Source organism: Schistocerca piceifrons, chromosome 3 (genome assembly GCF_021461385.2).
Source record: "Schistocerca piceifrons isolate TAMUIC-IGC-003096 chromosome 3, iqSchPice1.1, whole genome shotgun sequence".
In the NCBI taxonomy this organism is placed as follows: Eukaryota; Metazoa; Arthropoda; class Insecta; order Orthoptera; family Acrididae; genus Schistocerca; species Schistocerca piceifrons.
Genome location: NC_060140.1, coordinates 948154384 through 948226472, shown reverse-complemented (window position 1 = coordinate 948226472; position 72089 = coordinate 948154384). Strand labels below are relative to the sequence as shown.

General features: G+C 41.6%; 1 protein-coding gene across 1 annotated transcript; it reads right to left on the bottom strand.

Annotated features, from left to right (window-relative positions):
• Window positions 1-26264: 26264 nt before the first annotated feature.
• Window positions 26265-63106, bottom strand: LOC124789255 (carcinine transporter-like). The gene is made up of 6 exons (XM_047256551.1): window positions 62917-63106; window positions 61470-61638; window positions 51781-52002; window positions 34917-35131; window positions 30535-30722; window positions 26265-26453 (listed from the first exon to the last, which is right to left on the bottom strand). The coding sequence occupies exons 1-6, from the start codon at window positions 63104-63106 to the stop codon at window positions 26265-26267; spliced, it is 1173 nt and encodes a 390-aa protein (XP_047112507.1).
• Window positions 63107-72089: the final 8983 nt, after the last annotated feature.

The window sequence follows — 72089 nt, the reverse complement described above, 5'->3', positions numbered from 1 at the left end:
TTAGCTGATGTCTCTGTACATCCGTTTATAATCTCTTGTAAATCATAGCTGGTGGCTGGCAGGCACACCGCTCCTCTCAACCTCTCGCTTCAGACCTGCTACCGACTCGCTTCACTTCTCGCGTACGACTGACTTTTTTATTTATTTATTTATTTATTGTTCCGTGGGACCAAATTAAGGAGAAGTCTCCATGGTCATGGAAAGAGTCAATACATGAAATTATAACACGATATTAGAAACAGATAAAATGAAATATAAAAAAAAAACATATTCAGGTGACAAGTCGTATGTTTAAATGAAGAAAATCAACAATGTAACACTGAAATTTGCTTAATTTTTTAGCTCTTCCAGGAGCTCCTCAACAGAATAGAAGGAGTGAGCCATGAGGAAACTCTTCAGTTTAGACTTAAAAGAGTTTGCGCTACTGCTAAGATTTTTGAGTTCCTGTGGTAGCTTATTGAAAATGGATGCAGCAGAATACTGCACTCCTTTCTGCACAAGAGTCAAGGAAGTGCATTCTACATGATGATTTGATTTCTGCCTAGTATTAACTGAGTGAAAGCTGCTAACTCTTGGGAATAGGCTAATATTGCTGACAACAAACGACATTAAAGAAAATACATACTGCGGGGGCAATGTCAGAATTCCCAGATTTTTGAATAGGGGTCGACAAGAGGTTCTCGAACTTACACCAAATATAGCTCGAACAGCCCGTTTTTGAGCCAAAAATACACTTTTTGAATCAGAAGAATTACCCCAAAAAATAATACCATATGACATAAGCGTATGAAAATATGCGAAGTAGACTACTTTTCGTGTTGAAGTGTCACTTATTTAAGATACTGTTCTAATGGTAAATAAAGCAGCATTTAGCTTCTGAACAAGATCCTGGACATGGGCTTTCCACAACAGCTTACTATCTATCCGAACGCCTAGGAACTTCGTACGAACGCTAAAGTTCGGTCTCTCCCGCCCACAATGCTTTCTGGTGCAGACGATCCCTGCTACCATTACAAAATGTATCAATGCGCGGTCTTTCCCGCTCTTTTCTTAAAATGTACCCTTACGCGGTCTTTCCCGCTTTTTAAAAATTGCCCGCATCTCGTGGTCGTGCGGTAGCGTTCTCGCTTCCCACGCCCGGGTTCCCGGGTTCGATTCCCGGCGGGGTCAGGAATTTTCTCTGCCTCGTGATGGCTGGGTGTTGTGTGCTGTCCTTAGGTTCGTTAGGTTTAAGTAGTTATAAGTTCTAGGGGACTGATGACCATAGATGTTAAGTCCCATAGTGCTCAGAGCCATTTGAACCATTTTAAAAATTATGTCAATGTGCGATCTCTTCTGCCAACAATACTTTGGTGCACACATTCCCTGCTACCACAATTATTTCCAACATGACAAATATTAATTATTCCTACTTAATCCTACTGATAAAATATAAACATCTTTCGTAAATTGTGGTTTGACAATAGACAATAGAAATTTACACGTCTTATAGGATTTCCTATGAAGCTATTCTGAACGTCTTTTCTGTAAATTATTTCGAGAAGATACGGTGCGCAAAACAATTACAAGGACAAGAATGTGGTCGAGCGTATCACGTATGTAGTCCGCGATTAAGATACAATGACGGAAAAAAATCGCAAGAACCAAGGAGTTGTGCGAAATAAACGAAAGTTGGTAGGCGTGTTTCTACATCTGAAAAACGATGCCTGTTGAGAACATCACGCCAGTCGCATAAGGGTGACGCTAGTAGCGCGACAATGACGATGCAAATCAGGTTCGCTCTAAACACACGCTATAACAAAAGGAAAAAAAATGGTTCAAATGGCTCTGAGCACTATGGGACTTAACATCTGAGGTCATCGGTCCCCTAGACATAGAACTTCTTAAACCTAACTAACCTAAGGACATCACACACATCCATGCCCCAGGCAGGTTTCGAACCTGCGACCGAAGCAGCCGCGTGGTTCCGGACTGAAGCGCCTAGAACCGCTCGGCCACAGTGGCCGCCGGCACGCTATTACAGTCGTGAGCGTTAGATATCTATGAGATTAGACGTGGCCACTCGATGTTAGCCAAGAATGCGTTTAAGGCGACAAAGACGCCTTTATCAACACCACACTGAGTTCTAAGAGGTCGTATGGTAGGGCTACGAGAGGCTGAATGTTCCATTTGCGATACTGCAGTTAGGCTTGGCAGGAATGGAGCCACTGCACATGGTTGCTGGCAGGGGTGGTCACGGGAATGTACGGTCACAAAGGACCTACAACTGGAGTTATCGTCTGGATGCTATATCGCGCAGCAGCAGGAGCAATCTCGTGGTCATCCCACATACGCCAACTGCAAATTTGTTCGTCAATCTGATGAGTCGACCTGTTGTGCTGTCATTCATGAGCAGCACTCTTGGGTGTATTTTCCAACAGGATAACGCTCGCCCAGATACCGCTGTTGTAACCCAACATGCTCTACAGAGTGCCGACATGTTGACCTGGCCTGCTCGATCACCAGATTTGTCTCCAATCGAGCACATACGGGACACCATCGGACGAAAAATGCAGCGTCATCCACAAACAGTCCCTGTATTGGCGGTCCATGTGCAACGGGCATGAAACTCCATCCCACAAACTGACATCTGGCATCTGTACAACACAAAGCATGGACGTTTCCGTGCTTTCACTCGACATTCTGGCGGTTACACCGATTATTAATGTACCAGCATGTCAAATTCGCAATGGCTTATCTCGCGCTTACATTAACCTATGATCATGCAATGTTTACCACATAAATATGTTACCTAGACAAACGTATTACAGAAATTCCATTGAAACTTGGGACATGGGGAAGGAAGGAAAAGGTGTGTACGGGGCCTTACTCAGCTACCATTGATTGCTCAGGTATTTTTTTTTGTAATCACGTACACTTTATTTTGAACCAATGGCATATAACGTTGACAGTAAGCAACAATTATCAACTTTGACTGTTAATACAATATCTAATTAAAAATTCTTTAGACAAATTGCATTCACAGCTGAAGGCCTTATTGACCAGAAATTCAAATTATTTGTTGGCTGAAGGCCCCAATAGTAATAACTCAAAAAATAATATGATGACTAAAGGCATAGATAGCAAATTCTTACTGAAATATTGTTAAAAGAGAAAGGACAATGATATTAAGAGACAATATCTCATTAAAATTCTTCAAACAAATTGCATTCATGGCTGAAGGCCTTGTTGTTGTTGTGGTCTTCAGTCCTGAGACTGGTTTGATGCAGCTCTCCATTCTAATCTATCCTGTGCAAGCTCCTTCATCTCCCAGTACCTACTGCAATCTACATCCTTCTGAATCTGCTTAGTGTATTCATCTCTTGGTCTCCCTCTACGATTATTACCCTCCACGCTGCCCTCCAATGCTAAATTTGTGATCCCTTGACGCCTCAGGACATGTCCTACCAACCGATCCCTTCTTCTAGTCAAGTTGTGCCACAAACTTCTCTTCTCCCCAATCCTATTCAATACTTCATCATTAGTTATGTGATCTACCCATCTAATCTTCAGCATTCTTCTGTAGCACCACATTTCGAAAGCTTCTATTCTCTTCTTGTCCAAACTATTTATTGTCCATGTTTCACTTCCATACATGGCTACACTCCATACAAACACTTTCAGAAACGACTTCCTGACACTTAAATCTATACTCGATGTTAATAGATTTCTCTTCTTCAGAAACGCTCTGAAGGCTTTATTCACCAAAAATTCAAATTATTTGTCGGCTGAAGGCCCCAATAGTAATAACTCAAAAAACAATATGATTGCTGAAGACCTAGACAGCAAATTCTTACTAAAATATTATAAAGAAAGGACAACTATATTAAGAGACAATACCTAATTAAAAATACAAACTGCATTCATGGCCGAAGGCCTTATTGACAAGAAATCCAAATCATTTGGCGGCTGAAGACCCCAACAGTAATTACTCAAAAACAATTTGACAACTGAAGGCCTAGATAGCAAAATTCTTACTAAAATGTTATAAGAAAGGACAATCATATTGAGAGGCAATATCTAATTAAAAATTCTTAAGGCAAAGTGTATTCACAGCAGAAGGCTGTGAATCTGACCAAATCAAGAGAGAAGTGGGCCTCAGACAGTGTCCCAAGGATCAAGTCGCTCAACTTCGTAAATGATGAGACAGGCAGCCAAGAGTTGTATTCACTTAACTGGATGGCAACTCAAGCTAATGACAGATTAAACGCCGGCCAACACTCTTGCAACATCTACCTAACGTCTGATAACCAACACAACGATGGAATAAGGCAAGGCGGAACCGACAGACAACACTGCATCTTCTGAATCCGCTGCTTAGAACATCCAGAAGCAGAAGGACCCACTACGACCAAAGTAGTTCAAAAGAAAGAATTATCCGAACCACAATCGAGGAGGCTGTCGAACTACATGCCTTACTGGACAGCAGGGTCAAGGCGAGGACAGGTAGATGCCGCGAAAATACGCTAACCTCCAGGGCAGGTAACTGGGGCGTTAGCGGCCACTAGGCAGAAAAATACCGCTGGTTCAACTTCATCAATAAACGTAAGGAATTCAATGATTAATAATGAAAGGTGGAGGGCAGGTAATTAATTTCGCCAACTCCAAACTCTCCACTCGGTGCTCTTCGTCTCAGCGACCCTGCGAGCAGCAAAGCGCGAACAAACGGTGTGATCTCAAAATAGTGGAGGTTTCACTACTGGATTAATGCTCACTTAACTCAAACCTCCTGGGTCCGGTGGAGAACGAGGTTGTCGCCCTCTCAACTGCAGCCCCTCGATCCGGCAGTGCCTGGGTGTCGCCAGCAGTCCAGGCATGTCCTCGCGCTGCCGGACCCCACTGCTGCTCCGTCTCAACCAAAATGCCAACACACCCATCCCAGTAAACACTTCGCATCCTTCCAAAGATAGTACCACTGTACTAGATATAGATAACGCTGCTGCTGCCACTCGCGGACAGGCAACTCTAGCAAACATAGTGGCACCAGTAACACAAGAAGAAAACGAGACGCCACTATCCCTATTACACGATGCCAACCTACCAACGGCGCCAACGCGAGCTGCACATGGCTCATCTATTATTCTATATTAATTATGTTTTGGTGTTGCCATTTTTTTCCGCCAGTGTGTACACTATTGTTCTTATTCTTTCGACATGCTTTAATAATGAGGACAGTTCCCCACGACACGTTTGAAAGCAGTGGCTTAGTGGTGGTGCATCGTGCTATGTCTAAGAGTGAACTGGACGAGCATAGCTAGTGTAAGCAACGTGTGCGTCTCTTTACTCTTTGTGTACGTCTCATGAATGAAGATGAGGCGTCTGCCTGATGCAGAACGTGTCCGCCCACTGGCATGACTACAGGAAGGTTCGATCATCCATGTAGTGTCTACAGAGCTTAATGTTGTTCGGCGGGTTTTAAAAACTATATCGTGAAACAATTGCGTACGCAAGTAAGCTAGCGCAAGGCCGAACATCGGCCGGAGACGACCGATGTGTGTTGTTCTATCCGTCAGCGCTCTTCGCCTGCCTGGGACCTGCAATATAGTCTAAGGGCAGCAACTGGTTACAGTGTCAGCGACCAAACAATAGGGAACAGACTCCGAGACGCCGGTGGAAGACAAGGAAGACCTCATCACGTCCCTCGATTAACTGCTCGACACATGAGAGAGATCGACTTCGATTTGCCGAGGAACATAGGCGCTGGCAGGTGCGGCACTGCCGCAGTGTTTTGTTTGTAGTCGAGTCCCACTTTCGTCTAACAAGGTGCGAAGTGTATGTCGTCTGCGTGGTGAATGTTGTAATGAAGCAGCGGTCCAGGCAACGTACAGATTTCGCTACGGCTGTCATGGCGTGCGGTCGCATCACAGTTGATGACCAGTCAGACCTTTGGACACTCAGAAGTCGACTTGGTGCTCAGAGGTACATCGACGACATTGTACTGGATCTTGGTATGCCCTTTGTATTTTAATGGGTCCCCATTTTATTCTGTAACGAGACAATGCGACAGCGCTTTGAGCAGCGGCCAGCACGGGAACATTACAGGACCTCGCGATTGAAACCCTGAGTCCTGGCTTCAACCCCTTGAGCGTGTATGCGTTACACTGGACAGACAACTTCTGACCCGTCCTGTAGCATCTCGGACTCTTGAACAACTTACAGATGTCCTTCTACATCTACATCTGCATCTACGTGATTTCTCTGCTATTCACAGTAAAGTGCCTGGCAGAGGGTTCAACGAACCACCTTCATGCTGTCTCTCTACCGTTCCACTCTCGAACGGCACGCGGGAAAAACGAGCACTTAAATTTTTCCGCGCGAGCCCTGATTTCTCTTATTTTATCGTGATGATCATTTCTCCCTATGTAGGTGGGTGCCAATAGAATGTTTTCGCAATCGGAGGAGAAAACTGGTAATTGAAATTTCATGAGAAGATCCCGTCGCAACGAAAAACGCCTTTGTTTTAATGATGCCACTCCAATTCACGTATCATGTCTGTGACACTATCTCCCCTATTTCGCGATAATACAAAACGCGCTATCCTTCTTTGTACTTTTTCGATGTCATCCTTCAGTCGCACCTGATGCGGATCCCACACCGCACAGCAGTACTCCAGAATAGGGCGGACAAGCGTGGTGTAAGCAGTCTCTTTAGTAGACCTGTTGCATCTTTTAAGTGTTCTGCCAATGAATCGCAGTCTTTGGTTTGCTCTACCCACAATATTATCTATGTGATCGTTCCATGTTAGGCTATTTGTAATTGTAATCCCTAAGTATTTAGTTGAATTTACAGCCTTCAGATTTGTGTGACTTATCGCGTAATAGAAATTCAGCTGATTTCTTTTATTACTCATGTGAATAACTTCGAACTTTTCTTTATTCAGGGTCAATTGCCACTTTTCGCACCATACAAATATCTTATCTAAATCATTTTGCAAGTCGTTTCGATCATCTAATGACTTTACAGCCGGTAAATGGCAGCATCATCTGCAAACAATCTAAGACGGCTACTCAAACTGTCTCCTATGTCGTTAATATAGATCAGGAACAACAGAGGGCCCATAACACTTCCTTGGGGAAAGCCGGATATTACTTCTGTTTTACTCTATGACTTTCCGTCTATTACTACTAATTGTGAACTTTCTGACAGGAAATCACGAATCCAGTCGCACAACTGACGCGATACTCCGTAGGCACGTAGTTTGGTTAGAAGACGCTTGTGAGGAACAGTGTTGAAAGCCTTCTGGAAATCTAAAAATATGGAATCAATTTGACATCCCCTGTCGATAGCACATATTACTTCATGAGTATAAAGAGCTAGTTGTGTTTCACAACAACGATATTTTCTGAATCCGTGCTGACTAATGTCAATAAATCGTTTTTTTTTGGAGCTACTTCATAATGTATATGTTCTAAAACCCTACTGCAAATCGACGTTAGTGCTATAGGCCTGTAATTCAGCGGATTACTCCTACTTCCCTTTTTGGGTATTGGTGTGACTTGAGCAATTTTCCAGTCTTTAGGTATGTATCTTTATGTGAGCGAGTGGTTGTATATAATTGCTAAATATGGAGCTATTTTATCAGCATACTCTGAGAGGAACCTGACTGGTATTCAATCTGCACTGGAGGTTTTGCCTTTATTAAGTGATTCAAGCTGCTTTGTTACACCGAGGATATCTACTTCAATGTTTCTCATCTTAGCAGTTGTTCTTGATTGGATTTCAGGAATATTTACTTCGCCTTCTTTGGTGAAGGAGTTTCGGAAAACCGTGTTTAATAACTCTGCTTTAGTGGCACTGTCATCAGTGACTTCACCGCTGTTATCGCGCAGTGAAGGTATTGATTGTGTCTTGCCACTGTTGTGCTCCATGTATGACCAGAATCTCTTTGGGTTTTCTGCCAGATTTCGAGACAGAATTTCGTTGTGGAAATTATTAAAAGCATCTCGCACTGAAGTACGCGCCATATTTCGAACTTCTGTAAAACTTTGCCAATCTTGTGGACTTTGCGTTCTTTTGAACTTGGCATGCTTTCTCCGTTGCTTCTGCAACAACGATCTGCCCCGTTTTGTGTACCATGGGGGATCATTACCATCACTTATTAATTTATGTGGTATATATCTCTCAATTGCTGTTGCTCTTTGAAAACTTTCCACAACTTTTATACACTTTCATGATCAGATCGGAAGATGTGAAGACTGTTTCTTAAAAAGGCGTTGAGAGCATTTTTATCAGCTTTTTGAAATAGATATACTTTGCGTTTCTTTTTGATGGTTGTACGTGTTACGGTATTCAGCGTAGCAGCAACTGCCTTGTGGTCGCTGATCCCTGTATTCGTCACAACACTCACTACTTGTCCAGCATAATTTGTTGCTGATCAAGGGAAAAAATTCCACAAGAAAATTTTCCCACATTTGTCAGGAGCATGCCTCGAACATGTGAGGTAGTAATACGGGCATGTGGAGGGCCCACTAGATGAGAAAATGTTTCTTGCTTTGCCTTATGGGACTTACGTGAAGGTGTCTCCACTTTGATTTACGATACTGTGTTAAATTCCTGGTCGTAGCACCAACGTGTGTGGTGCTGTACGGTTCCCATGGTGCCTGCTGCTAAGTGCGCTCTCCCAGTGTCTTGTTGCAGCATGATGCGGGGACCCATTAAAACTGCAGTGGGCATAACACGACCCAGTACATTTCCCTTAAATAAGGTTTCTTTTTCCAGAACAAAAATCTGTTTCACTCCAAACGTTCCTGAAGAAATAATGCAAGTGTTAAAAAGTGCCTCTAAATTTTTGAGCAGTGTAGGTAGAGAACCAAATCGTGAGGATAACGTCCTAATCTCCTAGCAACGATAGCAAAAAAGTGCCTTGAAACTTTTTTTATCAGTTATCTCATCAATGACCATGGGTGTTACAAGGAATGTTAAGAATAGGAGAAAAATATTTTTGCTTAGTAAGAATGACATTATTGTGGCCAAGATAGACACGAATCCCACGCCTAATACAGTAGTACAAGTTTATATGCCAACTAGCTCTGCAGATGATGAAGAAATTGATGAAATGTATGATGAGATAAAAGAAATTATTCAGGTAGTGAAGGGAGACGAAAATTTAATAGTGATGGGTGACTGGAATTCGAGAGTAGGAAAAGGGAGAGAAGGAAACATAGTAGGTGAATATGGATTGGGGGTAGGAAATGAAAGAGGAAGCCGTCTGGTAGAATTCTGCAGAGAGCATAAATTAATCATAGTTAACACTTGGTTCAGGAATCATAAAAGAAGGTTGTATATATCGAAGAATCCTGGAGATACTAGAAGCTATCAGATAGATTATATAATGGTAAGACAGAGTTTTAGGAACCAGGTTTTAAATTGTAGGACATTTCCAGGGCAGATGTGGACTCTGACCACAATCTATTGGTTATGAACTGTAGATTAAAACTGAAGAAACTGCAAAAATGTGTGAATTTAAGGAGATGTGACCTGGATAAACTGACTAAACCAGAGGTTGTAGAGAGTTTCAGAGAGAGTATTAGAGAACGAGTGACAGGAACAGAGGAAAGAAATACAGTAGAGGAAGAATGGTTAGCTCTGAGGGATGGATTAGTGAAGGCAGCAGAGGATCAAGTAGGTAAAAAGGCGAGGGCTAGTAGAAATCCTTGGGTAACAGAAGAAATATGGAATTTAATTGATGAAAGGAGAAAATATAAAAACGCAGTAAATGAAGCAGGCAAAAAGGAATACAAACGTCTCAAAAATGAGATCGACAGGAAGTGCAAAGTGGCTAAGCAGGGATGGCTAGAGGACAAATGTAAGGATGTAGAGGATTATCTGACGAGGGGTAAGATAGTTACTGCCTACAGGAAAATTAAACAGACCTTCGGAGAAAAGAGAACCACTTCTATGAATATCAAGAGACCAGATGGAAACGCAGTTCTAAGCAAAGAAGGGAACGCACAAAGGTGGAAGGAGTGTATAGAGGATCTATACAAGGACAATGTACTTGAGGACACTATTATGGAAATGGAAGAGGATGTACATGAAGATGAAAAGGGAGATATGATACTGTGTGAAGAGTTTGACAGAGCACTGAAAGACTTGAGTCGAAACAAGGCCCCAGGAGTAGACAACATTCCATTGGAACTACTGACGGCCTTGGGACAGCCAGTCATGACAAAACTCTACCATCTGGTGAGCAAGATGTATGAGTCAGGCGAAATACCCTCAGACTTCAAGAAGAATATAATATTTCCAATCCCAAAGAAAGCAGGTGTTGACAGATGTGAAAATTACCGAACTATCAGTTTAATAAGTTACAGCTGCAAAATACTAACGACAATTCTTTAGAGACGAATGGAAAAACTGGTAGAAGCCGACCTCGTGGAAGATCAGTTTGGTTTCCGTAGAAATGTTGGAACACATGAGGCAATACTGACCCTACGACTTATTTTAGAAGCTAGATTAAGGAAAGGAAAACCTACCTTTCTAGCTTTTGTAGACTTAGAGAAAGCTTTTGACAATGTTGACTGAAATACTATATTTCAAATTCGGAAGGTGGCATGGGTAAAATAGAGAGAGCGAAAGGCTATTTACTATTTGTACAGAAACCAGTTGGCAGTTATGAGAGTCGAGGGACATGAAAGGAAAGCAGTGGTTGGGAAGGGAATGAGACAGGGTTGTAGCCTCTCCCCGATGTTATTCAATCTGTATATTGAGCAAGCAGTAAAGGAAACAAAAGAAAAATTTGGAGAAGGTATTAAAATCCATGAAGAAGAAATAAAAACCTTGATGTTCGCCGATGACATTGTAATTCTGTCCGAGACAGCAAAAGACTTGGAAGAGCAGTTGAACGGAATGGACAGTGTCTTGAAAGGAGGGTATAAGATGAACATCAGCAAAAGCAAAACGAGGATAATGGAATGTAGTCGAATTAAGTCGGGTGATGCTGAGGGAATTAGATTAGGAAATGAGATACTTAAAGCAGTAAAGGAGTTTTGCTATTTGGGGAGCAAAATAACTGATGATGGTCGAAGTAGAGAAGAGAAGATATAAAATATAGACTGGGAAGGGCAAGGAAAGTGTTTATGAAGAAGAGAAATTTGTTAACATCGAGTAAAGACGTAAGTGTCAGGAAGTCGTTTCTGAAAGTATTTGTATGGAGTGTAGGCATATATGGAAGTGAAACATGTACGGTAAATAGTTTGGACAAGAAGGGAATAGAAGCTTTCGATATGTGGTGCTACAGAAAAATGCTGAAAATTACATGGGTAGTTCACTTAACTAATGAGGAGGCATTGAATAGAATTAGGGAGATGAGGAGTTTGTGGTACAACTTGACAAGAAGAAGGGACCGGTTGGTAGTACATGTTCTAGGGAACAAGAGATCACAAATTTAGCATTGGAGCGCAGCGTGGAGGGTAAAAATCGTAGAAGGAGACCAAGAGATGAATACACTAAGCAGATTCAGAGGGATGTAGGTTGCAGTAAGTACTGGGAGATGAAGAAACTTGCACAGGATAGGGTAGCATGGAGAGCTGAAAAAAACGAGTCTCAGGACTGAAGACCACAACAACAACAACAACAACAAGAATGACAGGATAGAAGCAGTAGAGTATCTGAGGAGTCAGAGTCAGATATTCAGTCCTGAGGACGCGGATATGGACACAAATGGATAACATTCAAAGACATCGTCAATACGCCTTAGACAATTACGTTCCGAGCAAGGTTTTGCGGGATAAGAAAGACACCGTGGTTGAATTTGCCGTGTAAGCTGCTAGAAATCAAAGGAAGCTTCTTTATATGTTTAAGAAAAGTCGAAGCCTGGAAGACAAACAAAAGCAGAGCGAAGGGAAAATGAGCGTAAGGAGAGCAGTGAGAGAAGCTTCAATGAAATTTAAAGAGAAAATTTTCCGATCAGCCTGACTAAAACCTGTAAGAATCTTTGGTCTTATGCGTCCAAAGTACCTATCTATGTATTTGCGTCGCTGGCACTGAAACGGAAGATGACAGAGGAAAGGCCGCAATACTAATTTCGGTTTTTCGCAACTGCTTTTTGGCGCCGAAATGGCAGATATTTAAATAAGAAAGCAACTACAGTCCCTTTATAGTGGAAAAGCATCTGTACTAGACGAAATACCTGTCAGGTTCCGCAGAGACTATGAGAAAGAACTTGCATTTCTTGTAGCAGTAGTTTGTCGTATTTCGCTGGGGCAACGAAGAGAACCTAGAGACTGGAAAAAAGCGAAGACCATTCCCATTTTCAAGAAGGATCGTAGGACAGATGCACATAATAAACAGGCCTATACGGCTGATGTCAGTTTGTTGTGGAATTATGGAATATGTTTAAAACTGACATATTATGCTATTTTTGAAGGGACAAAATCTATAAAAATCATTAAGGGCGGAAACAAATATTTTGCGATCTCAGCTCATTTTCTAGGTCCGTAAGATCCAGAGCGCGCAGACATAGGCGCCCAGGTTGATACCGCGTCCCGTGACTTCAGGAAGGTTTTCGATAGAGTTACTCTCTGTCGGTTAGAGAGCAAAATACGAGCTTACCCAGCATCGGATCAGATTTGTGGCTCGACTCAGGACTTTTCTTTCAGATAGAAGTCAGCACGCCCTTCTTAGCGGAACGAAACAAATAGCTATGAAGGTAATTTCAGGAGTACCCCAAGAAAGTCTGACACGACCGTTTAAAGGTACCAAACACCTGAAAATTTGCGAATTACTGGGAAGACTGAAGAGAATGAAAGATTGGTGCAGGGTCCAGCAGTTGACCATGAACCTAAAACAGATATATTGTGCATAAAATGCAAAGAAATCCACTACTGTCCAATTACTCTATTGGCGACGTATCACTGGAAACATTAACCGCCGTAAAATGCGTATGAGTTGTGATGAATCCCTCTTACATATCTTTCTTCTTTTCTTGACTGTTTATTTGTTTTGCCACAAAAAGGACTGTTTGTGAAGGTAGTAAGCCTCTTGAAAGGATGTGAATAATATTATTCTCTACATTTTCGTGATCAATACCCCTATGCCAAGCCAGTTAATATGGGCAACAGGTAATAAAACAGAGAAATTAATAAGGTGGACATATCAAAATGCTTGCCCTTTTTGTATCCCGTGATGAAACGTGTCCACCAATTTCTGGCTGACTTGTTTGATGGAAATAAGTCTCCACCATCAATTTCCGCCAGTCATTTTAATGTGGGAACAAGCAGATATCAGCTGGTACAGAAGTAATTGCTATCTAACAAGTACACAGCACCCTCGTGTAAAAAAATAAATAAAATAAAAACTTTGAGGTTTGCAGATGACATTGTAATACTGTCTGAGACAGCTAAGGACTTGGAAGAGCAGTTGACCGGAATGGCCATTGTCTTGAAAAGGGATTGTAAGATGAACATCAACAAAATCAAAACGAGGATGATGAAATGTAGTAGAAATAAATCGGGTGATGCTGAGGGAATGGCAGCAGAATAACTGATGACGCTCGAAGTAGAGGGGATATAAACAGTTGGCGCAACGGCAAGAAAAGCGTTTCTGAAGAAAACATATCCGTTAATATCGAACATAGATTGAAGTGTTAGGCAGTCTCATCTGAATATTTTTATGGAATTTAACCATGTATGGAAGTGAAACATGGACGATAAATAGTTTAAACAAGAAGCGAATCGAAGCTTCTGAAATATGGTGTTGCAGAAGAAATCAGGAGATTCGTAACTAATGAGGAATCACCGAATAGAACTGGGGAGAAAAGAAATTCGTGGCACACCCTGCCTAGAAAAAGGGATTGATTGACAGGACACATTCTGAGACATCAAAGGATCACCAGTTTAGTACTGGAAAGAAGTGTGGGTGGGTGGGGGGTTAAAAATTGTAGAGGGAGACCAAGAAATGAATACAGTGAGCAGATACAAAATGATGTCAGTTGCAGTAGGTATTCGGAGGTGAAGAGGTTTGCACGGGGTTAGACTTTGCCACTGTTTCTATGTTTCGATACAGTGTATCGATACGTGGAACTGTTTCAGTGTTTCGGGAAACTTCCGGAACGGCTGTGGTTCACTGTTTCGAAACAGTGGTGTTTCATTCCGCCCCTGTCTCAGATAACCGGACCAGATTCGATCTCGAGGCAGACACAGAAACTGCACCGTTGTTTCAAAATAATACTGTTCACCCCACCGGTGCTTGGAACGGACTAATTGTATCGATACAGTGATGTTTCATTCCGCTCTGTGTCGGACGAGATTCGGGCTCGGCACAGGCACTGAAACACAACATACCACTTCATGAAACACTTTTAAGAGTGTCGAAATCTTTTTGACAAGCAATAGCCTGAAGCTTAAGATATCCGAAAATAAATCTTCGTTTCTAGCTGACTGTCCTATTCCGAAATGGCGTAACATCTGCTTTATAAACACTAACAAAACTAGAAAACAACGCATACTATTCACATTCAAAATAATAAATATGTGAAAATCATTCAGTTAAATTACACTTTTTTTTTGTAACATACGCTTCTCTGTTCATGTACAGTAATCACATTAAGAAACGCAAGTAAGCCTACAACATTTTGAATTAAAAAAGGCGTAGAGTGACAGTTATTAGACATACACATAAATTTGATGTCGGTATAATTGCAAGCAATCTGTTTGACATATCACTGATAGTGTAATGGTGAACGGGAAGGGCTGGGAAGTACGGTGAATGTATAGTAACGGGTCGAAACACCTGGCAAGACAAAATTTTTTCTGTTATATTTTGTTATTTTTTTCGAATTATTTGGCGTTATTTGTGAGTCTAAAGTCACTGTGCCTATTATCCACAATGATTCCCTTTGTGTGCGTGGAAATTAGCAGTATGGGTATATTACCTATACTAACGGAATGTGGGAATCCCAGTAGCATATCCGTTGTTTCTGCAGTTTGCTCCCATCTCCAGTTCCGTTCGTGGGGGTTCTTCTGTCTTCAGCTACGGCTGTCCTCAGCCAATTTAAAAGTACGAAAGTCACACGACAAGAAAGTAGCGCATTAGCTGCAGGAAATACGAAACTGCCAATACGTCTAAGTGATAGTTTCATACTTTCTGCGACATGATTAGCGCTCTCGCACCTCATTTCTGTTTATGTGGACATACTTATACAGTAGACATTCAAGATTATAAAATGTGTAGGTTTATTAGATTACAAAACAGTAACTGTTACACTGTTTCGAAACAGCGTATCGAAACATTACATTGTACTGTTTTATTTGTTTCGAAACAGTTACGTGTTTCAGTTTGCCCATCTCTACACGGGATGAAGTTGGATAGTGAGTTGCATCAAAACAGTCTTCGGACTGAAAATCACAACAATGGAAATGATCGTATGGCATTGTTGGCCGGGACGCCCCATTCGGGGGAGTTCGGCCGCCGTATTGCAAGTCCTTTTTAGGTGACGCCACATCGGCGACTTGGGAGTCAATGATGATGAAAATGATGAACAACTACACACAACGCCCAGTCCGCTGCCGGGAATCGAACCCGAGCCCCCTGCGTCGTAGCCGGTAATGCTGCCTCTGTGCTACGGAGGTGGACATCACAACAATAAAAGTTACGCAATGTAGCGAAAGTAGTGTTTGCACATTATTTCTTTGTCAGTTAATTTCGAAGTGTCCCAGAACCGGGGGTTTGGAGCGCCAAGGGACGGCGGCGGTGCGTTGCTTCGTCTTTGTCAGCGAGGCGTGAAATTTTCCGGACAAAAGCGACTGTGGGAAGTGGTGTCTTCCTCCGACGCATTTATTCGCGACTGTACAGCGTCTTACCTTTACGATACGCATCTGAGGTGTGCTCCCACGTGACGTCACGGCGGCAATTTGGCACAAAACATAGCCGTTGCACATTTCAGCTACTCAAAGCGGACTCTTTTTGTATTTTCGTTGGCCTGGTCGGCTACGTCAAATTTTCACTAGAGATCGGGAATTCGAAAAGGCTAGTCTGCGCTCATTCATGGGACGACCACTGGTTTCGGACCCCGACTCGCCGATGGCAGTAATGGCGCGCTGTCATACACACACCGGAAGAGAGTGGGGACTGCAAACGACAGTTCACTCCTGTCGTGTAGGACGACAGCCAATTACAGTCTGTGACGTCCCTTCCCTCCTCCTTCACTCGCCGGAAGGAGACGCGGCTCGTAACGATGTTCGTCGCCGTCGGTGTGACGTGGAACACCACCTGTAACTCACGTACGAACACAACTCCTCGCGTGGCTTAGAAATATTCTGTTATCTGTCCGCTGCAGTCTTCTCAGCTTGTGCGAACTGGTAAAATGCAATCGTTTATTTTTATTTTTATGCTCGGTTAGTTCCGTGATGAAATAAAATCTTGATTCTCGATTTCATCATTACGGTCGTTTTTCACATCATACGAGGTGCATTCAAGTTCTAAGGCCTCCGATCTTTTTCTCCAGACTGGAAAAGGATAGAAACATGCGCATTGTTTTAAAATGAGGCCGCGTTCATTGTCAATACGTCCCAGAGATGGCAGCACCGTACGGCAGATGGAATTTTACCGCCAGCAGCGAGAATGAGAACTGTTTTAAATACTTAAAATGGCGACGTTTTTCCTTACTTGAACAGCGTGCAATCATACATTTTCTGAATTTGCGTGGTGTGAAACCAATTGAAATTCATCGACAGTTGAAGGAGGCATGTGGTGATGGAGTTATGGATGTGTCAAAAGTGCGTTCATGGGTGCGACAGTTTAATGAAGGCAGAGTGTCGTGTGACAACAAACCGAAACAACCTCGGGTTCGCACAAGCTGGTCTGATGACATGATTGAGAAAGTGGAGAGAGTTCTTTTGGCGGATCGCTGAATGACTGTTGAACAGTCGCCTCCAGAGTTGGCATTTCTGTGGGTTCTGTGCACACAATCCTGCATGATGACCTGAAAATGCGAAAAGTGCCTTACAGGTGGGTGCCACGAATGCTGACGGACGACCACACGGCTGCCCGTGTGGCATGTTGCCGAGCAATGTTGACGCGCAACGACAGCACGAATGGGATTTTCTTTTCGTCGGTTGTGACAATGGATGAGACGTGGATGCCATTTTTCAATCCAGAAACAAAGCGCCAGTCAGCTCAATGGAAGCACACAGATTCACCGCCACCAAAAAAATTTCGGGTAACCGCCAGTGCTGAAAAAATGATGGTGTCCATGTTCTGGGACAGCGAGGGTGTAATCCTCACCCATTGCGTTCGAAAAACTACGAAAATGTTTTGAAGAACAAATTCCTTCCTGCACTGCGACAAAAACGTCCGGGAAGGGCTGCGCATGTGCTGTTTCACCAAGACAACGCACCCACACATCGAGCTAACGTTACGCAACAGTTTCTTCGTGATAACAGCTTTGAAGTGATTCCTTATGCTCCCTACTCACCTGACCTGGCTCCTAGTGACTTTTGGCTTTTTCCAACAATGAAAGACACTCTCCGTGGCCGCACATTCACCAGCATGCTGCTATTGCCTCACCAATTTTCCAATGGTCAAAACAGACTCCTGAAGAAACCTTCGCCGCTGCCATGGAATCATGGCGTCAGTGTTGTGAAAAATGTGTACGTCTGCAGGGCGATTACGTCGAGACGTAACGCCAGTTTCATCGATTTCGGGTTAGTAGTTAATTAGAAAAAAGTCGGAGGCCTTAGAACTTGAATGCACGTTGTACATAGTGAGGATGAAACTTTTCTGCGTACTATGCCGTTGCTACGTCCAGATATTAGCAACGGTCCGGCGTAACTTCAGAGATAACTTATGTCGGAGTAAATGTTTTATTAATACGCCGTAATACTGGTTTAAACTAGTCACTTTTCACTGTACATTATTCATGTGCTCACTTAGACACTTAAAATGTTTAAAGATTCAACAACTTGCATTAATACACATTGTATTGTCCGTTTAATGAGTTAGGCGACGCGGAAGATCTATCTTATGACTCAGATTCTATTGTTCTTTCGGGTCTAGTGAAGCAGGGGATACAACCTGTCGGCTTTGACCAGTGACGTCAGAATTGGCCAGAGAGCATTTGTTACACAGTTGAAAGAGCTGACAAGAATCTTCAGAAGCAAAGGAATACGACAGACGAACAATATAGTTGACATATAGAAAGGTCAGTAGTATTTTCACGTTAAGGATATCGCGTGTTTGTATCGTATTATTTCTCTGGAAAATGAAAGGGAAAAAATGGATGGAAAATATTGGCAGTGTAGAATACATGACGTCACATATCTATGAGTTGTAACTCGAACCTCATTAGAAGTGTATTGCTTAAGTACAGTAAGGGATACAAGTTGATTTCTTCGTTTTCACTAGCATTAGTGTCCTGTTGTTCAGTTTAACTAAGTATCCCCTGCTTCACTAAACCCTAAATGAAGCACGGGATGCTCAGTCCGGAACTGCGCAACTGCTACGGTCTCAGGTTCGAATCCTGCCTCGGGTATGGATGTGTGTGATGTCCTTAGGTTAGTTAGGTTTCTATAGTTCTAAGTTCTAGGGGACTGATGACCACAGCAGTTAAGTCCCATAGTGCTCAGAGCCATTTGAACCATTTTGAAGCACGGGACTCAAATTTTACATGTGTTATTTATTTCGCCTCTGCCATCACTAACAGTCTGTTGTTACGTGGATATTAATTCTGCCGATGGCAGAACGAGCTACGTACATAATATTTGTACCCCATACTTCCGTTGACTGCTATATTTGTACACTGCTAACGAAAACGTGGAAATGGACGTACGTTGCATTTGCGACCTGTACCACAGTTGAACTACGCGAAGAGGCAATAAGACGACATATGTACAATTTGTATCCCGTACTTCACTATGGGGTACAGTTTTTTTTCCGCCTTCGATGCTAATAGTATCCCATTCTGTACTTCAGCTATATAGCTGTACATAACATCTGTATCCTCTCCAATTGACATTCGTGGTGTGGAGCCATGGTGAAGAACAGCTCAGTGACTTCCTAAGACACTTGAACAGCCTCCATGCCAACATAAAATCTACCATGGAAGTAGAAAGGGACAAGAAAACTTCTAGATGTGCTGGTGACAAGGGATGGCGAAAAGCTGAGACACAGCATGTATAGAAAACCGACACACAAGGACCGATATCTGTACAAACTACCAAACCACCACCCGAGCCAGAAAAGAGGCACGATTAATACGCTCGTGGGCCGCAGCACCTCAGACGAAAATTGCAACGCCTGGAAAGTGTTTGAGGAACAATGGGTACTCCACAAATTGTATTAGAAGTGTAACAGAGCCAAACACTCGGCGAAGTAAGGAATCAGAAAAACAAATGTCGAGTACGGCCTTTCTGCCACACATTCCCAGAGTGACGGACAGAATCGGTCGTATATTGCGCAAACATGGCGTGAAGACGATTTTCACACCGACAAGGACGATCAAAGAGTGTCTTAGATTGGCAAAGGAGAAAAGGGACCTACTTGCAATGTCGGGAATATACCGCATACCATGCACATGCGGAAAAGTTTATGTCGGAATGACTGGACTATCAAATGACACCAGGATCAAAGAGCATAAGCGACATTGCAGGTTGGGACAGGTGGAGAAATCGGCCGAGGCAGAGCACGCACTGAGTGACACCGACCACGTAATAAAATTCGCCGACACGGACGTTCTGGCTGTAGAGAAGCACTATCACACGCGCTTGCTCAGAGAAGCTGTAGAAATACAAAAACACGCGAACAGCTTCAACAAGAAAGAGGAAAGCCTTAAGGTAAACGGATCCTGGCTTCCCGTACTGCAGCGAACGACCGTCGCAGGTAGCAAGAGGAGAACCGCACCGGAAATGACCGCGGAGCAGCCCTCGGACGTTGGCGCGCCAGGTACATATAGTCTGCGGCCGCGAGCTCGGCTCCAGTTCACCACCGGCAATGGAGGGTGAAGCTTTGACAATGCCAGCCACTCGTGCTGGCGAAACGTCAGAAAAATCGTTAGATGAACGTCGGCCGAAGAACCCGAGACAGAAGCCAGTAGGCAGTTTGCTACTGGAATACTGGCCACTGGATGCTAGAACTTACACAACACACTACATTGTGGAGTCGTATGCCATAAGCATTTTACGAACTATGGAATGTTTTGCTAACTATAATTGTCCTATGAAGGGGTGACACAATTGTGCGTGTCTGTGAAGTGTAACGTCAAGCTCTCTATGTGTGTTTCGCAATTGTCACTGTTATGCTCTAAGTCGCATTCAGCATTGCTTTGAAATTTATGCTAAAGGTAGCTACCGTCAGGAAATTTTAGAGGAGAATATTCAGCGATTTCCTGTGTAGCTGAACGTGCTGCTAATCAAACAAGGGATAGCTCAGTAGGGGGTTTAGTTGAAGAGCAATGGACAACTTTAAAAAGGGCAATCACAGAAGTTGGAAAGAAACACATAGGTACAAATTAGGTGACACCGAAGAAACCATGGATGGCAGAAGAAATACTTCAGTTGATTGATGAAAGAAGATCATACAAAAATACTCAGAGATATTCAGGAACACAGAAATACAAGCCAAAAAATGGTTCAAATGGCTCTGAGCACTATGGGACTTAACATCTCAGGTCATCAGTCGCCTACAACTTAGAACTACTTAAACCTAACTAACCCAATGACATCATACACATTCATGCCAGAGGCAGGATTCGAACCTGCGACCATAGTGGACGCGCGGTTCCAGACTGAAGCGCCTAGAACCGCTCGGCCACACCGGCCGGCAAATACAACCCACTCACGAATGAAATAAATAGGAAGTGCAAGGAATATAAGGTGAACTGACTGCAGAAAAATGTGAAGAAACCGAAAATGAAATGATTGTCGGAAAGAATGGCTCAGCATATGGAAAAGTGAAAAGAACCTTCGGGAAAATAAAAGCAAGGATAGCAACATTATGAGTGCAACGGAAAATCCGGTGTTAAATGTGCAGAAGAGAGCTGACAGGTGGAAAGAGAACACCGAAGATCTCTATGAGGGGGAAAACTTGTTTGATGGCGTGATAGAAAAAGAAATAGCAGTCGTTATAGAAGACATCAGACTTCCAATATTAGAAGCAGAATTTAAAGGGCTTTGGAATACTTAAAATTAAATAAAGCAGAAGAGATATATAACATTCCACCAGAATTTCTAAAATCATTGAGGTAAGTGGCAACAAAAAGACTATTAACGTTGGTGTGTAAAATACGAATCTGGCGATGTGCCATCTGACTTGCGGAAAAACAACATCCACACCGTACCGAAGGTTGCAAAAGCTGACAAGTGCTAGAATTATCCCACAATCAGCTTAACAACTCACGCATCCAAGTTGTTAACAAGAATATGCAGAAAAATGAAGAAGAAAATTGATGATGTTTTCGATGACGATCAGTATGGCTTTAGGAAACGTAAAGGCACCAGAAAGACAATCCTGACGTTGTGGTTGATAATGAAAGCAAGATTAAAGAGAAATCAAGACAAGTTCACAGGATTTGTCGACCTGGAAAAAGCGGTCGACAGAGTCAAATGGTGCAAGATGTTCGAAATAACGAGTAAAATAGGATTTAGCTATAGGGAAAGACGCGTAATATACAATATGTACAAGAGCCAAGAGGGAACAATAGGAGACAAGAAAGAAGTGCTTTGAAGAAAAGGGTGTAAGACAGGAATGTAGTAGGCCTATATTGCTCTTTCTGTTGAATTTATACATCGAAGAAGCAAGGATGGAAGTAAACGAAAAGTTCAAGAGTCGAAGAAAGACGAAAGTAATGAGAAGTAGCAGAAATCAGAACAGCGATAAACTTAACATAAGAATTGGGCATCACGAAGTAGATGAAGGTAAGGAATTCTGCTATCTAGGCAAAAAAAAAAAAACCAATGATGGATGGAACGAAGAGGACGTAAAACTGGGAGAAAGGACGTTCTTGGCCAACAGAAATCTACGACTATCAAACATAGGCCTTAATTTGAGGAATAAATTTCTGAGAATGTACGTTTCGAGCACAGCGTTGTATGGTAGTGAAATATGGACTAAGGGAAACGTGGAACAGAAAAGAAATGAAGTATTTGAGGTGTGGTGCTAAATGAGTAAGTTGAAAATTAGGTGGACTGATAAGGTAATATATATACGAGGAAAGGAATATATGGAAAACACTGACAAGAAGATGGGACCGGATGGTGGAACATCAAGAAAATAACTGCCATTGTATCAGATAGAGTTGTAGAGGGTAAAAAGTGTAGAGGAAGGCAGAGATTGGAAAACGTCCAGCAAATAATTGAGGATGTAGGTTGCAAGTGCTACTCTGGGGTGAAGAGGTTGGCACGGGAGAGGAATTAGTGGCGGGTCGCATCAAAGCAGTCAGACTGATGACTCAAAAAAAAAAAAAAATAAATAAATAAATAAAGCAGCCCTACACCGTATACACGAACATTCACAAAAAGCTGTCTCACTGATTTCTCGGATATTCATTTCCAGGTGAGCCCATACAACAAAGCATTATTTTGTTGCTATGCGTTGTTCAAGTGTCTCCTGGGGTTGACAACATAATTCAGTGACTACGTCATGTACGTAGTAGCAATGTATCGGTAGTTTCAGCTGAACCTTAAGCCACAGAAACTGTTTAATGAAAATAATGCTAATGAGTACTATGAAGTGTTCTAGTATGACTAAATTATGTGTTTGGCATCTCTTACGTTCTGATTCCAGTTTCACATAAGTTACAAACTTTACAACTGTGAAAAGACGCTATTGTCACTAGCCTACACATGGATATTTTGTGAATTATCGTTAATAAGAAATATAATCCTAAATATTAATTAACATTCCATAACATAGTGGGTACGTTATGCTTTCATAGGAAGCTTAGGAAGTTAGGACATGGTTAAAATGCACTTCAGACCTGTGAAACTGGAGGTTTGTCTAAAAATTTCGTTTCAGCAAACAACTGTTTTTCTCAAAACTTTGTTCCCGTGCTTTGGGCCCTTATGGTTCTCAGTCCCTCAATCAGTGAATCGATAGGCCTGAAACACATTGGCACAACACTGACAATGAAAGCTTGATTCATGCATGGAGGCATGCTCACTGATCCCAGTGTTTCGTAGCGTCGTCTTAACTTCAGAAGAAAGTATAAACCAGCATGCCACAGAGAAGAGCTGCAGTTGAATGCAACTGTACATAACGAAGGGAATGGAGACCTGTGAGCCGTGGTAAAAATTGCTATTTTGAAGAGCGCGCCGCAGCGCCTAGTGTGAAGCAGTCGCCCTCCGTTTCTGGCGGTGGCGCCGCTGTGACAGTCGCAGCTTTAGTGTCTCCCTCTGGTGGGAAAGGGGAAGATTGCCTGTTCACGTGCATTTAAGGGGCGCTATTAGCTCGCCAGTGGGTCAGTCTCTCGTCCCCAGCTTGCTAGTCTGTCTCTCGTCCGCATTTGTTAGGCAGTAAGAGAGCTCAGCGAGTGGTCGCCCGGTCGGGGCTTAGTTCCTGCATCTGAGTCTGCGCGTTAGGCCGTCAGTCTGCTCGAGTTTGCTCGGGCAATGGTCATTGGCGGTTGGATCGACCGGTTGGTCGGTCGCGCACTGAGACACAAGATGACTTGTCCGTCTTGAGCGTCGGCGCATGTGAGGTCGCCACGTGGGTCCAGTGGGCCGCGGCGTATAGCGAGGGGTAGTGACTTTGCGGTCGACACGTGAGCAACAGGAGTCAACCCACGACATCATTCTGACTGGTGCGAGCTGCGACGCCGTGAGACGGGAGATCGCCGCGCTTTCCTGCATCCATTGAAGCGGCTGGCAGCGGACGGTTCGGGAGAGCGATTTGAGGGTGCTGCGCCAGGTCTTCTCGAGAAATGGCAGTTTATCAGAAGTTAAGAAGTGATTGGTGATATGTTGTTTCATTTACTTGTTAAATTACACTTGTTTTCTGTGTGAGGTCACCAGCCGTTTTGCTTTGGGGTCGTCCCAACATTCTTCTCCGGTTGCCCACCCGCGGGAAGGTGGTTGTTTATAAATTGGGTGGTCCATTTTCCCTTGTGGAGTAGGGGTAGGTTGGAGCAACCTGCGGTTCGGGTTGTTCGGTAATCTCCCTATCAGTCTACCGTACGTTACTAGCTGCCTCTGTCATGTTTGTCGGTTATGGTATGTTAACGAATTTATCGCTTGGAGTGTAACGGCCTACTACCTGAAATATGTTTTGATCTTTGGAAACTTCGATATTATTGCCTATGATCTTGAGAGGCGGTATCTGTGTACTGGAGAGCATCTTAACTATTGTTTGGCCAACCTTGTAGAATTTTATATAAGATTGCATTTCATGGGCTTTTATTTAAATGATCATTTTAGTACATAAAGTTGCCACCCTTTCACCGTAAGACTTTTCTTAGAAGTTAAAATCAAGTTGCACTTTCACGTGGCAAGGTTAATATTTGAATTGTTAGTGTTCTGTACCATTTCCATCCCTCCTACGGGGGGTGCATAGTTTGTGTGCTTGTGTAAATTGTTAAAACTCTTGGTTTAAAGTTATCTGGTATGTTGCAGATTTACACCAGTGTAAACAGAGGCTGTTGTGAGCGGTCGTAACTATGGACGTGACAAAAGGGAGTGGCAAGGTTCTGTGACCGTGAGCTCATATACTCAAAACTTGCTTCTTTCTGCCTCTGACTAAATTGTAACTTTGATATTTAGAGGGTGCTTTCTGATTATAATTTTAAATCTGTTTATTTAAAAAAAATGCTTTTAGGCACTATTAAAGTGAATAAAATTCCCATTTGTTAAAAGGAATTTGGTTATGATTTCTTCAGTTACACCCTGTCAGTTACTTCCATGCTTACATAGTGTGATTAAATATGTTAATGTTCTTTATGAATCGCTAGTAAATAAAATAAGTTTTTAAGAATATTCTTTGAAAATAAATCACGGTTCAGCCTGTTTCAAAATAAAGGAAGTAAAAAGCGCTGATATACGCTGACAATGAGCAAACAATGGTAATGACATGCACATCACATCAATAATCGCGGAATTTTATTACAGTATTGGACAATTTTTTGTCCTTTTTATTATTATTTGCGGCCATCGTCCGTCAGGACTCTATGCGTTACATCCCTGTTCTTCAGGAACAGCAGTCATAAAACATATAAACAGTTTACAAAAATTTAAAAATACGAAACATGTGTGTCTTTTTTAAATTATTAAAACAAGCTATTTTACATTTCAAATTGCAAATAAAATATTGTTTTTTTTTAATTTAAAAAAAATGTTTTGAACGGAAGACTTCATTTCACTACAGGTACAGAAACAGTAGGTGAGGGGAAGACTGTTCCCGAAACAATGCGGGAGTGAAGAGGTGGGGAAGAGGGCCCATAGAAGTGGCGAGGAGCTACGAACTCCAGCGCTGACATCGAGAGCAAGAAGAGGATTCTGTGTGGTCGAGCGGTTCTAGGCGCTACAGTCTGGAACCGCGCGACCGCTACGGTCACAGATTCGAATCCTGCCTCGGGCATGGATGTGTGTGATGTCCTTAGGGTAGTTAGGTTTAACTAGTTCTAAGTTCTAGGGGACTGATGACCTCAGAAGTTAAGTCCCATAGTGCTCAGAGCCATTTGGACCATTTGAAGAGGATTCTGTTAAAAGCTGGAAGGATGGGTAGATCTCTGGGCGAGATTTCCTGAGCACGTTATGGGAGGTGATTAAGTTTTATTAGAATAGGATGTGGAGAGCATGTAAGTGTAACAGGCGGGGGGGGGGGCGCAGGGGGGGGGGGTGTAGTGGACGGGTACAGAGGGCGAGGCGGGTTGCATAGCATTAGAGTATTTTTGGAGTTAGTGTTAAAGTTAAAAATGCGAGGGGAAACTGGTATGAATGCAGGCGACGTTAGCGTAAGAGGATTACTCGTCAGACTAAGGCTTTGTTAGGAGTGCAATATGTAGTTTTAGTCCATTATGAGGGTTTTTTTCTTTTTTGGGTAGCGCAGTAGGTGCGGTTTCCATGTCAGTTTATTTTGGCATGTATCATTTGCTGAATATAACAGCCATAAATTATAATCTAATCCAGGTCAGGCTTAATTTTCGTGTTACTGTTTACAGATTAGAAATAGGGCTCGAAGTGCACTGTTATTCGTTCATAGCAGGCCGATCAAGTCATGTGCACCGTCAGTAAACAGAAGTCGAAGGTTGCCAGCATCGCATTATCGTTCCTTCTAAACTAAAAGGAACTTCTGGAAATCCTTTATCCCTTGGCGTACTCTGGTGTCGGTTTGGGTTTCCAGCTCCAGTAGCGCTGTCCTCTGCCAAAGATGGCACCGTCCCTTAACGTCTCCGGCAATCGCTGCAGCGCAGATTCTGGCAGGAACGACACGGAAAACGCCACCACCAAGTTCAGGGCTGCGAGGATGGCGAAGGGAAGTCGCTTGTCGTCCTGTGCAAGGGAAATATATTTGTAAGTAGTGAGAATGAAAGACGCCAATCACAGATATGTTTGCACGTGAATTATTACGAGTCTAAAGCCTCCTTGCTAACCATCCAACAGAAAGCCCGCACCAGACTGTAATTACAAAACCTATTAACTGAGCAAAAAAGTGATTGCACCCCTGCACTATCCCCCACATTCGATTAGATTAGATTTACTTTCATTCCAATTGATCCACAGTGAGGAGGTTCTCCCGGATGTAGAACATGTCGGAAAAACAACAATACATCACAAATATTAACAACTCAGACAAATAAACTAATGTACCATTCCACAGGCCCCAAGTGGAATGATCGTCATTTTTTAATGAGCAATATATGAAAGAATCATTTTACAAATACTAATACACTGAATGTAATATAAAAAAGTTTATTTATTTATTTATAAGGTAATAAATGTGTAATACAACTACTATAATACTTATTTACAATGAACACATTACTGCACTGAAATGGTGCAGAAGTTAAATTGTACTTACACACACACACACACACACACACACACACACACACACACACACACACTTATTTACAATGAACACATTACTGCACTGAAATTGTGCACAAGTTATATTGTACTTATATACAATATATACATGCACACAAATCAGTTGGTTCTGCTGAGAAATTCATCAATGGAGTAGTAGGAGTTAGCCACCAAAAAATCCTTTAGGCTTCTCTTAAATTGAATTTCATTGGTTGTTAAGCTTTTGAAGGCTACTGGCAAGTTATTGAAAATGTGTGTTCCTGAATAATGCACACCTTTTTGTACAAGACTAAGTGACTTTAAATCCTTTATTTCTAGTATTGATTCTATGAATTGACCTGTTGCTTTGAAAAAGTGATAAATATATTGGGAAGCAGTAGTTAGTATCCCTAAACAGGCTTCTGCAGGATGTTCTTGAGTTCACACCACATATAATTCGTACTGCACGTTTTTGTGCCTGGAAAACTTTAGCTTGGCTTGATGAATTACCCCCAAAAATAATCCCATATGACATTATGGAATGAAAGTAAGCATAGTATGCCAGCTTTTTCATTTTTATATCACCTATGTCTGACACAATTCGCATTGCAAATAGAGATTTGTTAAGACGCTTCAGCAGTGCTGTGGTGTGCTTTTCCCAGTTGAATTTATTATCAAGCTGTAATCCCAAGAATTTAACACTGTCCATTTCTTCCATCTGCTTGTCATCATATGTTAGGCATATACTCGTGGGACACCCTTTACGAGTTCTGAACTGCGTGTAGTGAGTTTTTTCAAAGTTTAGCGTCAAAGAATTGGCTAGGAACCAGTGATTAACGTCCACAAATATTTTATTAGCCGATCTTTCTAAGACTACACTTGATTTGCTATTTATTGCAATGTTTGTATCATCGCCAAACAAAACGAACTTGGCATCTGGTAATGTTACTGATGAAAGTTTGTTGATATACACAAGAAAAAGTAAGGGCCCTAATATGGAACCTTGTGGGACCCCACATATAATTAGTTCCCAGTTGGATGATGCCTGATAGGTTGATACATGTCTCTTTCCTAATAACACGCTTTGTTTCCTGCCAGAGATATAAGATTTGAACCATTTTGCAGCATTTCCTGTTACACTGTAATATTATAATTTACTTAAAAGGAAATGCCTTTGACAAATCACAAAATATACCAGTTGCCTGCAATTTTTTATCTAATGAATTAAGCACATTTTCACTGTAAGTGTAGATAGCCTTCTCAGTATCAGAACCCTTTAGAAATTCGAACTGTGACTTTGACAGTATGTTATTTGAGATAAGTTGGTTATAAAGCCGATTGTACATTACTTTTTCTAAAATTTTTGAGAATTCTGGCAAAAGTGAAATTCGACGGAAATTTGATGCTATTTCTTTATCTCCTTTCTTAAACAGTGGCTTAACTTCAGCATATTTTAACCATTCAGGAATTATTCCACTGATAAACGACTAGTTACACAGATAGCTTAATATGTTACTTAACTCAGAATCATATTCTTTAATTAGCTTTGCTGATATTTCAACATACCCACTAGATATTTTTGATTTTAAAGATTTTATGATGGATATTATTTCTGCTGTGGTAGTGAAGGTCAAATTCATATTATGGAAGTTACTTGAAATGTCTCGTCTGAGGTATTCCACAGCAGCATCTACAGAACCTGACAACCCCATCTTTTCAGTAACAGATGTGAAATGTTTGTTAAAATGTTCTGCGACACTATACACATCTGTCATCAATGTATCGTTTACTCTTAATGCTATTTGTCCCTCTTCATGTCTGGTTCTATCGGTCTCCTCCTTCACTATATCCCATATTGTCTTTATTTTGTTATCTAATATGACTATCTTTTCCTTGTAACATATTTGCTTTGATGTCCATATTACAGTCTTTAATATTTTGCAGTATTTCTTGGAATGATTTATAGCATCAACATCGGAACTGTTTCGGATTGACAGATACAGTTTTCTTTTTGTTTCACAAGATACCTCTATTCCTTGAGTAATCTGTGGCTTCTTTATAGACTTTGCTCTAACCTTGGTAAGTTTTTGGGGAAAACAGTGTTCGAATAAGGTATTCACTTTATTAGCTCCGGCAGAATTACTGCCGATACATCTCGGTATGAACTTGAATACAGTATATCTGATTTTACCGCAATGTTCTTTTTTTTCACGAGATTTACACTATCTTACCAAAAGTGTTCCATCACCTATAAGTGGAAGTTAATAATGGATGTGTCCTCCCTTCACCCTTTCCAATGAGGACACTTTCAATGAGTAGTTTGAACGTATGTGGAGGAATGGCAACCCATCCTTCCTCAATAGCCGAAACCAGAGAAGATCTGGAGCGAAGTCGAAGTACTATCAGATTCCAAAAGTGTTCTGTTGAATTCAGCTCTGGACTTTGGGCAGGCCAGTCCATTTCAGGAATGAATCTGTCTACAAACCATTGCTTCACAGACATTGGCTTATGACAAGGTGAATTGTCATGTTGATCCAGTCATTGTTTCTGAGCTGTTGCGCTACTGTACACCGTATATAATGGTGTAAAGTGTGTTCATATCCTTTTGCCTTTACCGTTTCCTTAAACGCAGTAGGGGGACCACACCATAACCACAGAACCCCCCCCCCCCATGTGGTAGCACCACCTCCTCCATACTTCAGTGTTGGCATTAGACACTGACGGCAGATAATGTTCTCGAGGCATTTGCCAAACCCCAACCCTCCCATCGGATAGTCACAGGGTATAGCGTGATTCATCACTCCAAATTACGCGTCTCCAGTCATCCAGTGTCCAGTGGCGACATTCTTTACACCACGTCAAGTGTCGCTTAGAACTGATTACATAAATGGATGGATTACGAACACCTGGTCGATAACTGTATTCCATTATTTTGACTCCATATGTACCGTCAATGTGCTAGTTGAATTGCTGAAATCACTTTTTAACTCCCAAGTCAGTACGTCCACCGATTTCTTTCGACCACACTCCATAATGCTCGATGGTCCCTGTCCATCAGTATATGATGTCTGATCTGTCTGATTTTGGTTTAACTGTGATCGTTCCTTCGCGTTTCCACTTCACAATCACATCACCAACAGTCAACATAGGCAGCTTTAGAGGAGTTGAAATGTCCCTGATGATACGCCACTCAGGTAATAGCCAATGACAGTCCACGATCGAAGCACTGAACTCTTCTGAAAGTCAAATTCAGCTGTTACTGTTTCTCTACAACACAATACTCCTCGCCTCGTTTTATAATGGCGCGTCTGCTTCTCGTGACATCTAGTGGTCAATTTCGCTTTACAGACGGGTGTCCCGATAGTTCAGATAGTGTGCATCGGAGGAACTAATGTTGTACTTGGCGCTTCTTCGATCATGTGCTCTCAGAATTTTAACATACCTCTGTATGGTCCAAAACCCCTATCCTGCAGCGTCTTTGACGGAATTTGGATGAACAACCTTGTAATCGAGCAATAATGCTTTTCTCCAGCTACTGGCGTGCAACGCCTTACATTTCACGTACCATCAAAGCCAGGTAGGGCAGGGAAGACATGGCAACCCCGGCAACTGCCCACTCGACACTCGTGGCGATCTGGCGGAGACAAGTGGGGTGCACCTCGATGCTCTGCAGGTTCACCATGCCCACGTTGGCAACGGTGCTGAACTGCATCAGCATGGTCGCCATCACGATGGCTGCACCCGTGACGTGCGCTGCACAAAACGGGAATTTTTGTATGTTCAGTTCTGAGGAAGAGACATGCATTTACCTGCCAGCAATAGATTGAGCTACCGTATTAACACTTTGATCCTTCCCTGGACACGCGATTAAACAAGAACACCACTACCCTACTCTAACAGAGTGGAAGATAAATTATGTGCTCCATCTGTCTCTGAATTTTGCAAACTTTGTTGGTGCAGTTTCGGTTTTAGCTTTTTGTGTTACTGTACTTCTGAGGTAGACATGTAAATCCAGCCTGACATACACATACAGGGTGTTTCAAAAATGACCGGTATATTTGAAATGGCAATAAAAACTAAACGAGCAGTGATAGAAATACACCGTTTGTTGCAATATGCTTGGGACAACAGTACATTTTCAGGCGGACAAACTTTCGAAATTACAGTAGTTACAATTTTCAACAACAGATGGCGCTACAAGTGATGTGAAAGATATAGAAGACAATGCAGTCTGTGAGTGCGCCATTCTGTACGTCGTCTTTCTACTGTAAGCGTGTGCTGTTCACAACGTGCAAGTGTGCTGTAGACAACATGGTTTATTCCTTAGAACAGAGGATTTTTCTCGTGTAGGAATTCCACCGCCTAGAACACAGTGTTGTTTCAACAAGACGAAGTTTTCAACGGAGGTTTAATGTAACCAAAGGACCGAAAAGCGATACAATAAAGGATCTGTTTGAAAAATTTCAACGGACTGGGAACGTGACGGATGAACGTGCTGGAAAGGTAGGGCGACCGCGTACAGCAACCACAGAGGGCAACGCGCAGCTAGTGCAGCAGGTGATCCAACAGCGGCCTCGGGTTTCCGTTCGCCATGTTGCAGCTGCGGTCCAAATGACGCCAACGTCCACATATCGTCTCATGCGCCAGAGTTTACACCTCTATCCATACAAAATTCAAACGCGGCAACCCCTCAGCGCCGCTACCATTGCTGCATGAGAGACATTCGCTAACGATATAGTGCACAGGATTGATGACGGCGATATTCATGTGGGCAGCATTTGGTTTACTGACGAAGCTTATTTTTACCTGGACGGCTTCGTCAATAAACAGAACTGGCGCATATGGGGAACCCAAAAGACCCATGTTGCAGTCCCATCGTCCCTGCATCCTCAAAAAGTACTGGTCTGGGCCGCCATTTCTTCCAAAGGAATCATTGGCCCATTTTTCAGATCCGAAACGATTACTGCATCACGCTATCTGGACATTCTTCGTGAATTTGTGGCGGTACAAACTGCCTTAGACGACACTGCGAACACCTCGTGGTTTATGCAACATGGTGCCTGGCCACATCGCATGGCCGACATCTTTCATTTCCCGAATGAATATTTCGATGATCGTGTGATTGCTTTGGGCTATCCAAAACATACAGGAGGCGGCGTGGATTGGCCTCCCTATTCGCCAGACATGAACCCCTGTGACTTCTTTCTGTGGGGACACTTGAAAGACCAGGTGTACCGCCAGAATCCAGAAACCATTGAACAGCTGAAGCAGTACATCTCATCTGCATGTGAAGCCATTCCGCCAGACACGTTGTCAAAGGTTTCGGGTAATTTCATTCAGAGACTACGCCATTTTATTGCTACGCATGGTGGATATGTGGAAAATATCGTACTATAGAGTTTCCCAGACCGCAGCGCCATCTGTTGTTGAAAATTGTAACTACTGTAATTTCGAAAGTTTGTCTGCCTGAAAATGTACTGTTGTCCCAAGCATATTCCAACAAACGGTGTATTTCTATCGCTGCTCGTTTAGTTTTTATTGCCGTTTCAAATATACTGGTCATTTTTGAAACACCCTGTAGATAGGTGTGAAGAAACAGCTGATAAATAAACCCATCCTGTAATTCATGATATATGCAACTCCTTTTGACCCTTTACTTCATTTTTATACAGCTTTCAGACATACGTTCATAATTTAATGGTAACAGTTGAAATTTGATCAGTATGGTTTTGTTAATCAAATTTCAAATCCAGGATTCCATTTTCTCTTAAATGGTTGGATTCCTTTGTTGATATAATACACCTCTTCTTAAACCAGTTTGTTCGAAATTGCTCAATATGTTTGTTTACATTTACATATTATTCTATCTGGGTTATTGACAGTCATAAAATTATATTTCTGTGTGAACAGTTTACGCTAAAACCTAAAATGAAAGCTAGTGCACCATTTTACTTGTCCTTTTTTTTACTTCAACCATTTTCGCTCTTGCTAAGTGAAACTACAGTTACTTCATGTTTTTAAAAGCTCCAAACGCTGAGTAACAAGGACTTAAAGGTACCATAATTACCTTAAAATAAATAGTGTGTTCATTGGACTAGGCAATTAATTGATAAGTATACAACCCATAAATTTCTTATACTTGTATCGCAACACATCATGCAATTTAACAATAATGACTGGAAGATACTATCCTTAAATGCATATCTGACAAGTGTTTGGTACATTGCGAATAAATAAACCTATGATCGAATAATGTATCAATACTATAAATTCTGCACATATTCTAAAGAATTTTCAATATTAAAAAAAAGATACAAAGGCATCAATAGTAACATTTATTCCTTGTAATCTTTTTGTGTGGTTCTATCATATGTTATCACAATTTTTCGTTTCAGCACACACAGTAATAATGTGTGTCTATAAAGCTAATTACTTACTGTGATATAGCATATAACATATGTTTTGCATCTTCTGACAGTAAATAGTCTTTGTATTTCTGTTAATTAAAGTGAACCCTCAAATAAAATGGGTTCCAATTTTCAGATGTTATCTGATAAAATTGATTAATTTTGAGTATTCATCTAAGATGACTGTCATAGCAAATTGAGTGGGGTAGTCCAGATTTTCAAACAGATGCATATTACAAGAAAACTTCATTTTATTATATGTCGTCATTTACTCATTGTTACTACCAAAATAGTGCTTAATTTGTAAAGTTAGTTTGTTCATCTCTTGTAACTGAATTTCTTACTGTTTCTTAAACAACCACTTCATGTGTAATCATAGTAAACATCATCAGCTGCTTACAACAAAAATAACTTAAATTATAAGTTTTCGTACATTTTTTCAGCAAGGATTTTTGGGTTCAACCCATGTTTCCGGGCTTGTATTTAATTATGAATGCTGATGGCCTCTACTTTCAAAACAGGTTAGATTTTGCAGCTATGTATTGTACTTGCATCAACAGTTACTCTCACAAATTCCATGTTCCCATGATACTGGACTAGGAAATTATAGGGTAGATTATGATAAATGAAGCTGTTAACCCGTCCCTATCAGTTCGAATAGATCTCATCCCATGTACTAAAATACCTGTTGCCCAACAACAGACATCAAGTAGAAGTTGTAAACCACTAAGACAACCGTCTAGCTCCACCAAACGGTCTTTTAGCCATAACTGGCATGTCTTTACTTTTATTTTTTTGCCCTATTTTTGTTCTCCCCCATTGACGAAGCAGTTGAATATTCACTTAGCGATTACTTGCTTCATGATTTAGATTAAATTTCAGTAGATTTGTGTTTGTATAACGGTGAATCATATCGTTGGCATTTTTGCCATTCTCATGGTGATTAAATTTATGGACTAGCTATGTAGCTGATAGCTGTACAGTGTATTAATCAGTATATTTGAGTATTTGTTGAGTCGAGTTATGGCAGTATATTGTTTTCTCGTTTGTTGTATTGTATCCCCCCTTCTATCCCATTCCTGATCAATTCGATTACCTGCAGTGACTTATTCCTGTAAATAGGTAACTAAGTAATGTACCCCTTGCTGAAAGCAAAATGTCTACTATTCCATTAAGCCAAGGAGAATCAACGGCAGTACAACCCTTCCACCCTCCGAAATTTGCGATGGGGATGGCATTCTAAACCTTAGAATTTGTAACAGCGCATATTGACCATCATCGTGCATTACTGTTCATGGCCATTTATTATTGAATTTCGTCAATATCTAACCTGTGGTTCTTAATTGCAACAGTCTATGAGCAACAGAGAAGCGAACATTCCTGGATGTGCTCCATCTGCACTGATCTCATAGTTGACCCACCTGGTTGTCACAGCTGTCTTCTCTGACTATTGACATCTAACTGATCTATCTTACGATTTTCATCCAATTTTTAGATAAGATAGAGTCTAAACCAGCAGAGAGACATGGTCGCAGCTCACCAGTCAGCAGGCAGAAGATGAGGACGCAGACCATTGCAGCCAAGAGTGCACTGGCCACGCCGGGCCAACGGCGACCGAACCTCGCTCCAAAGTAGTTCACCAGGTAGTAGGCAGTGAACTTGGCCGCCCCCTGCGCCACTATCCCCAGGAAAGGGTTTGCGCTCAGTCGGCTCACTGCTATCACCGGGGAGTACATTGTCAGCAGGTATACTGACCTGGTAACGACCAGAAATGCGCACATTATTCTGTATCCACTAACAAATTTCAACATGCACAGACTCCTTTAAATGGGCTTACGACACAGTCTTTATTGTAAAGTCTGATTAGAAATTGTCATTAAGCTATATCTGTACCAAAAGTGAACTTAAAAATACGATTTTACCATCATCATACATAAAGACTTACAAAACTTGTCTATTGGTTTTAGGTACCCTTGATATCAGATCCATGAAAAGTGTATGACAGATAGACGGCCAGTCTGAAGCTTCTTTCCAAACAAGCCCTCGTGATCTGATGTTCTTAGTAGCTACAGTAACGTGGATTGTCAGTTCTATTAATTTAAGGCCGCTCTATTTCCTAATATATGCATTACTTAAGATCATGACCGAATGTAGCCTTCGCATCCAGACCATTTTCAAGTAGATTTGAAAATGATGCTGTTTTAAGGCATCTGTACAGGTGTCGGTCTCTAACTGGTGGGGGGGAGTAAGAAGGGAAAAGTCACGTGACAAGGTAAGCAAGCCGCTCCCACACCTTCTACACGTACTTCGGTGTATGCACTAAGATCGAGAAATAGACTGGTGTAAATGAGATAGGACAATGATAGGTGTTTCCCTTCTTTAGGTAACAATAGCGCCAAAAGTGGCGATACAGGTGATGCTGCATCTCTGCAGGCACAGATGAATGGACGCCCTGAGGGCGCGACCACACGACGACGTAATCATGGCAGGAAAATGACGTCATGACAGATCATTAGTGGACATTAAAACAGGCGTTGAGCGCCTGCACACTTTCTGTCAGTCACCGTGACCTGCTGGTGATGCATGCCAGCTCATCTGACGCGCTCTCTTACGAGAGCTTGCAACACTACAACCCACTACCTCACGTACATTTCAGCTACCTTGATTTCTCGATTGCATAACAATTTTTGTAAATACATGTATTAATGAATTTTCTCATTTATTAGTGTTTATGAAAATTTTATTTTTTGTTGACAGGATAAGTAAGAATTATTCGTGTCAAATCATTGTAGTAAATACGCTGAGCATGTCAGGGAAGCTTCTATTGTGTAAAGCACAGTAACAATATCGTCGTTGGCAAGAGTGCGCAGTGGTGAAGGCAGAGAAGTAGTTGCGAAGCATGTCTGGAGGAACGGACGTATTCGTTGAAGTGCAAACGCCAGAGCGTTTTGCGTCGAAAATGTTGTGATATGTGGCCAGGAAAATTATAAGTGGTCGAGCAAGTATGTGGGCACAGTACATGGTCACAAGAAGATTTTCGAAGCAATGAAGAATATTGCGTGCGCCAGATTTATTCAAGCTGCACACTAATCAAAAAGAGCCTGTTGTCGATCATGGAACTCATAATAAGCACTACTTTGCACCACAGGCAACGCATAGCGAAGTGAGATCCTGCAGTGTTTCGTAGATGTGTAATTCGCATGCTAGCATCTTAGGAACTTCTTGGAACATTATACTTCATTTAGTCAAAGAATGAACTTGTCGAGAGAAACTTAATTGACACTAGTCATCACTTCACCACGATTCCAAGAAAGTTATAAATGCAAAAAATAGTCAAAAGAAGCCAGATGTAATTAAATTTACTGTTTATTTTCAACCGAGTCATTATTGCATCAAAATATAGTAGTACCGACAATTGCTCGTATAGTATTGCACTACTAATGCAGATAATCAGTTGAAATTAAAGGTGATTTTAATTGAAATACAGTTTCTATGATAATAATATGGTGGATTTTATGTAGTGAAAGTAGTTTTAGAATTTTATGTTGTATTTTGTAAGTCATATTTTATGCACACATCAAAATAACACTGCTAGTGAAAAACAGGTATGGTGTTGTGATGAATGAAAGTTTTTACTGCATCTATTTGATAAACCATCAGCTGTAGAGTAAAAAGTAAAGAATAATAAACAGTTTTTAACATGAAGGATATTTTGAGGCAGACAGCATTCTCGTGAATTGCGCATCATTTAAGGAGTCAACCGCCCCTTACATATGGAGAACAATATATCTTTGCCTCACGCAGCTCGCAGTAGGTATTATCGATAGTCGAGAGCCGAGTGCGCCAGAAAGTAGTCAGTGTTGAGACTCCGAAAAAGTAAGTTGTTGACTACTAAACGAGCAGGGCGGATTTCGGCAGGATGGGTGACCGCATTTACCATTGTTTAACGGCTGTGTGTGTCACCCAGCGCCGTAGGCGTGACCTCCAGCAAATACGGAAGTGGCATTAACTAAGTGACTTGTCGGGATGTTTAAGTGTTCATTTGCATACCGTGATTACGCAATAACCGCGCCGGACACCAACGATTTGAATTGCAGTGAGGATTGTGCAGTTGGTGCTACATGGAGGATATTGGTGTGTGACGATATTAATAGCCGACCTTTGATAAGTTAACCGTTATTATTTTGTCAGAGGAAGAGAGTAACTTTCTCATTCGTGCTGTTTAGGCAATATATATAGAACCCTAACAACAAAGTATGTACCGATTATTGCTACCTGACATTCAAATTGACTTTGTTGGATTTGATACGAAACAACTCCCGTTCAAATATTAACGGATCAGCTTTTATCAGCTGCACACGGTCGAACTATTCTAAACTGTTAGGCTGTTATCCACAAGTCAATAACGATGAGTTCTAAAAGGGAGTGTTCCATTGTGGCATTCTATGACAGGACAGTGTGCAGTGCGATAAGAGGAGGAGAATAACAACAAATGGTTCAAGTGTGCTTATCGCGAAAGAACATTGGCAGTATTAAGAAAATCACCAAAAGTTTAAACGGTAACGAAAACTTCTCATTAATTTACGTATGTATGAACAATTGAGAAATTTCGTGAAAAAGTATATTCGATAAACGGTACTTTGTAATGGTTTTCATTGTGAAAATGCATAAAAAAACTTCAGACACTGTATTACGATGTAATTGCAGGATAATAGAACGTTCTGACACCTAATAATTAAAAGCTATTGGCAGTATCAGACGACAGAGACAGTGTTAAAAACTCTACTGTGGAGTACAAGCACGGAAATTCGTGTGTAAAACAGTGCGAGGTTAATATTAACGAGAGACACGGGTAGAAATTATCGCGACGTAACTGATCGCGTATTCATTACAAACGTGTCAAAGAAGTATCGTGCTCAGTCTTTACGCACGAAACCGGCTGTAAACCGTTTAAAAATCTCGAAAATTAATGTGGACCCATAATCTTATACGTAGGCAATAATGCACGGAGCCCAGCAGCCGCGTCAAAGAACGTCAGTCAGGAAGTAATTCGACACAGCACCAGTTACAGCCACGTGAGAGTTTCGACGGCGTAGACATGCTACACCGAGCAGCCACCAACACGCTGCCGAAGTTGCGTCTCGTGGAGAAGCTACTAAGTATCCTGACCGCAGTGCCACCTGGCCACCGATCAGCGAACTTCGACGACAACGTCTATACACATTGCACCGGGCGGCGGGCAGCCAGCGACGCGTCAGCCAAGTCGCCGCATATAACGAGCCAATGGCATTGACACCAGCGGCAGCGACTAGAGGTGGCAAAAAATAACTTAACTGATAGAAATAACCGATTACTGAGAAGTAATGGTTACTGCGATAACCGCTCACCTCATACTGGCAGGTATCTCAATAACTGCCAATGGTGCCTCGCGCCATCTGTTGACCCGAACATCTTACTACGCTTGCGCGTCAACTCATCGAAGGAGAGGGATAGACCATTTTGAGGGTGTTCTCTAGGTCATGGAAATAACTATGAGACTGCGCGCCATCTGTTAATAAAACTGTGTACTATTTCGTGCGCCATCGCTACTTTCAGCACAAACAGTTAAATGAAGTTAATGTAAGAGTGGTGGCTAACAGGGGCTGCAGTACATGCATTGACATGTATGGTCATTCCCTTGAGCCACCACCTTGTTTGTCAATTTAGTTTGGGCAGGTAGTACAAATACAGTTACCATAAGGAATTAGAGCGACTATTGAAATAACTATGAGGTCAGTATTTATCTCTGGTAGTTATTGTTATTTGCTCACAGTTCTACTTCTCTGTGAGTTAACGGCTACCAGTACAGGTAAACTGGAAGTTAGTAACTGTGTTCCTGACTCTAGCTGGAGGTCATAGAGCCTGGTAATATTTGCAGAGAGGATGGTTACTGGAATGAACAAATACTTTCGTACTGCTATGGAAATAGCCAGTGGCTATCGGAGAGGACAAAGTATCACATAAAACATTTGAATATAATACTTATTATCCTCATCATTTGTCAGGAGATTGTCAAAATACATGAATGTATTACAGTAAACTGGAGTTGCTAATATTTACAGGATTAATGCACTGCCAGAATAAAACATAGTTATGCATGTTTAATAAATTTTTCAGATACAGGTACCTGATCTTGACTGCTGTGACCAAGTGCTGTCAAAACTGAAACATAGCAGAATTTTTACTTAAGCTGGTCTAACAGTCCCTGTTAAGATATTCATCTATAGAGTAGAACGAGTTGCCTATCAAAAAGTCTTTCAAACTCTCTGTAAACCATGCTTTATCTCAAACCAAGTTTTTATTGGTTGCTGACTTGCTAGCAATTTATTGAAAGTGTGTGTTCCTGAATATTGGACCCCTTTTTGGACCAAGGTAAGTGATTTTAGGTCTTTATGTAGATCATTGTTTGTATTCCTAGTACTGATATTATGTATTCAGCTTTTGGTTCGAAATACTTGCAACAAATTTCATTAAGGAATAAATATACTAGGAAACAGTGGTTATATTACGAAGTTCCCTAAGCAGGTTTCTACATGTTGTTCTTGAATTTATAACACAAATGATTTTTATTACACACTTTTACATGCTAAAAACGTTTGCTCGATTTGTTGAGTTACCCCAGAATATGATCCCTTATGACATAATAGAATGAAAGTATATAGCTTTTTTTATTTTTATATTTATGTCTCCTACATCTGTCATCATTCTCACTACCAATACAGACTTGTTTAGGCGTTTCAGCAATTCTGTGGTATGCCCTTCCCAACTGAATTAATTATTGAGTTGTAATCCCAGAAATTTAACACTGTCAAACTTTTCATACACATGTTGTAGCTGAAGAAATCGAGCAGTTTTCCAAATCTCAACTAAAACTTGGATAGCATAGACGAGTAAACGAATCTATTACATTATGTATATTTTTGTATTTTATTACAAGGCCATACACTTATTCTATTAAGTAAACAGCACAAGCTTTGAATTCAACCTGCATTATTCAGCTTACATATTACTTCATACTTAAAAATGCACATTGTTAACATTTAACTTAAACAGTGCTGTGGCGAAGTTCTGCACTTTCTGCTGCAGCTGTGAGGATAATATTTATAATAGCTACTGTGATAACATACATACATACATATGATATGAAACACTAATAATCGTTCGAACATCAAGTGAAATCTACCCGCAGTTAATTAGCTAAGGTTATGGCACGATTCGTACGACATTCCTGCTATTTCACACTACTCGCAGTTATACTGATAACTAAACTGATGGATTCCACTTGTATCATTATTTAACTGTAACCCCATTGGAGTATTCAGTAGTGAAAAATAACTTGAAACTTATTTATAACTGTTATAATAACGGTTTTAAAAATATAACTGGAACTGCGATAACGGTTACTCCAGCCACCAGTTAACACAGCAACGAATATTGAATTCCGCAGCAAGTATTTGCGTCATGCAACGAGTCGAGACAACCTGCTGGCGCAATAATTATTTAATTAGGCTATCTGCAGAGCATATAATCACATTTTGTAACGCTACAAGAATTGTATAGTAATTTTTCCTTCCATTTCGGTATTTTCTGGCTCGGCAGTAGTTTGTCTATATATGCATATATTTTTATGTTTTCACCAGCAAGACAGCTGCGAATAGATTTTAAGACTTATGCTGTAGCATTAATTGTTGATTACAGATTTCATAAGTTAATTGGTGGTGTTATTTGATTTTTAATGTTTTGGTGTGAGGTGATGAATATTATCATTGGTGTTTAATTCAGATAAATTGGTGAAGTTTTTTATATATCCAGTGCAAACAGGTACTGTTTCTGTTTTGAGCTAGTTGAAGTACTGCTGTCATTATTTTGTTTTAATTGTCAGGTGGTCAAGAGTCTTAGGTTACCCAAGGGTTAATTTATAGTGTTGCCTGTATGTAATATATGTAACCAAACATGTCTACTGAAATCAAGCAGGAGATTCTGGAGGTAGAATCTGGGAAGAAGGAGATAGGACAGGAGGATAGAGTTGATTCAGGAATCAGTGGCTGTGGACTATCAATAGAAAGCCCATTATCTCATTCCACCAATTACCTCAAGATACCAATTAAACCTGTAGTAAACATTGTAGTGGGCAGACAGAAATATGTGCTACTGGCGATATTAGAAAAAATTGATGCCAAGATTGAAGCCACCAATTGGAAAATGGAGGATACCAAGCAGGAAACCAAGGAACACAGTAAAATGACCCAAGAAAAGACTGAAGCCACTAATAAGGAAATCAGAGCCGCCAATCGGAAAATCGAGGGAACCAATAGAAAAACCCAAGAAAAGATTGACATTGTCAATGAGGAAATTGAGATGACACTACAAGAGCATGAAAATTTTAACAGACAATTACAGAATTATAAGGAATAGGTGAGGAAAGACTGCAAGGAGGGAGAAGGCAGATTCCAGCAGGGCATAAACCTGCTCTAAAAAGATGCAAAGAAGATGGGAGAAGAGATAACCGAGAAAGCCCATGAAGAGGTTCTAGAAGTTAAAGAAGAATTAGGGGGAAAGACTGAAGAGATAATGCAGAAGCAACAGCAATGTTAAGTAGCTATTTAGGGAGTAGGCAACAAACAGACTGAATTAGCTCAAAATATACAAAGCGCAATAACATTGCAGAGGGGCGAAGATAACAGGAGGATTGCACAGGACATACAACATTTACAAAGCGAAATCCAACAATTAGAAACGAAAACTGAGGAGACTGACAGAAAAATTGGTTATGCAACACTAGCTATAGGAGAAGGTAAAGTGATAACATTCATGTTTGGTGATAATCGTCATCCACAAGTTCATGTGGGACAAAAATATAAGCCAAAGGGAGTGCTGCACCTGAAGATTTTTATGAAATGGTTGAGAGACATTTTTCCAACACATTTTCGAGACAAAGACAAAATTCGGTTTGCAATAGATAGAATGGAGTGAAGAAAAAAGATAAAGTTAGTAGTTATGAGCAGTTTAAAGAACAATTTCTAAAGAAGTACTGGTCAAAGTGTTCAGAAGTTTAAAGATAAAGAAGCCCTGATGGAGATTCCGGAGCACACATGTGTGTAGGAGAATAATCAAGCAGGTGAGCAGGGCCAAAAAGAAGACAATTACCAATGGAATCAGTTTAATAATCAATCGTTCAACTGAGGAAGAGGAGACTATTATGGAAGTAGGGCCCATGGAAATGGACATCAGTTCCAAGGCCTTTCCAGAAGAGATGAAAATACAAGGGAATATGAAAGAGAAGGTGGCAGGCGAATAAATAGTGAGGCCTAAGATCAGGAAGAAAGGAAAAAGTAAACTAGACCCCACTCCTGATGAGGTCCAATTGTAGTCAGGATAAAGATGTGTCGACTAGATATTGATGCCTTAGTTGACACTGGGAGTGAAGTGCATGCTATGTCTCGAAAGCTATATGACCAGATACTGAATACTAACGCCACCTTACGTAGTTTTCACATAAATGATGTCCGAGTTGCAAATGCTGTAGGTGCCAAAAGTAAGCCCATTAAGGAATAAGCAATGACTGGGTTTGAAGTAGAGGGAGAAGCATATAAAGCGACATTTTTGGTGATACCATACAGTTATTTTGGGAATTGACTGGCTAAATGAAGTGGAAGCAATCATATATTTCGATGAATGCACAGTGAGTGTAAAAGGACAGGACAGGAGAAATGAGAGAACTGACCTTGGTAGAAAGTTAGAAGTCAGAAGAGTTCTGACAGGTGAATTTGTGTTATGCGGTGCGCCTACAGAAGAACAATCGGTTGATGAGCAAGTATTGATATTATACAAGGGATTAGCACAAGCAGATCAACCTAGTGAAGATGCTATAGGCAAGAAACTAGAATATATGACACATTTGGATGAAGAGATTCGGAAGAGGTTACCAGAGATCTCACATAAGCACAGCAAAGTTTTCTCTCAGCAGCCAGGAATCATGAAAGAGGTAGAATGTAAATTGAAAATTAAGGAACACAAGCCTTTCAAAACAATACTCCATCCCTCACGCTAAATGGCAAGCAGTAGAAGAGGAAATACAAAGAATCGTTGACCTTGGGGTTATTGAGAGAACCAAGACCAATACAACAGTCCATTATTTGTGTTAGACAAGAAACATGGGAAAGTGAGAATAGTTTTGGATGCATGTACAGTAAATAAAATCATTGAACCAGATCAAGAAAAGCCAAAAACGATAGAAGAATTAATTCAAAGGTTTCGGGGTGCAAAGATACTTAGTAACATTGACTTGCCCACAGGATACTGGCAAATACCTCTGACCTCTGAGTCATGTCAGTATACTGCCTTCATGTAAGCTGACAGAAGTTATCATTTTAAAGTATTGCCATCTACATCTACATCTACATCCATACTCTGCAAGCCACCTGACGGTGTGTGGCGGAGGGTACCTTGAGTACCTCTATCGGTTCTCCCTTCTACTCCTGTCTCGTAATGTTCATGAATAGAAAGATTGTCAGTATGCCTCTGTGTGGGCTCTAATCTCTCTGATTTTATCCTCATGGTCTCTTTGCGAGATATACGCAGGAGGGAGGAATATACTGCTTGCTGAAGGTATGTTCTCGAAACTTCAACAAAAGCCTGTACCAAGCTATTGAGTGTCTCTCTTGTAGAGTCTTCCACTGGAATTTATCTATTATGTCCGTAATGCTATCACGCTTACTAAATGATCCTGTAACGAAGCGTGCTGCTCTCCTTTGGATCTTCTCTATCTCTTCTATCAATCCTATCTGGTACGGATCCCACACTGGTGAGCAGTATCCAACCAGTGGGCGAACAAGTGTACTGTAACCTACTTCCTTTGTTTTCTGATTGCATTTCCTTAGGATTCTTCCAATGAATCTCAGTCTGGCATCTACTTTACTAATGATTAATTTTAAATGGTCATTCCATTTTAAATCACTCCTAATGCCTACTCCCAGATAATTTATATAATTAACTGCTTCCAGTTGCTGATCTGCTATATTGTAGCTAAATGATAAAGGATCTTTCTTTCTATGTATTTGCAGGACATTACACTTGTCTACATTTAGATTCAATTGCCATTACCTGCACCATGCGTCAGTTTGTTGCAGATCCTCCAGAATTTCAACACAATTTTTCATTGTTACAACCTCTTAATATACTACAGCATCATCCGCAAAAACCTTGGTGAACTTTTGATGTTATTCACAAGGTAATTTATATATGTTGTAAATAGCAACAGTCCTACGACATTCCCCTTTGGCACACTTGAAATCGCTCTTATTTCAGAAGACTTCTCTCCATTGAGAAAGACATGCTGCATCCTGTTATCTAGGAACTCTTCAATCCAATCGCATAATTGGTCTGATAGTCCATATGCTCTTACTTTGTTCATTAAATGACTGTGGGGAACTGTATGAAACGCCTTGCAGAAGTCAAGAAACACGGCATCTACCTGGGAACCCGTGTCAATGGCCCTCTGAGTCTCGTGGACAAATAGCGCGAGCTGGGTTTCACACGACCGTCTTTTTCGAAACCCATGCTGATTCCTACAGAGTAGATTTCTAGTCTCCAGAAAAGTCATTATACTCTAACATAATAGGTGTTCCAAAATTCTACAACTAATCGACGTTAGAGGTATAGGTCTATAGTTCTGCACATCTGTTCGACGTCCCTTCTTGAAAACGGGGATGGCCTATGCCCTTTTCCAATCTTTTGGAACGCTATGCTCTTCCAGAGACCTACGGTACACCACTGCAAGAAGGGGGGCAAGTTCCTTCGCGTACTCTGAGTAAAATCAAACAGGTATCCCATCAGGTCCAGCGTCCTTTGCTCTTTTAAGCGATTTTAATTGTTTTTCTATCCATCTTTCATCTATTTCGGTATCTACCATTCTGTCATCTGTGTGACAATCTAGAGTAGGAACTACAGTGCAGTCTTCCTCTGTGAAACGGCTTTGGAAAAAGACATTTAGTATTTCGGCCTTTAGTCAGTCATCCTCTGTTTCAATACCATTTTGGTCACAGAGTGTCTGGACATTTTGTTTTGATCCACTTACCGCTTTGACGTAAAACCAAAATTTCGTAGGATTTTCTGCCAAGTCAGTACATAGAACTTTACTTTTGAATTTGTTGAACGCCTCTCGCATAACCCTCCTCACGCTACATTTTGCTTCGTGTAATTTTCGTTTGTCTGCAAGGCTTTGGCTATGTTTACGTTTGCTGCGAAGTTCCCTTTCCTTCCGCAGCAGTTTTCTGACTCGGTTGTTGTACCATGGTGGCTCTTTTCCATCTCTTACGATCTTGCTTGGTACATATTGTACGACGGTTTTGAACTTTGTCCACTGATCCTCAGCACTATCTGTACATCTGTACTTGAGATAGAACTTCTGTGTTGAGCCATTAAGTACTCTGAAATCTGATTTTTGTCACTTTTGCTAAACAGAAAAATCTTCCTACCTTTATTAATAGTTCTATTTATGGCTGAAATCACCGATGCTGAAACCGCTTTGTAATCGCTGTTTCCCTGTTCTGCATTAACTGTTACTAATAGTTTGGATCTGTTTGTCACCAGAAGGTCTAATATGTTATCGCCACGAGTCGGTTCTCTGTTTAACTGCTCAAGGTAGTATTCAGATAATGCACTTAAAAAAAATTTGACTGGATTCTTTATCCCTGCCACCTGTTATAAACGTTTGAGTCTCCTAGTATATATCTGGTAAATTAAAATCTCCACACAAAACTATAACATGGTCGGGAAATCTACTCGAAATATTTTCCAAATTTTCCTTCAGGTGTTGTGCCACAACAGCTGCTGAGCCAGAGGGCCTATAGAGACATCGAATTGCCATGTTTGAGCCTGCTTTAACCGTTACCTTTCCCCAAAGTATTTCACATCTCAAACCTCCGTCAATTTCCTTTAATACCATTGCACTTCTTATCGCTATAAACACGCCTCCCCCTTCACTATCCAGTATTTCTCTGAGGTATACATCCCAAGCCATTTGGGCTTAATGTATCGGTCTTGGAATTTGTTAGAGCATTGGACAATATTTTGGGTGAAGGATTACTTAATAAGTTTACTGTTAACGTAGATGATATATTAATTGCAACTGAGACACGGGAAAAACATTTAGAGACACTTGAGGGAGTCTTGCAGGCGTTTGAGAAAGCTAGGGTAACAGCAAACGTGGGTAAGACAGAATTTGGTAAATGCCAGATAAAATTCTTGGCTTCCTAATTACGGAAGAGGGTATTTATCCTGATCCAAGTAAACTCGAGACAATTAGGCAATTTCCAGACCTTAAAAAAAGGCAACTGAGAGCATTCTTCGGCGTATGTGAGCTCTATCGAAAATTCCTGAAAGAACCTGTACTCACTGCCCCAAAATTGAGAACACTTGCTGGCCGGTGTGGCCAAGCGGTTCTAGGCGCTACAGTCTGGAACCGTGCGACCGCTACGGTCGCAGGTTCGAATCTGCCTCGGGCATGGATGTGTGTGATGTCCTTAGGTTAGTTAGGTTTAACTAGATCTAAGTTCTAGGGGACTAATGACCTCAGAAGTTGAGTTCCATAGTGCTCAGAGCCATTTGAACCATTTGAGAACACTTACTAAAGCCAAAATGACCTGGCATTGGAATGATGAATGTCAAGAAGAATTTGAAAAGATTAAAGAAGCATTGTGTAATGCAGATATATTATGCCATCCTGATTTCTCTAGAGACTTTTATTTGGGAGTGGGTAGCTCAGTTTATGGACTAGGCATACAATTAAACCAGATAGAGAAAGAAGGAGAGAGCAAGGTTATAAAGCAGAAGCTTGAATGCATGGCAAAGGAGATACAGCATTATGAAGGGAGGGGCACTGTCTATTGTGTGGGCTTTTAAGCGATTTCGTTATTATCTAACAGGATGACATGTAAAGGTGGTCACGGTCCACAAAGCCCTAACATTCTTAACCACAAGTAAACTGAAACACAGCTGGTTGATAAAATTGCATTGCAAGATCATGAATGCAAAGTGATATACAAGCCAGCCAGGTAAGTCGTGTACTGTACCTGATGCATTATCAAGGCAGCCACTCGATTCTTGGGGAACAGGTGTGAGAGGACCAGAAGACGGAGAAGTTCAGGTAAATTTAATGAAGGGAGTACAGCATGAAGATTTTGTGAAGAGGTTCTTGAGGAACACATGTAGAGAGCAGAACCAGGACGAAAAACTGAAATTAATCAAGAATAAGTATAGATGTGCTGGTAAAGAAAAGATTAGGATATACTGTTATATCCACCACGGAATACTGTACAAGAGAAAAATAGTGGATGAAGAGAGCTGGAGACTATGTATACCAGAGAATATAATAGACAAGTTAATCTGGTACACACATTATAGCAATGCCCATTATGGACCTAAGAAACGCCTTGAGAAACGGAAATTGGACAGCATCTTCAACATATACTCATAAACACAAGTTGCTGAGCACTTGTGACACCTGTCAGAAAACTAAAACTGCCACTGTTCAACATAAAGGTTACATGCATCCAGTCATACCAGAATCAATTAGAGACATCGTGGCAGTGGACCTGTTCAGTCCCTTGCCTGTGACAAAAAAAATTACGCCCAAATTCTAGTTGCAGAAAAATTAGTATCTAAATTTGTGAAGTTTTATCCATTAAAGAAAGCAACCAGCAAGGTCATCATTTATAAGTTTGAAAAAGAACGCTTTAGCAATGCATGTACACTGAAACGAATCCTAAGTGATAATGGATCCCAATTCCGATTCAAGAAGTGGAGGGAAATGTTGAATAGGCATCAAATAGAACAGATCGCCATCTGTAGATACAAACTGGTTTCGAACCAGGCCGAACGGATGATGGAGTTAAATCGTTTGTCTCTGACCTATTGTGACAAGAAACACGGTACTAGGAAGGAATACCTAGAAGAATTCGAGTGTATTTGGAACCATGCGAAATCTTACTTAATCAGGAACCTGACTGTTTTTCGTGAGTTGGTGGACTATCCACAAGAAGATAACCAAATTTGGGAAAGGAAACTTGAACTAGTAGAAATGAACCACGAGAGAGAATGTTAAAAGGAGGCAGGAAAGACATGATAAATCGGCGAAACCTGTAAGTTACAGGGTAGGAGACCTAGTGTTGGTGAAAGTGCATGCTAAATCCAAGAAGACAGATTCTTAAATACATAAATTTTACTATGTATATGAGGTACCATATAAAATTATCAAGATCGAACACCACAATACTGTGGCGTTGGAATATGCTCAAACCGATGGAGTGCATGGCAAGGAACATATTGAAAATATAAAGAGCTACTATCCATGGGAAGATTGGGGCAATCTGAAGGAGAGAAGTAATCAGGACGATGAAGTAGGGCCTAGACAGCCACAAACATAAGTGTGTATGGATGATTTTGGTTATTATGTGTGTTTGGAGAATAAAGATCTTGAGAACTGGTGTTCAAGTGTCAGTTGTTGTCTTTTATTTACTATATTTGTTTCTATTCTGGATTATGGGTTTTCATGATGACAAAAGACTTAACCATATTTAAGGGATGAATTGCATGTAAGAACTGAGACATAGTTATCCTTTATAGTGTGAGAAGTATTAGTGTTTAGAATATTGTAGAGTGTATTAATATGACCTAGATATGGAGCATTCTATGAACTGTGGGAATAACAGACGCTCAAAAGCAGGGAACACAATTTGTAACAAACGAGAAAGACATTTCTTTAGAGATTTATCTTGTGATGACCACACTAACGATAGATTTATATATACATTCGTGAGTAGGGATGAAATTATTGTCATTTATCTGCATTTGTATTAAGTAGGTATTAGTCTAATTAGAGATAGTTGTTTCCTGTGGTGTGTGGTGCTAATATAGTAGGATTTTCGTTGTATTCTGCACAGCAAACCTCACAGAGATGAACCAAAATGAAAATAGTTTTGTTACAATATGATTCAATAGACATCCAGCGTTGTATAGTTAATAAATTATGGTCGTGAGGCGTATTTTTATAATCTATATGTGATAGTATTGTTTCAACAAATTACAATTTTTGGTTGTGTCATTCGTATAGTTTGTAATTGAGCTATAATCTGTTTTGTAGGGACAGTTTACAACCGGAGTCAGAGGATTTACCATTCAGTTTGTAAATTTCATTGTTCTTGAATGTATATATTAATTCACCTTCTATCACTGTTAACTCAGTCTATGTTCTTTTCTATTTCCAGTTTCAAAGAGGTCCATTTGGCATTTGGGGGGGGGGGGAGGTGGGGATGTAAGGGGTCAACTGCCCCTTACGTATGAAGAACAGTAGGTACTATCCATAGTCGAGAGCCGAATGCACCAGTCAGTGTTGAGACCCTGAAACAATAAGTTGTTGCCTGCGAAACGAGCAGGGCGGATTTTGGCAGGACGGCTGACTGCATTTACCATTGTTTAACGGCTGTGTGTGTCACCCAACGCTGTGAGCGTGACCTCCAGCAAATACGGAAGTGGCATGAACTGAGTGACGTGTTGGTATGTTTAAGTGTTCATTTGTGTACCGTGATTACGCAAATAACCGCACCGGGCACCAACGATTTGGATTGCAGTGAGGATTGCACAGTCAGTGCTACAAAAAGCATATTGGCATGTGACGATATTAATAGGCGGCCTGTGATGAGTAAACTATTATTATTTTGTCAGATGAAGGGAGTAACTGCGTCATTCGTGCTGTTTAGACAAAATAATGGAACCTTAAGAACAAAGTTTGTACCAATTATTGCTGCCTGACATCCTCATTAACTTAGTTAGAGTTGATACAAAACAACTCCCATTCAAATATTAACTGATCAGCCTTTATCAGTTACACACAGTCAGATTATTCTAAACTGTTAGGCTATTATCCACAAGTCAATAACAGTGAGTTCAAAAAGGGAATGTTTACAAACATAGCACAGTTTTCGTAAAATTTTACTAGTCATTGATTGTTATTGGTGACCACTATGGTAACTAACAACATTGCATTCCAAATTGACATCTTTTGTGTTCATGTCACACTTGTTTTTCACATGTCAGCTAGCATGGGTGGATTTTGTCAAGTTGATGTTTTCTCTTCAACACACAATATTCAGGTGATTTCAATGACGTTACACTCATTTACTAAAATTTTGCTCATTTTTGGAGCTGACGACCGTTTTATTCTGCAATTTAAATTCATTCAAACGATATTATAGGATTTTAAATTATGGCTAAGTACAAAGATATTTTTATTTATTACCATTTTTTTACATTTCGATCATTGTTTACATAGTAATAAATACTCTTGCAATAGCAATCAGATTGTACCTGTCTGTACTCAATCGCTAAGCATTGATCATCGGATTCGATACCTCGTTTCCACCAACAGTGGAATCTTACATGCGTATGTCAGAATTAAAACTGATCGAGTGTTAACATCAAGCACCAGCACATCAGTCTAGAATAATACAGCAGAGAGGACTGTGAGACGACATCAGCCATTAGCACGCTCACTAGGGTGACCCAATGACAGTAGCAGCCCCTACATGAAGAGAGTATAAGCGCCACTCTGCATAGCCACAGCCTCGCTAGAAGACGGGCCGTGATCCAAACGATTAGCTGTGACTTGTGATCTACACAAATTGCTTGCATGCGAATTGAAAATAATCAATGTCCTTCGATATATATACGGGTCGCCAATTGCTTGCGGCACCTCTTTGTGACAAAGGCAAAGTTAAGTACTGTCAATTTAATTTACTGTAGTAAACTCCATTAATAAGATTTGCTTGAGTTGATGTCTAGGTATCCGAGAAAACAGCTTCCTAGGCACCCTGTATTAGACGAATGGGTGGACACGATAGAAATCTTAAAATGCACAGTAAAGTATAGATACGTTATAAGCTGACACATCACATACAGCGCTGTCAGCTGCTGTTGTGCTGCTTCTGCGTTCCACCTCCACACACTGCCTATGTGACAGTGGCTGCACCATGGCATTGGTAACTGTATTGCTGTATGGAGGCATCAGTCAATAAATAAAGTGCAGATTGCTTGTGCATTGGTAACTCCACGACCGCCACAATACTGGAGGAAACATCAGACATGCAGCACTGTAGTCAGAAGTTGTCACCTGGTGACAAAACATAATTTTGGTCATTTTTGGTCCCGAATAGACTGGAAGGAAATTAGGAAGGTTTCACAAGTTTTGTGCCACCTTCGCCTTCCCCTTGAACTAGAAATTTGAAGAGGCTGCAGATAATATGTACCACCCATAAACTGCTAGGTTCTAGTAGAACAAAGACGAGTTGGAAAGTTGTTTGGTAAGTCACCTGGCAACAATGAGGATTACTGTGTTCCTGAAGACGTTCCAGCTGGAGAATATGCCAAGGAAGCCCTTCCTGTCTGTCTTGCTCTTGCCCACGGTCTGGATCACCTGCAAGGTGAACGGAGGCACCGTGGAGCCATTGGTGGCTGCTATGCGACGCACAACGGCCAGCGCCTCCTGCTCGCGACCCCTGCACGCCAGCCAGCGTGGAGACTCGGGGAACCAACTATCACCAAAAAAATACAAGTCTCCTGTAAGTACTAATCACAGTAGTAGTTGTAGTTGTAGTAGAATATTGGTCCACTTATCAGCTTTACAACAATATTAGAGCTGTCAGCTTCATACAAAGAAAAGACACAATGAAAACTTTACTTATACATTTGGACATTTAAATGGTTGCATTTCGAGCTTAACAATAATTTATCGATAGTGCACAATATTCTTTAGTATTTTAGTATGTTCATACTCGAAACAAATTAAGCTTAATAGGGAAACGAATGTTCCATTATGAGACACACACACACATATGATATATATATATATATATTCCAATTCACATTAGAATTTTCGTTATTCCTATGCACTTCAATCTTTGAATCTTTGTAACTCTGAAAAACTGAGTAGATATTCCTGAGCAATAAAATGTATATTCAGATGAGGAAGTACTGATAGGAACAACTGAATCAAAGGAATCGATTCAGTTGGTTGTTGGAAAACAATGCATTCCATTTTGAGTGTGAACATTCCATTGTTATGCAACTATTTAACCCTTATTGTTGACTCAACTCTGTTATCACTTGTCGTCACCGTTGTTGTTGTCCTGACATCTTATTTTTATTGAGTGCATTCACTAACTATTAGTTTGGCTCTTCATCCATGTTTATGAAGAGGCATTTTCTTAATAGTGGACTCTGTGTTTGGTTTCAGAATTCCGAAATGCTCAGTGGTGTGAGGATGGAATAAACCTTATGACTGATTAGAAAATGATCCTCAAGGCAAACTCAGTGAGATTTAAAGTCTCTGCAAAGATGATTCATAGTCTGAATCTATATTAATTAAAGAAATACAAAGAAAATTAACAAATATTTCTCACGAAAAAAGCTTCCAACAATTGACATTATATGTTTTATGTTCACGTCACCTCAGCATGTACCAAAATAGTGTCGGTTAGACCGTCAGTGAGAGAGCACTTCGATTTCCTGCTGCTAATAAGGCGAGTACACCGTTCGCTTGTTACACATTTTTACGAGCTTCAAACAGGTACAACTTATTTTCAGTTATCTGGGTAGTTACTATTTTATTTTTGTAATTTCTTGCGTGTTTGAGTGCCTACTAGACACAACCGTTTATTTTAATAACAGTGTAGTGTACAGTATCGCCGTTGCTATCGACCCTCGTATCGTACACGCTTTTGTTTGTTTGGTTAGAACAGCTCAGTGTCGGTTAGACCGTCAGTGAGAGAGCACTTCGATTTCCTGCTGCTAATAAGGCGAGTACACCGTTCGCTTGTAGGGTAAACATAGTCATGTGTAGGGACTGTGGTTGTTGTGAGCGGACGCAAGGAGAATTGGCCACTCTTCGGGGGCAGGTGGAGGCTTTGTCTGTTAGGCTCATCGAGCTCGAGGCGCAGGCGTCGGCTCGTAGTGGCGTTGGGGCAACTGTGGTGAGACCTATGCCTACTTCGGTGGCCTTGGAATCACATGGAACCCCTGATGTCGCTGCGTCTTCCGGCAGTGAGCATCTTACCGGTCAGCCATCACTCCAGGGTGAATGGCGGACAGTGGTGGGCTCGCGCGTGCCTGGCCGAAAGGCGAAGGTGGGATCTGGCCGCGTGGCAGCTGCCTTACCCCTTTCCAACAGGTACGGGGTGCTTCCTAGTGGTGATGACGTCGTTTCCGAGCCACCACAGGATGCCTCGCCTGTTGGGCCAGTGGCCGATTCTCCGGCAAGGTCCCGACAGTCACAGAGGGCGGGCCTATTAGTTATAGGGAGCTCCAACGTTAGGCGGGTTATGGAGCCCCTCAGGAAAATAGCGGGTAGGTCGGGGAAGAACGCCAGTGTGCACTCGGTGTGCTTGCCGGGGGGTCTCGTCCGTAATGTGGAGGAGGCCCTTCCGGCAGCTATTGAACGCACTGGGTGTGACCGGCTGCAGATAGTAGCACATGTCGGAACGAATGACGCCTGCCGCTTGGGTTCTGAGGCCATCCTTGGTTCCTTCCGGCGGCTGGCTGATTTGGTGAAGACAACCAGCATCGCACGCGGAGTGCAAGCTGAGCTTAATATCTGCAGCATAGTGCCCAGAGTCGATCGCGGTCCTCTGGTTTGGAGCCGTGTGGAGGGTCTAAACCAGAGGCTCAGACGACTCTGCGACTATAATGGTTGCAAATTCATCGACCTCCGTTATTGGGTGGAGAACTGTAGGGCCCCCTTAGACAGGTCAGGCGTGCACTACACACCGGAAGCAGCTACTAGGGTAGCAGAGTACGTGTGGCGTGCACACGGGGGTTTTTTAGGTTAGGGGGCCCCCCCTTGGGCGAAACGATAAAATACCTGACGGCTTACCAGAGAGGACATTATCATCGTTGATAAAGAACGTCCGTCCTCAGAGACCAAAAACAGGAAAAGTCAACGTAATATTGGTAAACTGCAGGAGTATCCAGGGCAAGGTTCCTGAATTAGTATCTCTTATTGAAGGAAATAGTGCGCATATAGTATTAGGAACGGAAAGTTGGTTAAAACCGGAAGTGAACAGTAACGAAATCCTAGACACAGAATGGAATATATACCGCAAGGATAGGATAAACGCCAATGGTGGAGGAGTATTTATAGCAGTAAAGAATTCAATAATATCCAGTGAAGTTATTAGCGAATGCGAATGTGAAATAATCTGGGTTAAGTTAAGTATCAAAGGTGGGTCAGATATGATAGTCGGATGCTTCTATAGACCACCTGCATCAGCAACCGTAGTAGTTGAGCGCCTCAGAGAGAACCTGCAGAACGTCGTGAAGAAGTTTCGTGATCATACTATTGTAATAGGGGGAGACTTCAATCTACCAGGTATAGAATGGGATAGTCACACAATCAGAACTGGAGCCAGGGACAGAGACTCTTGTGACATTATCCTGACTGCCTTGTCCGAGAATTACTTCGAGCAGATAGTTAGAGAACCAACTCGTGAAGCTAACGTTTTAGACCTCATAGCAACAAATAGACCGGAACTTTTCGACTCCGTGAATGTAGAAGAGGGTATCAGTGATCATAAGTCAGTGGTTGCATCAATGACTACAAGTGTAATAAGAAATGCCAAGAAAGGAAGGAAAATATATTTGCTTAACAAGAGTGATAGGGCACAAATCGCAGAATATCTGAGTGACCACCATCAAACGTTCATTTCTGAGGAAGAGGATGTGGAACAAAAATGGAAAAAATTCAGAAACATCGTCCAGTACGCCTTAGATAAGTTCGTACCGACTAAGGTCCAAAGCGAGGGGAAAGATCCACCGTGGTATAACAATCATGTACGAAAGGTACTACGGAAACAAAGAAAGCTTCATCATAGGTTTAAGAGTAGTCGAATCATAGCTGATAAGGAAAAGCTGAACGAAGCGAAAAAGAGCGTAAAGAGAGCAATGAGAGAAGCATTCAACGAATTCGAACATAAAACATTGGCAAACAATCTAAACAAGAACCCTAAAAAGTTTTGGTCATATGTAAAATCGGTAAGCGGATCTAAATCCCCTATTCAGTCACTCGTTGACCACGATGGCACCGAAACAGAGGACGACCGAAGAAAGGCAGAAATACTGAATTCAGTGTTCCGAAACTGTTTCACTGCGGAAAATCGTAACACGGTCGCTGACTTCAGCCGTCGCACGGACGCCAAAATGGAAAATATTGAAATAAACGATATCGGAATTGAAAAACAACTGCTATCACTTAGTAGCGGAAAAGCATCCGGACCAGACGAGATACCCTTAAGATTCTACAGTGATTATGCTAAAGAACTTGCCCCCTTTCTATCAGCAATTTATCGTAGATCGCTGGAAGAACGTAAAGTACCTAGCGACTGGAAGAAAGCGCAGGTCGTTCCCATTTTCAAGAAGGGTCATAAATCAGATGCGAATAATTATAGGCCTATTTCGCTTACGTCAATCTGTTGTAGAATAATGGAACATGTTTTGTGTTCTCGTATTATGACGTTCTTAGATAATACAAATCTCCTTCATCATAACCAACATGGATTCCGCAAACAGAGATCATGTGAAACTCAGCTCGCCCTATTTGCCCAAGAAATTCACAGTGCCGTAGACACTGGCGAGCAGATTGATGCCGTATTCCTGGACTTCAGGAAGGCATTTGATACGGTTCCGCACTTACGTTTAGTGAAAAAAATACGAGCTTACGGAATATCGGACCAGGTTTGTGATTGGATTCAGGATTTCCTAGAAGAAAGAACACAACATGTCATTCTTAACGGTTCAAAATCTGCAGATGTAGAGGTAATTTCGGGAGTACCGCAAGGAAGCGTGATAGGACCTTTATTGTTTACAATATACATAAATGACTTAGTTGACAACATCGGTAGCTCCGTGAGGCTATTTGCAGATGACACGGTTGTCTACAAGAAAGTAGCAACATCAGAAGACTCGTACGTACTCCAGGAAGACCTGCAGAGGATTAATGCATGGTGCGACAGCTGGCAGCTTTCCCTAAACGTAGATAAATGTAATATAATGCGCATACATAGGGGCAGAAATCCATTCCAGTACGATTATGCCATAGGTGGTAAATCATTGGAAGCGGTAACGACCGTAAAATACTTAGGAGTTACTATCCGGAGCGATCTGAAGTGGAATGATCACATAAAACAAATAGTGGGAAAAGCAGGCGCCAGGTTGAGATTCATAGGAAGAATTCTAAGAAAATGTGACTCATCGACGAAAGAAGTAGCTTACAAAACGCTTGTTCGTCCGATTCTTGAGTATTGCTCATCAGTATGGGACCCTTACCAGGTTGGATTAATAGAAGAGATAGACATGATCCAGCGAAAAGCAGCGCGATTCGTCATGGGGACATTTAGTCAGCGCGAGAGCGTTACGGAGATGCTGAACAAGCTCCAGTGGCGGACACTTCAAGAAAGGCGTTACGCAATACGGAGAGGTTTATTATCGAAATTACGAGAGAGCACATTCCGGGAAGAGATGGGCAACATATTACTACCGCCCACATATATCTCGCGTAATGATCACAACGAAAAGATCCGAGAAATTAGAGCAAATACGGAGACTTACAAGCAGTCGTTCTTCCCACGCACAATTCGTGAATGGAACAGGGAAGGGGGGATCAGATAGTGGTGCAATAAGTACCCTCCGCCACACACCGTAAGGTGGCTCGCGGAGTATAGATGTAGATGTAGATGTAGAATAGGATGATTGCTGATTGGTGCAAACCAGAGGAAATAGAGTTTCAGTAAATTTAAATAAAAAAGTGATTGTTCATTTAGTTCAACATAAATTTATCTTGTAGCACCAATCATTAACCAATTAAAACCCACCAAACATCCACATTTAATACCAGAAGGACGAAAAATGCATATTTAAGTAAATGAATACTCAAATTTTAAAAATGCTTCATTTTAAGAAATATACTTTTTTCAGCTTTCCTTGAGATAAATTACATTACTTTTCTCTAAAGAAGTTGGCAAAATTAGTTGTGATTCATGTATAACCGAAAAGACTGAAAGAGTATGCACATGAAATCTCTCAAACCCAGAGACTGAGTGAAAACATTAATATGGCTGATGTAACCATCAGAGACTTGTCAGTCAGCTGTCTCACATTAAGTGAAACAATTCAAACATTGAGACTGAGTGAGAACACTGATACAGCTTACATGGTCGCAGAGACTACATTCAATTATTGGTTGTTTCACTTGACTGAAAAAAAACGACTGAACAAAAAAATTGTAGACTGGACAATCGGTTGTTAAAACCAGTTGGTTGTCCCCTCACTATGACGAAGAAGATCTACATGTAAGATTTTACAGTAACAATGTGTGTTATAGAAAGTATATTGTAGAATGAAGTGGGTATTGTATTATAAATATGTGTTACATTTTTACAAACGATTGTTCTACGTTGGCTAAATAACCCATTAAGGTATAATAGGAATTATTTAACAAATGATCTATAAATGTCATATGAAAATTGTTAAAGTTAACTGTGACTCTTGTCCTGTGATGATAGACAGATTGTTGGTGTGATAATTACTACAATTTTCCTCAGTGTGCATAATAATAGGTTCGAAGCTATCATGTTCAGCAATCAGAAGAACACACACATCGCGGTAGTGATTGATATGCTATCAGAACGTCGCAGACAGTTTAAGATAATCAGATGTTTTGTCTGTTGTACCGATAGACAGATTGACAGAACCGAACGACAAACGGCCACCAAGACAGTGGAATAGAGCTAACGGAACTTGAGAAATCGAGAAATCGGAGTCTGCACCTCTCAGGGCCAATAAAAAGCAGAGTACTCAACATAGCGCAGCATGCCTTTGCTACTGGAAACCTTATCGGTAAACGCCCCAGTCGGAATTGACGTGTGGAACAAACACATACTCTTTGAGGCCCATAATCGAATCAGACACTCACTGGGTTGGACACCGCCCACCAAACTGCGTTTAATCTGATGGGACGGTGAACCAGTAAGAGACGCTAGATTCCCAACCCTCCAGGACCAGGCGGAACATTCTTCCAGGGCAGTTTTAGCCCTTCAAACACAACTTTCACACTTTTTGCCTAGGCGCCTCACGCCTACATCAGACATACAATACTTGAAATCATATGGACTAGATAGTGCGACTGCATTTCGGTCACGCTGCTGTCTGTAAGATAAATATTTCTTTCTAATTACAATTAAAGGGTTTTTACCCATTACAATTTGTGAAATAATTACAAAATGTTAAATTTTTATGTTTTATATGGAATGGACAGGGACCAGAGCCACCACCTTTACCGAAGACCAGCGACAGCTAGAAAACACAATTTTCGACCACTATTAATGTAAATGTAAAAAGAAAGGTAAGAAAAAGTTGTATGAATTGAACTTGTACGATCACCTTTTGGTGTTGCAGTTCTTCTTATTCCCGTGCTTGCTAAGAAAGTTGGATGACGAATTCCTCCTATTGCAAGATACCTTTTGAGTTTTGTTTTACCCAGACATGTTTCAGCACTTTTTGTGCTATCTTCAGTGGATTGCTTTATTTCCTTTCTCGCATGAAGCTATTGAATGTTAATGTTGGTGGCAGTGAGTCGGCTACACAATCTGCAACTTGTCATGGCTTTGATGTTTTTATCCCCTTTGTTTGTGGTATGGTAACATGCTGATTTCTACCACTTTTGTCATTTCACGGGAATTTTTTGCGATTTTTCGAACTTGTTCAGTATTTTCGCCGCCATACTAAGTTGTATATTGTGTACCAGCACTAACATTCAATAGCTTCATGTAAGAAAGAAGATAAAGTAATCCACTGAAGATAGCACAAAAAATGTTGAAACATGTCTCGGTAAAACAAAACTCCTAAGGTGTCTTCATAAAACGGAATTCCTCATCCAATAAACTTTTACAGTATTCAGTTACCGTTTATATTTCGTCCCAAAAGCTTAACGTGCATCACGAAAGCAGAACGTTGTTACTGAGTTTATAATACTGCAAAATCTAAAAATAAATATTTTATCTTGCAAACGTGAAGAAGTTAAATTATACGAACAACGTATTTCACCAAACATCCAGTTCTTGTCTTTCAGAGAAGTAATACGGAAAAACTTAAATAAGAGTGTTTTTATAAGTTAAGAGATACATAACGCCAAAGAGCATAAGCTAGGGCTAATCGTCTGCATATTGTGGAAGTACCTGAAGCATAAAATATTGAAAAAGGTTCAAACAGTACAAATTTTATTTAAAGAACGGAAACGGTTGTTCATCAGAGCAGACTAAATCAAAGACTACAAATTATCAATTTAATAAATTTTTTGAAGTTGAACAACATCTCTGGGACTAATTATAAAACACAACGCTGTAGTACCGAAAAGAAAACACTGCTCTAATGCCTTTTTTATTACGTCGTCGTACAAACTGTAAAGCTATCGTAATTGTAATAAAAATTATTCACCGAAGTATCTGCTAACAAAGAAAGATTATACATACTGTAGCCAAATATATGTGCAAGAAATGTGATGTTCGAGGTTCGCCAACATATGGTATCGTAAAACAAGGCGTATCATGGTAACTATCAAGTAAACTATCCTACGAAAGAAACTGGTCTAGATGGAATTCAAACCCAGCTCGTAAGTACATCATTATAATATTTTACAAACATCAAGAATGCTATCCTCAAACATTGGTATTTCCTTGCACGTTGGAAACTGGGCAAGGTCCTGATATTCAGTTAAGTCAGGGAAAGACGACTCCATCCCACAAAATTACAGGCTCATCATCCTGCTGAGCTCTTTCAGTAGTGTTGTTGAGTAAATAATTCAGAAACTTCTCACTGGCACTGCATCAGTAACCTGAGCCCAGACAAACTCCAATTCCAGAATCACCTCGCCACAACACAATTTCTCCGCACAACACGCGACAATAAAAATAAAGAACCAGAGTCACTGTTTCCCTTGACCGCCGAACGTATTAGCCATAACAGCTTCATTTGCAAACTCGCTAGAATTCCGCACAGGGTCATGTGTAACACTCACTCACAGGGGCTTCAAGAGATTCGGGGTAAACAATCAACACTACATGGTAAACAGGAGGGAGCACCTAATGGCAATATACTGGAGTTCCACGCGTTAAGCCTCCACGACAATGTGTTGGCAGCCACCCACACCAACGACAAACCCACCCTGGCACAGTACTGGAAATTACCAAACATCATCTCAGCTTACAGACAGGACTGAAAAGTCTCAGGCATTGATTGGAGAAATGGTGAGTTTATTAAGTGGAAGTTACTTCTGTTTACAAGCAGACCGCACCCCCTCCCCTCCCACATGCATGCACACACACACACACACACACACACATATATATATATATATATATATATATATATATATGCACAAGCACAAACAGTGTAGATAAATCACAGTACACAAACATTTTTCTGTGAGAATTAGCTACATTGGCGTTAAGTTGAACTGGAGGAAATTGAAACCAGAGTTTAAGTCAGACTTTTCTAATTCCTCCTACCCAATGCTCAGCTGCCAAAGTACACTGAATGGCAGCATGGCTAGTACGTGTATATAACTCTCATTATAAGGCTGATGACGTACGTAGGAGCAGTCTGGGAATACCGAACACTAAGAGATCTTCAGCCCCTGCACTTGATTAATTGCGAGCAATGTCCCACAACACACACACACACACACACAACAACGGACCACTCGACTGGTCAGTGAGATGAGACACTCGAAAGCTCTACGTAGCTCGCTATGTGCTTCGCATCACGCCTTTCTACTGTACATGCTTCTCGCTCAAAAATAATCTGTGGTGAACTTCTGTTCTTGCACAAGACACGCTGACTAAACACAAGCTGTACATTTTCGTCGTCCTTTGTTCATTCATCTCAAAATCATAAAATTTTAATATTCATTGCATCTTTACACATTCCCATGTATCGTTTATTTTGTGTATATTACCTGAAGAAGAAGAATAGTATAAAACAACTGAGGGCAGCAAACGAGAGGGAATAGTTCCAATTGGGCAGCCCCCAAGACACCAGACCAGCAAGCATCATTCCAACGGCCGTGCTGCAGCACCCATAGCGGTTGACTGCAGTGCGGTGCTTGATATCAGTTAGCTCCAAACCTGAAACACGAGAAATCATCCTCAAATGCTTTCAGTATTACGTATCAAGTAACACAGACTTCACTTCAAAAATGTTTCGGAGAAGATTCTATAGTGCACTTGCAGGACAGCACTATGTATGGTTCCACAATAAATAACTTTTAATGCAAGCCTAAAACTGTAAACGAGCAGTGTTTGCTAAACCAAGCCAGTTTTTCTACTCCATTGTAGTACGAATGGTGTTGTTGTTGATGTTGTCATCAGTCCAGAGACTGGTTTGATGCAGCACTCCACGCTATTCTATCCTGGGCAAGCTTCTTAATTTCCAAGTAACTTCTTCAAGCTACGTCCTTCTGAATCTGCTTAGTGTATCCATCTCTTGGCCTCCCTCTACAATTTTTACCCCCCACGCTGCCTTACAATACTAAATTGGTGATCCCTTGATGCATCAGAACATGTCCTATCAACGGATCTCTTATTCTAGTCAAGTTGTACCACAAATTGCTCTTCTCCCTAATTCTATTCAGTACCTCCTCATTAGTTACACGATCTACCCACCTAATCTTCAGCATCCTTGTGCAGCACATTATTTTGAAAGCTTCAATTCTCTTCTTGTCTAAACTAGTGATCGTCCATGTTTCAATTCCATGCACAGCTACACTCCATAGAAATACTTTCAGAAATGACTTACTGATACTTAAATCTACACTCGATGTTAACAAATTTCTCTTCTTCAAAAAGGCTTTCCTTGCCATCGCCAATCTACATTTCATATCCTCTCTACTTCGACCATCATCAGTTATTTTGCTCCCCAAATAGCAAAACTCATTTACTACTTTAAGTGTCTCATTTCCTAATCTAATCACCTTTACACTTGGTGTGCGTGATTTTTCAGGACCACTTGTGTATTATTTATTACAGGTAGCTTGTCTTCTGCAACCAAACAAAATTTCTCATCAACATCGTTTGGTTGCAGATGACAAGCAATAAATAACACAGAAGTGGTCCTGAAAAATCACGCACACCAAGGTATTAACAAAAAGAAATGAACTATTGTTTGAACTAAATATCCACATAATTTTGTAATCATTTAGTAAACGTGTTCACATTGCAGAATAAACAAAACGGAAACCCACTGATGATGGCACAGTGGTGCAGAAACATGTTTGGGTACTGAGAAAAAACGGTGTTTTGCATAACTGGCGGACCTCACACATTACAATTCTGGTTTAATATTTCACTGCATTGGCTTGTTGCTGAGATTGTTGTGAAAGTTGAATCTATATTTTTAACACTTACCAACAGACAAGACAGATTCTGTCAAAGGCCCAGCCGCAGCTGACACGAGGGATTCTGCCAGGATGAAGAGTGGCAGCACGTGTGGAGCGAGGACGACCAGCAGTCTGCTGAGCACGTGGGCTGACAGGCACAGCAGCTGCTGGGGGCGTCGGCCGTACCTGCCGGCAGCAAGAGTCAGCTCAACCTGCATCTCGAGGTGCTGGGCAATCCAGCAAGCAGATAAAGTCCTATGATCATGTGCAGGTTCAAAATGGCTCTGAGCACTATGTGACTTAACGTCCGAGGTCATCAGTCGCCTAGAACTTAGAACTAATTAAACCTAACTAACTGAAGGACATCACACACATCCATGGCTGAGGCAGGATTCGAACCTGCGACCGTAGCGGTCGCGCGGTTCCAGACTGAAGCGCCTAGAACCGCTCGGCCGCACTGCACATTGTAGGAACATCAGAAGATACTACCTGTGGGAACTCTCGTGAAGAACAGAAAGGGCCTGCCAGCGAGCTTCAAAGCAAAGTAAGTTAGTTTTTCTCCCTTTTTTAAAAAATAAAACAAGCATATATTCCAGACTCAAATGGCTAAATAACGTGTTATACATTGACTCTCTGCAAAACATCAGGCAACCACCAAAGAGATTCTGTATGTTCAAAAGAATATTTTACAACAACAATAGAGTCAAACATTATCGTAATCTAACGTGGACAAGACTAGTGTAGACTGTGTCATTCAGCTTCACATCTACTGCCCATTCGCAAGAAAAACAATGAAGTGGCAAAAAAGCTTTTCTTTCACTTTCTCTTAATGTCTGCTGTGAATGATTGGTTTTATTTTGTACAAGGATGTTACCGAGCAGAAGATATCTCTAGTGGAATTTGTAAAACGAAGTTAGCATACATCATTGGAAGCAACACCAGCCACCAGTGTAGATAGAAATTTTGGTCGTCATCTTCCAGAACAACAAAGCAAACGCCGCGCGCATCAGTAAAGTTTCCTTTGACAAAGGAAAGAGAGAGACTGGCAAGTGGATAACGAAAGAAACCAGATAGTGGTACAAACACTGCAGTGTCTAACTTCGTGTACCACCACGTGTGTAAATTACATATGAATTACAAGTGATAATTTTTTGTTGTACAATGTAAATATGCAGTTGTGAAGTTATATTTTTCTTTTTATTTGTGAACTATTGTGAAACTTTTTCGAGTGAATAGGGGGAATTTTTTCGTGTTCTTGGAAACCCTAATACACTCCTGGAAATGGAAAAAAGAACACATTGACACCGGTGTGTCAGACCCACCATACTTGCTCCGGACACTGCGAGAGGGCTGTAGAAGCAATGATCACACGCACGGCACAGCGGACACACCAGGAACCGCGGTGTTGGCCGTCGAATGGCGCTAGCTGCGCAGCATTTGTGCACCGCCGCCGTCAGTGTCAGCCAGTTTTCCGTGGCATACGGAGCTCCATCGCAGTCTTTAACACTGGTAGCATGCCGCGACAGCGTGGACGTGAACCGTATGTGCAGTTGACGGACTTTGAGCGAGGGCGTATAGTGGGCATGCGGGAGGCCGGGTGGACGTACCGCCGAATCGCTCAACACGTGGGGCGTGAGGTCTCCACAGTACATCGATGGTGTCGCCAGTGGTCGGCGGAAGGTGCACGTGCCCGTCGACCTGGGACCGGACCGCAGCGACGCACGGATGCACGCCAAGACCGTAGGATCCTACGCAGTGCCGTAGGGGACCGCACCGTCACTTCCCAGCAAATTAGGGACACTGTTGCTCCTGGGGTATCGGCGAGGACCATTCGCAACCGTCTCCATGAAGCTGGGCTACGGTCCCGCACACCGTTAGGCCGTCTTCCGCTCACGCCCCAACATCGTGCAGCCCGCCTCCAGTGGTGTCGCGACAGGCGTGAATGGAGGGACGAATGGAGACGTGTCGTCTTCAGCGATGAGAGTCGCTTCTGCCTTGGTGCCAATGATGGCCGTATGCGTGTTTGGCGCCGTGCAGGTGAGCGCCACAATCAGGACTGCATACGACCGAGGCACACAGGACCAACACCCGGCATCATGGTGTGGGGAGCGATCTCCTACACTGGCCGTACACCACTGGTGATCGTCGAGGGGACACTGAATAGTGCACAGTACATCCAAACCGTCATCGAACCCATCGTTCTACCATTCCTAGACCGGCAAGGGAACTTGCTGTTCCAACAGGACAATGCACGTCCGCATGTATCCCGTGCCACCCAACGTGCTCTAGAAGGTGTAAGTCAACTACCCTGGCCGGCAAGATCTCCGGATCTGTCCCCCATTGAGCATGTTTGGGACTGGATGAAGCGTCGTCTCACGCGGTCTGCACGTCCAGCACGAACGCTGGTCCATCTGAGGCGCCAGGTGGAAATGGCATGGCAAGCCGTTCCACAGGACTACATCCAGCATCTCTACGATCGTCTCCATGGGAGAATAGCAGCCTGCATTGCTGCGGAAGGTGGATATACACTGTACTAGTGCCGACATTGTGCATGCTCTGTTGCCTGTGTCTATGTGCCTGTGGTTCTGTCAGTGTGATCATGTGATGTATCTGACCCCAGGAATGTGTCAATAAAGTTTCCCCTTCCTGGGACAATGAATTCACGGTGTTCTTATTTCAATTTCCAGGAGTGTATATCAGTACTAATGCGAACACACACACACACACACACACACACACACACACACACACACATATATATATATATATATATATATATATATATATATATATATATATATATATATATATACAGGGTGTCCCATTTATCTTGGCCACCCTAAATAACTGTTTGTGCAGATGAGAATTACAAAATGTTTCAAGCAAATGTTCTTTAGCCGTCAGGAAGACATCAATCGGCATGATTGCCTTTGTTGTAGCTTTGTTTTTTTACAAAGATATGAACAACGATTTGACTTTTTTAGATGATACCCTGTATTTTTTATTCGGTAATTCAATTCTCCTCCTAAAGACGTATTCAAAAATGTATCACAGTGTACCTTTCACTGAAACACAGCGTTATTAATTACATAGCACAACATTGGCGTTGACGCTGCCAGCGCTTAGTGCAGGTACTCGAGCTAATGGAACACACCCACGTGCTGACGTTGATACAGGACAAATGTAAACATAAGTAGAATGCACACCCATCATTCCGTCAACCATCGTCGGTTGGAGAGTAGTGTGAGTAGAATGTACACCAACGAAGAGAAGGTAGAAATGCAACTCATCTGTGGGGAATGTAAGTTAGCAGAACAGTAATTGCAATACTGTTTTCTTATGTACGGGTACATTTAGTACAGTAGTGTAGTCCTTTTGAAATACTGTTGTGTAGAGTAGGCATACAGTAAAGGCTGTCCTTCCTACAAACTGCATCGACAGATGTTTCTTTTTTGTTGTTGCAGAAGGTAGGCCAAATGCTACGCAGGCAGTGAACTGTACAGAGTGCGATATCCTGACAAGAAACCGCCTTCCCGGTGGATGTTTTCTCGTCTTGTGGCAACGCTTCAGGAAATGGGAAGTTTCAACCCACGACAACGCAGTGGTTGTAGCAGTCGCACAGACGAAGCTGCCGGAGTTACTGTTCTCGCTTCCGTTGCTATGAATCCACGCGTGAGTACACGACAGCTTGAACACGAGATTGGCATTCCTAAAACCAGTGTACATCGTATTCTTACACGTCACCAGTTCCATCCTTACCATGCCCACCTACATCAAGAATTGCATGGGAATGATTTCCAGAATCATGTACAGTTCTGTCAGTGGGCACAGCAGCAAATCCTGGCCAACCCGAACTTCTTCTCCAGTGTTCTATTTACCGATGAATGTTCCTTCTCAATCAAAGGACAGGCAAACACAAGAGACATGCATTATTGGTCCAGCGACAACCCACGATGGCTTAGACAGGTGGAACATCAGCATCGATGGTGAGTTAACGTCTGGTGTGGGATGCTCGGTACTACAATTATTGGCCCTTATTTCATCAATGGTAGTCTAAACAGTACAGTGTGTGCCAGCTTCCTCAGATGAACATAATGCCTTGCGTGCACGTCGTGTTCTGAACCGAAGGTATCCTGCCAGGTGGATTGGTCGAGGAGGAACAGTTGCTTGGTCTGCTAGGTCTCCTGATTTAAATCCTCTGGACTTTTTTCTTTGGGGACGCATTTAAGACTTTGTCTATCGCGATATTCCAACAACTTCAGAGGACATGCAGGAATGTGTCATGCTTGCTTGTAATTATCTTCAGCTGGCAACACTAGAAGCAGTAAATAATTCTTTCATTCGACGAGTGCACCAGTGTATCAGTGTCCGGGGTCACCACTTTGAGAACCTTTGAATGTTCTACTCCTGGGCAATGGTACAGGAGAGCCAAAGTCAATTTTGTGTTATGTTTTTACTTGGTTTTCCCTTGTTTTCTGACAACTGTAGCAAGTGGACGAGTTTGTGACCCCAGGCTCAAAGTCAGTGTTGTGTTATGTAATTAATAACGTTGTGTTTCAGTGAATGGTACACTGTGATACATTTTTCAATACGTCTTTATGAGGAGAATTGAATTACCAAATAAAAAATACAGGGTATCATTTAAAAAAGTCATATCGTTGTTCATATCTTTGTAAAAAACAAAGCTACAACAAAGGCAATCATGCCGATTGATGTGTCCCTGACGGTGTAACAACAACAACGCTGTACTATTGTACATATAATAATTTTTTCTTCTGATTTTCGATAAATTAGTGTAATCGATGGTCTGATTTCATTTCTTTTTTGTTTCATGCCATTATGTTAAGGAAACTATAAACAACTTTCGATGTGAATATTAATATTTATGTTAAATTTCAAGCAAAGGTATAACGGAATTGAAATGTAAGAAACGTTGAAACTATTGTAAGATGTTAAAGTTGTAATTGTGAGCCTGGTCCATACGTAGGTAATGTATTAGGATATGTAGAATGCAAAACTTCGGGTGAATACCCTGTCTGTAGGGGAGCGGTAAAAGGTGGATGGCAGGCGAGCGCAGGAAAATGCACACGGGCGCTGCACGGCATAACGGGCTCAGCAGTAGTAGTCGGAGTTGGGCATCGGTCTGAGAAACACGCTCTGGATCGAGGACGCTCTCCTGGAAAACGTGATTTCATTGAGCCTCGGATGTGCCGTTTCCGACGCCTATACAGCATGGCTATATTCCATAGGCACTTAATGGAAAAGTATTGCGACGCTAAGAAGAAGCAAAGTGCCGATACATCAAGAGCCAAAGCTGTGATTGTATGTGTGCTTTGCGCCTCGCCATCTCGCCGCCCGCCAACCGCCGCATCGACACGAACAGGTTGAAACTTTTAGTACTGCATTCGTGTGGACCAGTGTTACTTTTGTTCCTGACTGTTCAATAACAACTTAACTTTTTCCACATGTTGTGCAATCCGAGTGTCCCGAAATGAAGATTTAAAGTTTATGTTAAAAATAATTACCTGCAGACCTGTCTATGTTAGAATGATGTTTAAAGAACTTTGTTGCTAAGGAATCTATAAGTAAAGAACTAAGGTCTTACAAAGTTGGAAGATAATGTTGAGATTGGTTTAGTAATGAAGTTTAATTAATTTGAGACAAAAATAATGGTAGTTAAATGAGCAGGAAATGTGATAAAAGGAGTAGTAATTCATATATTGGAAATCTTGAGTGCTTAATGCTTTCAATAGTTAATAGTTTCACTACAGTGATCATAACAGTTTCAGGGTTCCCCCCCCCCCCCCCCTTCTTTTTCTTTTCTATTCATTTGAATTCTGAAGTGAACTGAACTGATTTGACCAGCAAAGTTAAAGTCAATATAAAACCTAAACTTATCAGTGTTTTGCCCTTTTCAAAATTGACATTGTATGTGTGTTTCGAAAGTGCTATTGCTAGGGTAACCTATGCCCGAATTTAATCAGTTCAATAGACAGTACGATGTTTGTAGTAAACATTATAGTGTATTGTTGTGTATTTATGGCTCGTCCATATTAGCACAGAAAGTGAAATTATTAGTTCAGTAGATTTTCCGGTTCTGTAAGTTACCATATTATGCAGTGTTATTGCGTGTTGTTTTGTATGAAAGTACAGCAATTTGTACAGGGAAGAAACTCAGTTAATGCCTAATTAGGCTGGCGACCGTATTATTAACAATTTGGTAGCATCTGATGTGTCGTTTCTTGTCCGTCCTAACGTGTAGTTGCACTTCAGACTTGCTTGACGTATCATTGTTGTTACTGAGTGGGTGGAAGTCTGAATTTTGCCTCCATTCAGGTACACGCGGTCAACATATATACCAAAATCCTTTCTTATAAGGTGAAGCCCGTTAACTTACCATAGTACAGGCTTTAATAAGTATCGTGCGCAGTAGCGTAGTGTTACAACGGCTAAAGAACATTTGCTTCAAACATTGTGTAATTTGCATCTGGACAAACAGTTATTTAGGATGGTCAAGATAAATGGGACACCCTGTATATAAAAGCAAGCGTATTTCCTAAGCTGTAATGTGTGGGGTTTAAAATGATGTATATATATGTACCTATGAGATGCTTCATTAATGTGTAATTATTCTTTAAATTTACAATACAATCGCCAGTTCATCTACGCAGTCGAAGAGCAGAGTTATCAGTGCTTAATGTGTTAAATTTAGTTACAAAACGCCATGCACGAGGCGAAACATGAATGAAGAAGAGCTGAAATTGTTCAGGAGATGAGGCATGCGACCCGTTTCATAAAGTAGACACTGTTGATGAGAAAATAATTCAATTTTTCACCTTCGTCAGTCTATTCCGTTTCTTCGCTGCCCATGTTCAACAATACAGTCAGCAGCTCATGGTCTCGTGCTTCGCAATGCTGACTCTCGATCAAGAGGCTCTGTATTCGAGTCCTGGCCGGGTCAGGGATTTTCTCCACTGGACACTGGGTGCTCGTGGGTTGCCCTCAAAATTATTTCATCATCATCGATGCGCAAGTCGCGGAAGTGGCGTCGAATAAAAACAAATACTTGCACCTGGTGGCCATACCTTCCCTGAATGGGTCTTCCGGCCTCCGGTGCTACACGCACATTTCATTTCATTTCAACGAAAATAAGCAGAATACCCAGTAGAGCTTACACCTGTAATTGCACTGATGGACCAAAGCATTATGACCAGCTTTTTAATAGCGTCTTGATCTCCCTTTGGAGCTCATACATCAGCGATTATGCATGTCATGGATTTGCCCGATAGCATCCCAAATATAATCCATCGAGCTCATGCTCAAAATGAGTTCACAATCATGCTTCTCAAACCACTGCAGTACGATTCTGGCCTTGTAACACAGACAGTTATCCCGGTGGAAGATGTCGTTACCGTCCGGGAATACATTAAGCGAGAAGGGATATAGGTGGTCCACAGCACTAAACATGCAACCCACATCTGTCATGATACCTTCGACAGTGCCACAGGACCCATGAAAACCCAGATCAGTGTCCACTTTAGCATAATACTGCTTCCACCAGCCTGCATCCATGGGACAGTATGTTGAGGATGTTGGTGGAGTAACTTGGGAACACATAGAGGTCACCTGCTACAGAGAATCCATGTTCAACCACGTGCGCTACATGGTATGCTCCAAAACCTTGTGTCTGTACCACCATTGTACTCTGTCTTCAGATATCCCGCAGATCGCAGCCCATTCTTTTTCATGGGCAAGCTTCTGATGATGATGATTTTTGGTTTGTGGGGCGCTCAACTGCGCCTGTGCAAATTCCCAACCTTTGCTCAGCCCAATCTCACCGCTTTCATGAATGAGGATGAAATGATGAGGACAATACAAACACTCAGTCATCTCGAGGCAGGTGAAAATCCCTGACCCCGCCAGGAATCGAACCCGGGACCCCGTGCTAGGGAAGCGAGAACGCGACCGCGAGACCACGAGCTGTGGACACAAGCTTCTGACCTCCTTGTTCTGTGATAAGGTACAGACATTCGAAACCTTGTCGCCTGCTCGTGGTTGCACAGTCGTTCATCCATTTTCCGTAGATACAACAGTAGCATGTGAACAACTGACCAGTTTCACCGTTTTCACGATGCTCGTTCGCAGGTGTAGTGTCATAACAGTCTGCACTTTGCTGAGCCACGTATCTCAGTGGATTTCCCTATTTGCACCCCAATTACACTGAGGTGACAAGTGTCGTGGGATACCTCCTAATATCATGTTAGACACGCTTTTCCCCAGTGGAGCGCAGCAACTCGGCGTGGTATTTACTCAAAAAGTCGTTGGAAATCAACAGTAGAAATACTGGGCCATGCTGGCACTATATATATATCCATAACTGCGAAAGTGTTGCCGGTGCAGGATTTTGTGCACAAACTGACCTCACGATTATGTCCCATAAAAGTTCCATGGGGTTCATGTCCGGCGATCTGGGTGGAGAACTCGCTCGAATTGTCTGCAATATTCTTCAAACCAATCGAGAACAATTGTGTCCCAGTCACATGGCGCATTGTGATTCGTAAAAATTCCATCGTTGTTTCGGAATGCGAAGTACATGAAAGGCTGCAAATAGTCTCCAAGAAGCTGAACACAACCATATCCAGTCAATGGCCGGTTCAGTTGGATCAGAGGACCCATTCCATTCCATGTAAACACAACTCATACAAATATGAAGCCACCACCATCTTGGAAAGTGCATTGTTGACAAGTTGGGTGTGTGGCTTCGTTGGGTCTGCTCACACTCGACCCTAACATCACCATTTACCACCTGAGATCAGGACTCATCTCACCAGGCCAAGGTTTCCCAGTCGCCTACGGTCCAACCGATAATGTGACCACCCCATGAGAGACGCTGAAGGCGAAGTCGTGGTGCTAACAAAGGCACTCGCGTCAGTCGTCTGCTGTCTTGATCCACTAACGCCAAATTTCACCGCACTGTCTCAACGGTTGCGCTCGTCGTACGTCCCACACTGATTTCTGCGATTATTCACGCAGTGTTGCTTGTCTGTTAGCATTGACAGCTCTACGCAAACACCGCTGCTCTCGGTCGTTAAGTGAAGGCCGTCGGTCACTATGTTGTCCTTGGTGAGAGCTAATGCCTGAAATTTGGCATTCCCGGCGCACTCTTGGCGCTGTGTATCTCGGAATATTTTAATCCCTAAC

Bases quoted from the DNA above. Each gene is read 5' to 3' on its own strand.
- LOC124789255 (XM_047256551.1), bottom strand. From the start codon at position 63,106: ATGCAGGTTGAGCTGACTCTTGCTGCCGGCAGGTACGGCCGACGCCCC. The intron at 61,639-62,916 runs GTAAGTGTTAAA...CTCGTGTTTCAG, and splicing joins AGAATCTGTCTTGTCTGTTG to GTTTGGAGCTAACTGATATC. The intron at 35,132-51,780 runs GTGACTTACCAA...GGTCGTTACCAG, and splicing joins GTAATCCTCATTGTTGCCAG to GTCAGTATACCTGCTGACAA.